At 35.8% G+C, this 72,089-nt stretch overlaps 1 protein-coding gene, 3 long non-coding RNA genes and 2 pseudogenes across 4 annotated transcripts; all 6 read left to right on the forward strand.

Annotated features, from left to right (window-relative positions):
* The first annotated feature begins 3,795 nt into the window (after window positions 1-3,795).
* On the forward strand, window positions 3,796-16,036 carry LOC120125026 (annotated as a pseudogene).
* A 12,608-nt stretch (window positions 16,037-28,644) lies between these two features.
* Window positions 28,645-31,025, forward strand: LOC120125089 (alpha/beta hydrolase domain-containing protein 17B-like). The gene is made up of 6 exons (XM_039143580.1): window positions 28,645-29,212; window positions 29,348-29,384; window positions 29,583-29,816; window positions 29,915-29,962; window positions 30,086-30,537; window positions 30,653-31,025. The coding sequence occupies exons 1-6, from the start codon at window positions 28,908-28,910 to the stop codon at window positions 30,723-30,725; spliced, it is 1,149 nt and encodes a 382-aa protein (XP_038999511.1). The 5' UTR covers window positions 28,645-28,907; the 3' UTR covers window positions 30,726-31,025.
* A 12,830-nt stretch (window positions 31,026-43,855) lies between these two features.
* LOC120124953 lies at window positions 43,856-44,261 on the forward strand. The gene is made up of 3 exons (XR_005516319.1): window positions 43,856-43,912; window positions 44,033-44,158; window positions 44,242-44,261. It is a non-coding gene; the product is annotated as an uncharacterized LOC120124953 (long non-coding RNA).
* A 154-nt stretch (window positions 44,262-44,415) lies between these two features.
* LOC120124955 lies at window positions 44,416-44,993 on the forward strand. The gene is made up of 3 exons (XR_005516320.1): window positions 44,416-44,516; window positions 44,636-44,776; window positions 44,981-44,993. It is a non-coding gene; the product is annotated as an uncharacterized LOC120124955 (long non-coding RNA).
* Window positions 44,994-61,374: 16,381 nt separating this feature from the next.
* On the forward strand, window positions 61,375-63,038 carry LOC120124952. Its single transcript, XR_005516318.1, has 6 exons — window positions 61,375-61,484; window positions 61,840-61,884; window positions 61,991-62,068; window positions 62,198-62,297; window positions 62,377-62,517; window positions 62,944-63,038. It is a non-coding gene; the product is annotated as an uncharacterized LOC120124952 (long non-coding RNA).
* A 3,884-nt stretch (window positions 63,039-66,922) lies between these two features.
* On the forward strand, window positions 66,923-69,081 carry LOC120125027 (annotated as a pseudogene).
* Window positions 69,082-72,089: the final 3,008 nt, after the last annotated feature.

Below are 72,089 nucleotides of genomic sequence, written 5' to 3' on the forward strand. Positions count from 1 at the left end.
ATCAGATGATGGGGTGTTCGGGTTATTTCCCAATAAGGTAAAGAGGTTTTCATAAAGTGTGTTTTACAAGCTATTCCCCTTTATTCTATGAATTGTTTATGATTCCCAAGAGTTTTTGCAATGAATTAGAAATTATAATAGCTCGGGGAATTCACTGGTGTTCATGGAGAATGCTTTGTCAGTCAAAAGATAAATGTGGGCCCACGATATGGCTAAATTTAATTTTACTCTCCTGGAAAACAAGGATGTAGGTTATTTTCCAATCCTACATCCCTTGTTAGCAGACTGGTTCAAGCTAAGTATTTTATATGTCCAATTTCATGTATTCTAGGCTTGGTTCAGCTCCCTCTTATATTTGGCGCAATATTTTGAGTAGTAGGGACCTTCTAGAGAAAGGGTTGCAGTGGAAAGTCGGGAATAAGACTTCCATCTCAATCTGGAATGATTTTTGGCTACCGAACAATTCTCAAAGTCTTGTTAATTCAGACCGTGTAGATGCAGTTTCATCTATTTCCGATCTCATTGATGATAGTACGTGATTGTGGAAAATTGAAGTGGTTAATAGTATTTTTTCAGAGGAGGAAACAATTCAAATTTTGTGTATTCCGTTATAAGATTTCCATAGGAAGATATATGGGTTTGGTGTTGAGAAAAGTCGGTTTTATTTAGTGTTCAGAGTGGTTATCGTTTACTAACTGTTAGAGATAATTTAACTCAGTCAGTCGAAAGAGTCTATAGAAAAGTGTGGTCTTGTGCGTGTCAAAGAAAGATTAAGTTGCAGATTTGGAGATGCATTCAAAAATTTGTTCCAACAATGCAGAATTTATTTACTCGTCGAATATCAAATAGCCCACTTTGCTGGAGGTGTGGGGATGTGGTTGAGTAGGGAGTGCATATGGCTAGGGACTGTGGCATGGCTAAAGAGGTATGGGGTGAGTTAGGTTATCAATGGCTAACTCAAGTCTCTATGTTAGATTTTTGAACCTGGTTTAGATTGGTTATCCAGTAGCAATGCAGTGAGCAAGCATTCGGAAATTCTAACTACAATTTGGATGCTATAGTTTGCACGAAATCAACAGTATCATTAAGGTATCCATATTAGGAAGGAAGAATTGATTACCTCAATATAAGCCCGTCTTTTTCACTACGCCCGAGCTAATAAGAGAAGTTTTGGGCCTTCTCTCATGGTTAAGACTCGATGGAAATCTCCTCCTAGTATTATGGTAAAAATCAATTTCGATGCTACGTATTTACAAAGTCAGGCAATCGTGTGGTCAGGGGTTATTGTGAAGAACAACTCAGGATTAATTATAAGAGCTTGTAGACGTTTGGGTGAGAACATTACCTCGGCGTTTATGGTGAAGGCAACGACAGTAGTACATGTGGTTGAACTCGCAGTGGATATGGGTTTCTCGGATGTAATTGTTGAGGGTGATTTTTAAATGGTTATCAGAAAGTTAGCTTCAACGGGGTCGGATCTCTCATAAATAAGTTATTTCAGTTGGAAAGCTCGGCAAAGATCATCGATGCTCCATGCATGTAACGCTCCGGATCTCAGGTTAAGAGTTTTAAGCTAAACCGAGTTGGGTTTGAATTAATTTCCTAGTTTATAAAAAGCTTTGACCCAAATTGAAATGGGTTTGACTTGAGTTAAGCCCACTAGTTGTCAAAAGAGACATTTTTAATCTTAGGAGGAACTTGAGGGACTAAAGAAGCAGTTATATCATTTTTCAAAGCTAAAGTTGAAAACCAATTAAGTTGGATGAGACCACGTCTGTTCATCTTCTCTTTTTCAATACCCCAAGCTTGTCTTTTTCTCCCATGCCCTTCTTATTCTTCATATTCTTCTTGAGCAAGCTAGGTTAAAGGAGGAAACTTTAGTTCGTTTTCAACATTCCACAGTAAGACAATATAAGAATCAGATTTAACTCATCCCAAGCCTCCTTCTAAACCTATATTTGCAAAGTTTGGCCATAGTTTTTAAGTCTTCTAAACGTGTTTTCATATTCTTCTAAACGTGTTTTGTGGGGGTTTAAGGGATACATATATTTCAATCCATTTTCCATAATTTCTAGGCTTCAAAAAAGTCTTCTAAAGCATTAAACTCAGCTAGTAATCCTTGCTTTGGTTTTGTTTGGTGAGAGAGGTTGGAGAAAGCTCCAAAGCTAAGGGGAAGGAAAAGCTTACTCTTGGTTGATTCCTTGAGACCTCCAGCAGCTTAGATACTCAGGTAACTCACTCTTAACTCATCTATATCACAAGTAGCTCATTTAGATGGGATTGGTAAGTTATATAAGCTTGAAGCATGTTCATGGTAGATTGCATCATTTGAGTGTTTTCAGTATGTTTAAGACCTCTTTATGACCCTTAATATCAAATAAACACTTAAATATCATTTGGGGATCTCAATGGGGCATTTAAGATAGAAAGATGGAATTTATCGTGCCAAAATAGAGCACCCAGTAGCGACAGTATCAATAATATGAGAACAATATCGATATTGTTCTTCATTCAGGCAAAAATAGGTAGTTTTATAAGAGTGTTATCAATACTCATTCAATGAGTATCGATACTCCCCATAAGGGTATCGATACTGGGGTATTTTTCAAAACATCAAACCAAAATTTGGTATCGATACTCAGTCAAATATCGATACCCCAGCACCAGAGTATCGATACTGCCTTAATCAAATTGTCCACAATAGTCAGGGGGTATCGATACCAAAGCTTTAGTATCGATACTGGAAGGTCAGTATCGGTACCCACAAACATATTTGGATAAATAATCCTAGGTTTAAGGGATCAAACCCGAGGTACCCCATACACCCATGATAACAACAAATAGGACTTCAAACGAGAACAATAATAAATACCGGAACAATAGAAATAATAACAGTTAGGATTACATGAAACTATCCTTGTTTGTTGCTCGGGAAACAGCCAGGATACACGAGTTCCTCCTTAGCATAATACGATAGTCAGTGGATATCTAAGTTAATGCTATGACACTTTAACAGCCGACTGGGCGCCAGATGCCCCAAGACTCGACGTAGTGGTTGGACGGTGTAAGTTTCCGAAGACAGAATTCTGGATTCCCACCCAGTAGGCTAGAGGGGTGTAAGCTCCGAGACGACAGAATCCCTCTGCCCTCTGCCGCACCGTGATGTCTTCCACAATTTAGCATATTAGGTTTTGATAGATTATGTCTTCGTATGTTTCAGACCTGTGCCGCTAGCCAACTCTTTTGAATGAATGCATATAGTAGAGTACAATTATTAGTGAGGCACTGAGCTCGTAAGCTCAATGTTCGGAATGTGTTTTCGTGCGCAGGTTCTTAGGGAGCAGATCATGGGGAGTTATCGTCGCCAGACATTCCAGTGCAGCAGACTATATTTTCAGAGACCTACAGAGTACGTCTTGAGTCATCTTTAGAGGACATGTACTATTATGGACCCATTTTTATGTAATCAGTCATAACTTTATTTGGTACTCAATATTTGTATTATTTTGGATGTATTTTGGGAGCTCCCCATTGTTTTGTAAACTCAGATCATTACCCGTTTTACTTTTACTAATATGGATGAATAATTTCAGTGATTTACTAAGCAGTTTTAAATAAAAATTTTGGGTCACTATTTCAGTAGTCCCGTGTAACATTATAATCCATGGATCTTTGGGTCAGACTAGATTATGGTGTTACAATGCATGTCGATTTTCGTTCACTCCCAGGTCAGGAAATGTAGTTGCTCACCTTCTTACCTCTGATTTGGATTTGGATTTCACCGATAGATAGTGTATGGAAGAAGCTCCTTTGGCAGTGGAGCTCCGGACAACTGAAGATCGGCGGTCTTCCTTAAAGCTTCAGCAATTGAGATTGTTCGAGGCTTCTCAGGTTCCATTTTTGTTTCCATAAATTCCTTGTTGGGGCTCTCATTGAAGATCTGCAAGGAACAAGGAAAGAGAATGCCATCTTAAGTCTTTTGGTTTTCTTTTGTCTTTTGTCTTTTTCCTTATTTTGCTTTTGGGGTTTTTATGTGGTGTATGATTTCCAACTGTACTCATTTTCTCTATGTGCTCGGGGGATGTGCTTTTTTTTATTGTTTTTTGAGTTTAATAAAGAGTTGGCATTCATTGATAAAAAAAAAAAGCTTGTCTAAATCCTAATTTTAGCCTTAAATAGTTTAACCTTTTTGTTTCCTTTTTTTAAATAGTCCATTGCGATTACAAGAAAAAAATGTAATTATAATTTTTATTAATCATTAATAATATATATAATTACTCGAACTTAAGACCTTTTATTAAAAAAAAAGGGTTTGATTGGGTTAGAAAAATATAATATTATACTCTTTTTTATTTTTAAAAGAAGATAAAGTTTAAACGTTGAACTAGAGATTATTGATATTATTTAATTATTAAAATAATAAAATTAGCAATAATATTACATTTTAAATTCTACTAATTAAAGTTTGGATAAATTACAAGATTGATCACTTTCGTTTAAGTTTTGCATATTTTTTCTCACTGAATTCAAAAAATATAATATTTGATCACTTTTCGTTTTTATTTAATTAAGATGTAGTCAGTGTAGGTTAACTGTCTTTAGATCTTTAATGAATTGCTGACATGACACAGTGTAAATATAAAAATTTTAAAAAGGTAAACTTCACAAATGATCATTAATATTTGAGTAAGTTTTTTGTTTTCGCCATTAAAGTTTTAAAAGTAATAAATTGGTCACTAAAACATCAAATAGGTCCTTCAACAATGATTTTATATCTAATTTATCCCTAAAACTTTCTAATTTTCAATTTTTTTTCCAAACACTCCACTACATCAGCTACGTTAACGTGGAACCACCCTTCATGCAGCACCAACCCAACCCAAGGCAGTTTGTTGGTTGCATGAAAAAATTGTTGCCTATAACCTTGGGAGGAGCAACCTGTGATCAGCTCGGCTCACAACACCTGAAATCAGGAAATGAATTGGTTCTCATCAGCAGCATTTCCGTCAAAAGGTATGCTCGCGATTATCATGTCAGATATCTGAAACATTACATGTTTGACTACGAAATGAACTTGTGCTATCATCACTATCCTACTTCTGTCACCACTATGCCTTACCAGTTACCACAATCGAAAAAGAGGTAACCATATCAAATTTACTCTCACCCTTATTCGACGACAAGCTAATATGACAGCTGATCATATGGCGAAACTTGGAACTCCCCCAGATGGTTCTCTTGCAGTATTTTTCGATCCACCTGTTACACTGCTCAATTTATTTGAAAGAGATAACCTCTCTGGTCAACCCAATGCCCGTTTAACAAGGGGTTAATGTAATGGCGTTTGCCTCACACTTATTCAAAAAAAAAAAAGAGGCAACCATACCAAAGTACTATTTTAACATAACATTGCAACTTTCACAGCATGAAAACGTAGCTGCAACTCGACTATTTGAATTCCACAAGAGTTGTTCATCCAACTAGTGAAAGATTCAAGTGGAGGTAAAATGACAATCATAATAAGTAAACATAAAGTGTTCAATCAAAAAGGTACTTCGCTTCTAGATTTAGTTTTTTTACTAAAATGAGAGCTTTTATCTGGATTAAAGCTTCTATGGAAACGTAGTTATTGGATGAGAAGAAGTGGTGGGATAATCCGAACTTATGTAATTTGTTGGCCCTCAAACTCTCTTCAAAAGGGTCTTTTCCAGTTCAAGGGATGGTGATTTTTGTGGTTGATGGTCTGACCGAGATGGAGGTGGCCGGGTTGCGGATGGTTATGTTCGAGCTTTATTTTCAGGACCAGTGAAGAATTTGGGAGTTGATTATGTTACATTGATGGCCATTAAATCTGCTTTAGCGGTGTTTATTGAATCAGAATGGAAAGAAAAGGTTGTTCTTAAAATAGTATCCGATTCTAAAGTTGTTAAAAGTTTGATGGAGGACAGGTTACTTAGACCTTGGTGTCGGTAGGGTGTTTTTGATGATATCGACAAATTATCCCAAGTTTTAGGAGGGGGTTCAAATATGTTTTGAATTTGGCTCACTTTTTGGAATGGCAAATAGTCTCACAACTGCAGGTATGAGGAGAAAGATTTGTTCAAAGCATGCTGGTGAAGTGTCTGAGTGTGATAGTCAGTTATAATTCTATGATTTTATTTTGCTGTGTTGAGTTATTTAGAAGTCTGATGTTTTGCCACTCGTTTTGTAGTGTTGAAGTTTTTAGAAATTGTTCTGTGGATTTGTTTGGTAGTTTGAGGTATTTAGAAGTCTGTTGTTTTTGCTGCTTGTTTTGTACTGCTGAGGAATTTTAGAATTTGTTTGGTGTTTTGGATGAGTAGTGTATTGTGTATCGGAAGAGTCATGTCCTTCTCTGGGTGTGGTCTAGTTTTGTGAGTATTTGTTACTCGTCTGTATCAGCTCTTCTGTTAGCTCTTTGTGTAGTTTCCAGGTTATATGTACTCTTTTCCTCTAAATAGGTTTTGATAGGTTTTCAACTAGGCATATAACGCAGGTTTGACTTATATTAATAAATCCTTTTTGCCAAGAAAAAAAGTAAACATAAGCCCATAACAGTAAGGTGCCAGGGTCGGGTTCCATACTTTATGCAAACAATGAAATGTAATTTTTTTTATCACCTAACATGAATGATAACATGAAATATCAAATGAACAAAACTCCTAAACACCAGAAATTCATATAAGAAAGCCCCTATAACTGGAGAATCGGAAACAAATTCATGCAATATATATATATATATATATATATAGTATCTTATAAGCTGAAACAACAAATAAACTGCATTATTGTCTATATTTTGTTGATTGTGTATTTGGATTGACTCCAGGAAAGGATATAATAGTCTCTAAGTTTGAGGCACAGCTGTAGGCAGTTTCCTGCAAATTAATAAGCTAACGCAAATTAAGTTAGGGTCAGTCTACTCCATATCTTCAAAACGGAGGCAAAAAGCGAAACTAGCAATTAAAATCACCTAGGGCAAACGGTTTCCTCGTGCGACCAACAAGTCGCCTTGGGTGAAGGGTTATTCACGTGAGAATAGTTGACGTGGTGGGGTGCTTGGAAAAAACTGAAAATTAGAAAGTATTTAGGATAAATTAGATTTAAAATCATTTTTTGATGACCTATTTGATGTTTTAGTAACCAATTTGTTACTTTTGAAACTTTAGTGATGAAAACAAACACTTACTCAAACATTAATGACTATTTGTGTAGTTTATCCTTTTTAATTTTATCTTATTCATACACTGATCACATTTTAATTAAATAGAGTTAAAGTGACCAAATATTTTTTTTTTAATTTCAATGAGAAAAAACTTAAATAAAATGATTTTTAATTTCAATGAGAAAAAACTTAAATAAAATGATTAATAGTGTAATTTATCCTTGAATTTCTATATAATATAATCATATTATCACGTTAATTCAAATTAAATATTTTTTTCTTGTTTTAGGCCCCGTTTAGCGTAGTTTTCTAAAAGCACTTTTAGGAAAAAAATATATTTTGACCGCAAAATCAATGTTAAACGTGTAAAAATAAAGAAGAAAAAAATTACGGTGAAAACAATGGTTTCAAACCATTCACAAAAACTAGGTTTCTAATTTTTTCATTTTCAACTTTGCATTTGGAAGCAAGTTATAATTTTATCCTTAGTAATGCATGAGCTCTGCTCAATTTTGTATTTACATTTTATTTTAATAATTAATACTAACATCCATAAAATAATTTATTATTGAATAATTTATTTTAATTATTAATTTCTTTTTAATTCTTTTTATCAAAACAAGTATTTAAATTATTGTTTCATAATAATTTTATGTCCACATGTTAAAAAATATTGATAATATATTTTTCCTAATAAAAATATTTCAGATATAAAAATATCATTAATGAATTATTTAAAATATTTTTTTATATTTTTATTATAATTTAAGTGGAATATTTTATGTATCATAGTATTAATAAGTGTAAATATAATTTAAATATTATATTTTTAAATTTATAACATAATGTCTATAATGGACATTTTATCTTTTCAAAAACACTTTTTAATAACAATTCTAAAAAGTTAAATTTTAAACTGTACTTTTGTACAATACTTTTAAAAGATTGTTTCTGCAATACTTTTAAAAGTCACTTTTCAAAAGTTGAGCCAAACAATCTCTTAATAAATTTTATATTTTTAAATTGTCTCGCTCAAATTTATTTTAAAAAATAAATAATTGAGAGAGATAAAGTTTCGTAAATCTCCTTATTTGATTAAAAAAAATTATAGTTATATATTGTCATGACCTACGACTAATTTAAGTTAGTCTTACTCATTTAATTTTATCCAAGATCAATAAGAGATAATATGGTCAAATTTGACGAACTTTTAACTTTATAGTGACCATTATAAAACAATCGGATAAATATAATATTGTTTTATAATTTTGAAAGTTTTGTGACCAAAACAAGTATTTTAATATAATTCAGTGATTTGGAATGTACTTTACCCTATTAATTTTAGGGTAAAGTATAGTAATGGCCACTGAACTTTTTTAAAACTTTCATTTAAGTCCCTAACTTTTAAAACTTGCAATACAATCCCCCAATATTTAGTCTATTTGCAATATGGTCCCCGACGTAACCGACCGTTTGCAATATGGTCCCCAACATAACTGGTCGTTTGACGCTGTTACACTGTCGTTAGTACGTTTGCAATATGGTCACTGAGCTTTTCAGGCGCTTGCATTTAGCTCCCCCAACTTTTAAAACTTACAACACAGTCCTCAATTTCATTCTAAACCCCAAATTCCTTTTTGATCTTCTCATTTCCTTTTTCACTTCTCTCTTCTCATTTTCAGCATAACTTTTCAGTTGAGGATGCATGGGAAATTCTAATCTAACTTTGAATTATGTGGAGGTGTTGAATTGAATAAGGGTCCATTGAGAGAAGACCCGACCAAGGGATTATCGGGACCATCAACGATTCAAGGTGTAATGTTAGGTACATGTCATCTCAGGTGAAGCATAGATGTTCGATGAAATGCCTGTGAGAAAAAAATGGGGTTAGAAATGCAGAGTTGAAAAATACTACTAAGATGAACTAAGTATCATTGTTGAAAGTCACCAACAAAACTGGAATTATTTTATATAAATGAAATATAATAATTTCTTCGATTAATCCTTGTGTTAAAGATTTTTCAACAAATGATCAAATATAATGAAATCCCAAATAGCGCATTCACCTCTCAGTCACTTTCACAACTGAAAAGGCATCATGACAGGGTCAAGTATCTGCTCCAAATATAATACCCTATCATGATGCCTTTTGAGTTGTGTGCATGCAGAATTGTCTTCTAAAGCTATAATTCAATACAATTCAACTGTAAAATTTTCAAAACATGTAAAAAAATCCAATTCGTTCATGATATATCAGTCCTATAATTAACATGAACTTATTAAAAAGAATACGAGCTCATAGGACGCCGAAAACCATAGGTCGGATCAATACAATTCCCAGTAAACTAGTACCAGCAGTCTCTCAGATTGAGCCTAGCGATTTCATTATGCCGATACTCACAACCAATTCCCTGATTTAAAGAAAAACCAAACAAGAAGATCAAAAAAATTTAGCTTAGGACCATATTTCACTTCTATTCTGATGGACTGAATATCTTTTATAAGGAGTATTAAAATTTTTGATTAAGAAGAAAGAAAGAAAATTAGATGGTTTTGGTTCAAAACTAACACTGAATATCCAGATCATTGACATGCAGTTCCAATAACAAAAAAATTTCAACAAAAAACACACAATGCGAGCTGAAAATGGGAAAGTACGAAAGAGGAAAAACTTACTTCCAGATAGCCTAAAAGAGAAAATAAATACATTCTTGCAAGTGAGGGGAGAGACTAAGAAATAAATGCAATCGGTGTTGTGTTCCAGCAATTCTTCCTCCATTTTTTCTTTGTAAATGTAATATCCTCTATACCGGGTCAGTGATTAAATTGTGAAATTTTAAAAGTTATTGATCAAAGTAGATAAATTGAAAGTTCAAGGAATTGATTGAAATATTTGGTGTATGATCAATTAGCAAAGCATGGGGAACTAAAGGGGCAAATGGGTCTTTTGGCAAGGAAATAAATTAAATGTTTTTTTAAGGATATTTAAATCCACGTGGTAAGCTTATGAGAGAAACAAGGTTCTGGATATTTCTTTCTTCTTCCTTCTCCTTCTCTACCGTGAAGCCAAGCTAAGGTGAGTTTTCTTGTGATCAAATTCTTGATGAATTTAAGGTTTCTTATTGATCCTTAGTTGATAACTAAGCTTAAGGAAAGCTTAGATTATCTTAAAACCATCAGATGAGGAGTGTATGAAGAATTAAAGAAAGGAAGTAGAAAAGTGAAATTTTGGAATAGGGTTCTTAATAAGAATTAGAAGTGAAATTTGTTTTGTCATTAAGCTAACTAAGAGGTATTAAGTGTTAGAATTCAAATTAGAACATGTTGGAATTTGGGTTAGATTTTTAAACTCTACATGGATAATCGGATTTCTAAGTTTTGAAAGTATAGAATGAATAATAAGTAGTTTAAGTAAGAGTATGTAAGTTAAGGATATAAAAAGAGGGGTAATATAAAGTGTTAACTAGACTAAGAAGAGATTTTCGTGCTAAAATGACAATTCTGGGCAATGTGCATCGATGCACATTCATTGTGCACCGATGCATCAATGATAAATCCCAGAAATTGTTTAAGGTGCATCGATGCATTAATTTAAAAAGAAAACATCGAATGCCATCGATGCATCGATGCATAAGGAGTGCATCGATGCACCCCATTAAATACAAACATCGAATAAGATTTATTCATCGATACATGGTGTAATGCATCGATGCATACCTCCATTAAAAGATGAAAATGACTTTTCTTTTAGCCTAAGAATGATAGCTTAGAATATACTAACTAGTATACTGATAAGTATCAATGAATTACTATGTAGATACCGAGCCTAAACGAGTTCTGGAACCATCGACCAGTAGGATCAGTCAAGGGAAAGACAAAGGAATCTAGGTGAGTGCATATGCATAGCATAAATATGTATTCTATTCAGTTCTAGACTTGTGATAAGTCTAGATTCAATATTATGATACTTGACATGAACTCATACCATATGCATTATGTGACCTGAATATACAAGAAAAGTTATATGAGTTATGTGATAAATATATGAAAATAATATGCCTATGCGATATAAATTATGTGAATGGTGAAAGCCCATGTTATGTAGATGAGAACTATAGGTATAGTTGGCATGCCAAGGGTAGAGGGTCTATGTGGTCCTTCGGGACATATATGTATTCTTTGGAACAGGTGTGAGGTCTGTTGAGACACATACTTGATCTTTGGCATATATATATGATTCTTAAGGAATGATATGTGGTCCTTCGGGACATATATGTATTATTTGGAACAGGTGTGAGGTCTGTTGAGACACATACTTGATCTTTGGCATATTTATATGATTCTTAAGGAATGATATGTGGTCCTTATGGACATTATTATATGGCACTACGGTGCAATTCTACGCGGCACTCCGGTGCAATTCTACGTGGTACTTAGGTGCAATTATATGAGCTGTGGTGACAGCATAGTGCACAACCTCACAATACTCACATACCTTAGGTTCTCTGTATGGTACCATGGGTTAATGAACTTACTAAGGAGAACTTATGAATGTGAATTTGATAAGTATATGTGTAAGAAACATGGTTTTGGTTATTGCATTGTTTACATACATCTTATTACTGCAACCCATCTCATTTTGGCAATTACTTTATATTTATTGATATTATTATTATATTATTGCCTCACTAAGTCGATGACTTAGCGTGTGAGTGTTTCACACGTAGGATCCGATAAAGTAGACGATCGAGGTTAAGCAGCTGGACAACATTACTCCTGCAACTATCAGATCAGAAGCAACTTAATCAGTAGGCCATTTTGTTATGAAAATGGATGTTGGCATGTAATTAAAGAGTTAAGTTGTGTATGCTCTGAATATTTTGGTAAACTTATATTACCATATGTATATTATTGTATTTTTCGTAATATAAGTTCAAGTATTTTACTATTATTTGTAATGAGTTGTGTTTTAAAAGTCAATGTAATATCTCTGACTCGTATCCGGGTTGGGATACGGGTTGGGGGTGTTACAGTAAATAAAAAGCTGAAAGATATAGCACTGCTTGGGTTTTCAATTTTACATGGCGGAAAATTGAAGAACAAAAACCAAACGAGAGTGCATGTGAGCTAAAAAGACTGAGAGGTGAAGGCGTTGTTTGGGATTTCATTATATTTGATCATATGTTCGAAAATCTTTAACCACAAGGATTAAACGAAGAAATTATTATATGTCATTTATACAAAATAATTCCAGCTTGTTTGTGACTTTCAACAATGATACTTAGTTCATCTCAGTAGTATTTGTCAACTCTGCATTTCTAAGCCCATTTTTTCACAAGCATTTCATCAGACAACTCTGCTTCACCTGAGATGACATGTATCTAATATTACACCTTGAATCGTTGATGATCCCGATAGTCCCTTGGTTTGGTCTTCTCTCAATGGACCATTATTCAAGTTAACACCTCCACATAATTCAAAGTTAGATTAGAATTTCCCATGCATCCCCGACTGAAAAGTTATGCTGGAAATGAGAAGAGAGAAGCGAAAATGGAAATTCGAGATCGAAAAGGAATTTGGGGTTTAGAATGAAATTAATGATTGTGTTGCAAGTTTTAAAAGTTGAGGGACCTAAATGCAAGCGCCTGAAAAGTTCAGTGACCATATTGCAAATCTACTAACGGCAGTGTAACGACGTCAAACGGCCAGTTACTCGGGGACCATATTACAAACAGACTAAATGTTTAGTGATTGTTTTATAAGTTTTAAAAGTTAAAGAACATAAATAAAAGCTTTAGAAAATTTTTAGTCGGCGATGACAATTTTTATTTATTTGCAAAAGCCCATCCCATTGAATTACCGGGAAATTAACGGCTCTCTTAAACCCTAAATCCCTAGTTCCAAACCCCCCCCCCCAAATATTTAAACCATGGAAAGCCTTCGGTTTCCTAACAAAAGCTCACATTTGCTGCCGTCTTTCTTCCCTAACCTTCTTCAAAACTTCAGTCCCCGTTGCCAGGCTCCTAGAAGAAGAACCCTCTCTTTCCCACTCTTCTAAAGACCCAGTTTTCGAGATCCTTTCCGGGTTAAAAAAACTGGGTTTTAAGAGGTTTTTTGGCCGGGGATTACTTTGGGAATGTTGTTTTCTGTTTGGATCAGTTACAGGTTGATAAAATTATAGACTTTTTGAGAGTTGAAAACCCTAATTTTACTGTGGGTTTCTTTGATTTAATGAGGAAGGAGTATAGGTTTCGGCATTCAAGGTTTTCTCGGTTCGTTGCGGCCCATGTTTTGGCGGGACAGAGGCTACTCGAGGAGTTGCGGTTTGTTCTGGAACAAATGTTAAAAGAGGAAGGTACTTTTCTGAGAGTATTTAATTGTTCGGTTCTGTTTTTCTATTTGGTGCAATTTTTTGGTTAAATTTGTTATTTTGGATTCTTTTCGTGGTAAGTTTCTTATATATATATATATATATATATATATATATATATATATAGGGGTTGCAATTGTTGGATTATGTCAAACTAAACTTGCTTTTTACCAGCAAAGTTTCTTCTTCGTTTTGTGGGGGTTGGGGTTGAAAGATTTGAAATGCTGATCATTTTTTTTATAGATTTTGTGTGATTTCTGGCAGGCTCTGGCCCTGGCTCTGCTCCATCACTTTGTGAGTACCTTCTGAATGGCTTTCAAGACTGGTACAAGAACAGTTTGGTATGGGATATGTTGGCTTTTGTTTATTCAAGATTTGAGATGGTTCATGATGCTCTCTGTGTTCTTGCAAAGATGAAGGACCTTAAACTGCATGTTTCAATACTGACCTATAATAGTCTTTTATACAATTTGAGGCACACTGGTATCATGTGGGATGTGTATAATGAAATCAAAGCTTCTGGTATTACTCCGAGCAAGCAGACTAATTCTATAGTCATAGATGGCCTTTGTAGGCAATCCAAGCTACAAGATGCAGTTTCATTCCTGCGAGAGACTGAAGCAAAGGGGCTTGGGCCTTCTATTGTTTCATTAAATACAATTATGTCAAGATATTGCAAATTAGGTTTCACTGATGTTGCAAAACCATTTTTTTGCATGATGCAAGTATGGATTACTTCCTGATGCATATAGTTATAATATTCTTATTATAGCTGGTTCCATAAAAGAAGCGTTGGAATTCACTAGTGACATGAAGAAGCATAGTGTAGAGCCTGATATAGTAACATATAACATTCTCACAAAAGGGTTCCATCTACTTGGTCAGATGGATGGGGCTTGGATACTCATTCAAAGAATGCTAGATAAAGTGTCGAATCCTGATGTTCTTACATATACGATACTCATATGTGGCCATTGTCAGAATGGGAATGTCAAGGAAGGATTAAAGTTGCAAGAAGAGATGCTTTCACGTGGTTTACGGTTGAGTGTCTTCTTATACAGTGTATTGCTCAGCAGTTTGTGTAAGATCGGACAGCTTCGTGAGGCACTGGTGTTCTATGAAATGGAAGAGCAGGACTTGGAGCCAGATCATGTAACATATTCCATCCTTATTCATGGGCTCTGCAAGCAAGGAGAGGTGTAAAGCGCTCTCCTACTATACAAAGAAATGTGCTTAAAGAGCATTCCCCCAAGTTCGCTTTCAAGCGGGGCTATTCTCTTGAGTTTATGTGAGAATGGGATGATATTGGAGGCAAGAATGTATTTTGATTCTCTGATAATGAATGACTGGGCGCATGACATTGTTCTCTACAATATTATGATTGATAGGTATGAGGCAGGGAAATCTTGAGGAGGCTCTAGAGTTATATAAGATAATAACAGAAAAAGGGATTACTCCTACGGTAACTTTTAATTCTAGAAGATTAGTGGCAAAAATGGAAACTTAGCTGAGGCTAGAAGATTAGTGGAGACTAATAGGCTGCATGGCTTGGAACCAACTGTTGTGACATACACCACACTTATGAATGCATATTGTGAAGATGGAAATATGTGTTGCGTGCTTGAGTTGCTTCGAGAGATGCACACCAAAGGTATTACGCCAACTCATGTTACTTACACTGTAATTATCAAAGGGCTTTGTAAACAGCAGAAGTTGCAAGAAGCTATCCGATTGCTTCAGGATATGTGTTATATGGGTCTCAACCCTGATCAAGTAACATAGAATACTACCATACAGTGCTTATGCAAAGCTTGAAAATTAAAACGGCTATTAGGTTACTCAATGAAATGTGGCTGAATAGTATTGAGCCCACTCCAGTCACATATAACATTCTCATAAATGGTCTCTGTGTACATGGTAATCTTAACAATGCTAAAAAGCTACTAATTTCTCTTCATGAACAAAATATCAAAATGAGCAAGGTTGCTTACACCCAAATAATCAAAGCACATTGTGTGAAGGGGGATGTGTACAATGTATTCATGTTCCTCCGCCTAATGATGGAGAAGGGCTTTGAAATTTCAATAAAAGATTATAGTGCAATTATCAATAGATTGTGCCAAAGGTGTTTGATAATCGAGGCAAGGCATTTTTTCCGTATCATGTTATCTCATGGCATTTCTCCAGATGAAGAAATTTGTGATGTTTTGCTCAATGCTTGCCGCAATGTGGTGATCTCACATCTGTTTGTGAAATGCTTGCATGGAAAATCAAATCTGGTTTACTTCCTCAGAAATAACAAAAAAAATATATATATTTTTTCATTGAGAAGGACCAGCCTAATTGGTGATGCTGAGGTTTGCTGCTTGAAGGTATATGAAATTGCATCATAAATATATGCTCCTTGTGTTTTTTCACTGCTGATTTAAGTTAACTGCTCCATATGAAACAAATAAATGCTTTTATCCGCTCTTAATGTTAATAAGGAACAGTTAGGCTGATAAAAAGGCTAGTTACATAACGCTAGAAGGCTTGTTTAAAGCATCAGAAAGCTTTTACCACTCACAATTTATTTCCTAATTATTTATGCTTTGTCATTTATCTGTAATACCCCAAGGAATCGTACTTTGAATGAAAATAAGTGCTGCCAATGCATAACGAATTTAACTATCACCGGAAGTGTAAAGCTATTCTACATCCTTCACTCATGAATGGTATGGTATATGAAAGAATAGGCTGGGGTTAATGTGGTTTGCATTCTTTATTCATGAAAGCGCCGAGTGCTTGATAGGAAGAGGTAAACCCTTTCTTGGGTTGGTAAATGTTTTTCTACTTGATATAAGATTCTTGATGTCTATGAATTCATTTGGTCATGGTTGGATGTCTCCTCTCTTTTCTGTTTCCCCAATAAAGTTCTCATTGAAGCTATTTTAACTGCATTGAACCGTTTCTTTTTTCTTTTTGTGTGTTTATCTTGCTAGATATATTTAAAGATGTCAGCTAGGTGACTTAAAGGATGAAATGAAGCATGGAAGTTAATTAGCATGATTTCAAGCTTTTACATCGGAAAAATTCAATCTCAGGTGCTCAAGAGTAATCATGTAACAACCCGGAAAAAAAGAAAAAAATAATATAATTATATTTAAGTAAATTAATGAAATTTGGGGATTAAATTAAAAGTTTCAAAAACTTGTACGTTGTTTTAGAAGTTGAAGGAAATTCAGGGACTAAGCCCTGAATATTGCCAAGGAGTGTCGGCAGCTATTATGTTATATACGCTCAATTGGTTTCTGATTTCAAAATCAGAAACCAATTGCTAAAATTTTCCTCCTCCCGATCCCGACGCCGTTCGACTACCGATCGTCGATTCGAAACCACTATCGTGTTCATCGTTGATAGGTGAACAAAACCCCCTAAATCAATCGTAGCGAAACGCTATCAAACGCCGTGAAATTCGATTTAAAGTTTTGATGTTTTTTTAACACAATCGTCGTGAAAATCGTCAATTCATCGTCGATCGTTGCTTCGTTTTCGACACCTCCTGCACCATCGTGTTCCTTATGTCGTTCCGAGTTCACCAGTGTCCGTCGCATCTTCTTCGTCGCCAGCGCGTGAGGGAGGTGAAGTAGTCAAAGTTTACGACGTGTTGAAATCGAGCTCTCCACCGTTAGAAATTTTGAACTGAGCTTGCTAAGTGTCTCAAAATCGCTTAAAATAAATTTTAGAAAATTTTCGGGAATTTTTAGGACATCAGAGGCCGCCGCACGCGCCCCACGCTCCCCCTGCGCGTGGGGGAGCTTCGAAATCAGTTAGGGGCAGTTGACCGGTCTGACCCGACCCGACCTGTTGACCGATGACCATTGACCGACTGTTGATCATTGACTTTGACCGTTGAATTTGACCAAAAAGTTAAATTTTTCGAAAAATCATATTTTATGTTTTTCGACGTCCTGAGTCTGAATCTGAAGTCCGTTTTTCCAAATTCGAACTCGAAAGCCTCGAAATCGTCAGTCAAACCCGTTTACTTTGACTTTGACAAAAAGTCAAAATTTTTGAAAAGACATTTTTATAGATTTAAAGTCCTGAGTTCGATTTCGCAGTCCGTTTTGCCAAATTCGAAGCCGAGAGCCTCCAAATTGACAGTCAAACCCGAAAAATGCATATGTACTTAAGAGTTTTAGCTTTGAATGATTAAATTAAGATTTGAGGATGATTAGTTATTGTTATTTGAAGGTACAAGAGACTCTCATGATCGCTCAACAGCTCGACCCAGCTCCTCTAAATCCGTTAGACCGCGTGTGCCAGTATTCACTCGTATGACCCGTAAATCTTACGATTTCATAAATTAATTATGTTACCCACTAATAATATAGTGTTGTTATGAATTAGGTTCGAAAACTGTAGCAGAGCGTGGCGAGGCCAGTACTCAATAAATCTATTGTTTGAACCTATTATCGAGGTGTGTTCCCTATGTACTACTTAATTGTTTTATCCGTTTTGAAATATGGTACATCAAAATCTATGGTTTACTGTTTATTGATGCACCGACTTACTGGTGATGGCTTATGTACTATGATTGATATTTGATTATTGGTTTTCACTGGTATATGATAACAATGATTACATATTTATGGAAATTATGCTTACTACATAAATTGTATTTTTGAAATACTGATTTTGGGTTGGATTGAATTACAGATGTACAGCTCTGGTTAAGCTGGTAAACCTTATGGACCTAATGTGACTCTTGGGTAGGCTCTCAGGCCCCAAGATGCTCCATTTGGTTGGCTCATTTTGTTGTGTGCTTATGGTAAGCCCTACGGACCTAAGGATACAGGCCCCAAAGCCTATCCTTAGGTTGACTTCCTTTTTGTTGTGTGCTTAAGGTAAGCCCTACGGACGCAGTTCTAGGGAACTGAAAATGGTTTAAACTACAAGTTTCAAAAGTTAAACTTCATTATGATTTTATGATGATTTACTGAACTATTACTCGTTTATTGTACCTACTATGATTTTATCGTACTGTTGGGACACACTGAGCTCTAGCACACTTTTCAAAAATGTTTTTCCCCTTTCAGATATTGTTGGTTAGACACCCCGGATCAAGCACTTAGAGGATCAACACATCTCTTGTAGTACCTCTGATCGTAATGTTTTTATCTTTCAAGTTGATTTTATTTTGGTAACATGGGCCTTTATTTCGAAGTATTTATTTCAGTGATGACTATTGCTTTTACTACTGATATTTGGTTTAAGGTGATCCAAATTTTACGTCACGTTTTAAATTAAATTTTTAACTTTTTATTTTTACATTCATGAGTTGGGTTTTTATAGTATAAATTATTATACTTTTATAAATGTCATTTGTAATATGATTTTAATTATCAAATAACGTTTTTAGAAAAATTTCTTTAAGAATCATGAATGTAATCTATTAGACTTAGTCGAAACGCATAGGCTGGGTCTAGGGGGTTATATTTTATTGGTATCAAAACTTTTGGTTTTTAAACCTCGGACTATGTATGAGTCCAAACTGAAAATACGGTATTGAAATGTTTTACAAAACAAGTTACTAAGGCCATGTTATAAAGTTTTTACAATTTTAAATTGTGTTTGAGACTCCAAGTGCCAATCTAACCATAGGTTTTATCTTATGTAGTAAACTCGAGATTCACCAAGATGAATGCTAGACGTGTTCATCGAACTAGTCGTGGGCGAGGTCGAGTGGCTAGATTTACAGACCCAATCGATAAGATACGTGTAGATCCCTCGCCTCCGATAGATAATCCTGCTCCTACTACCCTGACGAATCTGCCTCCTGCCACTGGTATTGGCATGACTACTCCGATTAGAGGAGCGACCGATATTGAGCCCTAGTCTACCAGAGTTGCATTAGATGAGAATTTTGGTAGACAGTTTCTGTAGTTAATTCAGGGAGCGGTCAGAGATGCTGGCGTTGTATCCGAGGTTTCTATTTCTTAGACTCTAATTGTCAATGGAGTCATAACTTTTGGAAGACAGATTGGTGGAGCTCCTACTGAAGCGGAAAATTGGCTCCAGGATACTGAAAGACGTATGGATCAGTTGGGTTTGGACCCAATTAAGAGATATCTGGGTGTTGTAGCGAAGTTAGATGGCAATGCCCACACCTGGTAGGAGTTTGTTGTCAGTAGTGTCCCAGTTGATCGTCTGACTTGGGAGTTCTTCAAAGAGCGCTTCAGGAATCGTTTTCTTGGAGAACATTATCTGGCTGAGAGACGATAGTAGTTCCAGGACTTAGTACATGGTGATATGTCAGTCTCAGAGTACGAGATGGAATTTTTGAAACTGTTAAAATATGGCACTAGCTTGGTTCCCACTTAGAGAGATAGATGTCGTAAGTTCGCTCTTGGACTCAAATATGAATTACGCCGGTATGTTGTGACTCACCAGGATGAGGTATTTGATGTTTTGGTAAGCAGAGCGAAGGATTCTGATGAGGTAGAGACCTTGGCTCCTGCTAGAGATCGTGTTGATCAAGAGCGACCTAGGAAATTTTCCGGCCGATTGAGTTTTCTGCATGTCCTGGAAAGAAGACTCGTACTTCGGGTCCCTTGACAAGCAATACCAGCTCTAGGCTTGTACCACTTCCACCATCAGTTGTAAGTCAAGGTGGTTCTTCGTCGTTACCTCATGGGCCCCTTTGTGAGAATTGTGGTAAGCGACACACAGTAGAGTGTCGTAAGAAAATGGGGGTATGCTACCAATGTGGATCCAGTGGTCATTTCCGGAGGGATTGTCCACAGTTAGCTTCATCTGAGAGGACAACTAACCAGACTCCTGCACGTTCTCAGGCATCAGTTCAGACTCCAACCAGAGGTCGTAGTCAGGAAAAATTTTCCGGTTCAGCATCCAGGGAAGATAGTAGAGCCCGACCCCAGCAGAGTCGAGAGCCTACAGTTTCAGAGGCCAGGCAACCAACTTTGTTTTATGCCACCAGACGTCGGGATGACAGAGATGAGCCTGAGGTTATTGCAGGTACATTTACTATTTATTCTATCACATACTTTGCATTACTGGACAATGGCTCCACCACTCCTATGTATCGAGTTCAGTATCTCGAAACTTGAAGATTCTGATTGAGGACACTGATAATACTGTTATCGTTACGAGTCCAGTAAGACAATCAGTATTAGTGAATAAGGTATTTTGGCGTGTTCCTATGGAGGTTTGGGGAGAAATTTTTCTCGCTGATCTTATGGAGCTTCTTTTAGAGGAGTTCGATCTAATTATTGGGATGGATTGGTTGAATAAACACAAAGTAAATCTTGATTGTGAATACAAGGGAGCTACACTTAAGACTTCTGATGGTCAGATTGTTGTGTTAATTGGTGAACGTCGTGGCTATCTCTCCAATATAGTTTCGGCTATAAAAATTGATTGTATGGTTCGGAAGGGATATGAGACATTCATTGCTTGTATTCTAAACACTAAAGGTTCATTGTTCACGATTGAGGATATTCGTACAGTTGGAGAGTTTCCCGATGTCTTTCCGGATGAGTTGCCAGGGTTACCTCATGATAGATAGGTAGAGTTTGAGATTGAGACTTATCCAGGATTCGCACCTGTTTTCATGGCACCCTATCGCATGGCTCCAAAAGAACTTAAGGAGTTAAAGGTCCAGTTACAAGAATTATTCTATCGAGGATTTATCAAGCATAGTACCTCACTCTGGGGAGCTCCAGTTCTGTTTGTGAAAAAGAAGGATGAGTCGTTAAGGCTATGTATTGACTATCAGAAGTTGAACAAGATGACGGTCAAGAATAAGTACCCACTACCCAAGAATGACGACTTATTTGATCAATTGCGAGGAGCTATTGTATTCTCTAAGATTGATCTTCGTTCGGGGTATTATCAATTAAAATTTAAAGGGTCTGATGTTGCAAAAACGGTCATTCGCACTAGACATGGTCATTATGAGTTCTTATTGATGCCTTTTGGTCTAACGAATGCTCCTACAGCTTTCATGGATTTGATGAATCGTGTGTTCCGGCCATATTTGGATCAGTTTGTAGTTGTCTTCATTGATGATATTATGATATATTCTCGGACTGAGGCAGAGCATGATGAGCATTTGAAGATCATTCTGCGGACCTTGAGAGTAAGTTGAGAAAGTATGAGTTTTGGCTTCAAGAAGTGTTGTTTCTGTGGCATATTATTTCTGCACGAGGTATTCAGGTCGATCCAAGCAAGACTGAGGCTATTGTGAGTTGGAAGCGACCCAAGAATTACTCTCAGATCTACAGTTTCTTGGGCTTAGCTTGATATTATCGACGTTTTGTCGAGGGCTTCTCGATCATTATTGTTCCTTTGACGAATCTGTTAAGGAAGAACGTGTCGTTTGACTAGGGCGAGGCACAACAGGAAAGCTTTGAGAAATTAAAGGCAATTTTGACTCAAGCACCAGTGTTGATCCAACCAGAGTCTGAAAAAGATTTTACAGTGTATAGTGATGCTTCACACTCAGGACTCGGCTGTGTTTTAATGCAGGAGGGTAAGGTAGTGGCTTATGCATCCCGTCAGCTGGGACCACATGAGTTTAATTATTCGACCCATGATTTATAGCTAGCAACAATGATATTTGCCTTAAAAATCTGGAGACACTATCTTTATGGAGAGAAGTGTTATATTTTTACGGATCATAAAAGCTTAAAGTATCTTCTGACCCAGAAGGAGCTTAATTTGAGACAACGTCGTTGGCTAGAGCTTCTAAAGGATTATGATTGCGTGATTGATTATCACCCTAGTAAAGCTAACATTGTAGTGGATGCTTTGAGTCTAAAGGCGATAACGGAGTTGAGGTCATTAATGGCCAGGATGAATTTATATGATGATGGCACTCTGTTAGCATAATTGCAAGTTAAACCAACTTTGGTTGATGAGATCAAAGCTAAGAAACCTCTTGATAGCTCATTGCTTTCCATTTTTGAGCAAGTAGAGCAGGGGACGAGCTCATATTACGCCCTTAATCAGGATGAAGTTTTATGCTTTAAGGGTCGGTATTGTGAGCATGATGATGCTGAGTTGAGGCAGACTATCCTTAATGAGGCTCACAGTAGTCCATATGCTATGCACCCCGGTGGAGATAAGATGTATAAGAATTTGAGAGAGAGGTATCATTGGATTGGCATGAAGAAAGACATCACGGATTTTGTGGCTAGGTGTCTGACTTGTCAGCAAGTTAAAGCATAACATCAACATCCATCAGATTTGTTGTAGTCTATCAAGATCCCTGAATGAAAATTACAGCGTATTACTATGGATTTTGTTACTGACTTACCTACGACTCATTCGAAGAAGGATTCAGTCTGGGTGATTGTTGATAGACTTACAAAGTCAGTTCACTTCATTCCTGTGCGGGTAAATTATACATTGGACAAGCTGGCGAGGTTGTATATTTCGGAGATTGTTAGATTGCATGGTGTTCCATTATCTATAATTTCTGATCGAGATCCGATATTTACTTTGAGATTTTGGAAGGTGCTATATACGTCTTTGGGAACGCGATTAGATTATAGTACATCCTTCCACCTATAAATTGATGGTTAATCTGAGAGAGTGATTCAGATACTGGAGGATATGTTGCGGGGCTGCGTAATTGATTTTTGGGGTAGCTGGGAGAACTTTTTACCTTTGGCTGAATTTGCTTACAATAACAGTTATCATGCCAGCATTCGTATGGCACCCTATTAAGCACTCTATGAGCGTAGATGTAGCACTCTGATCTGTTGGACTGAGTTGCGTGATCGGAAGACTTTGGGACTTGAGTTAGTGCGCGAGAAGGAGGACACAGTCAGATTGATCCGTGACAGTCTGAAAGAGGCATTTGATAGGCATAAGTCTTATGCGGATTAGAGGAGGAAAGATATCTAGTTTGAGATTGGAGATCAAGTCTTTTTAAAAGTATCACCTTGGAAGAAAGTATTGAGATTCGGACGTAAGGGTAAATTGAGTCCAAGATTACCATTTCGTATCTTGAAGAGAGTATGACCTGTTGCTTATTAACTTGAGTTGCCTCCCCAGCTCAATCGTATTCATATGTCTTTCATGTATCTATGTTGAGGCGATACCGTCCAGATCCAAGTCACATCATTCAGGTTGAGGATATAGAGCTGAGACCTAATTTTTCATATGAGGAGGAGCCCATTCATATCTTAGAAAGAGATGAGCGAGTTCTTTGGAATCGGTGTATCCCAATGGTAAAAGTTCAATGAAGTAACCGTGGTCCCTCAGAAGCAAATTGGGAGACATTGGAGTCAATGGAGGCTCAGTTTCCTCATTTATTTTCATAAGGTAAATTTCAAGGACAAAATTTCTTGTAAAGAGGGAGAATTGTAACAACCCGGAAAAAAATAATAATATAATTATATTTAAGTAAATTGGTGAAATTTGGGGGATTAAATTAAAAGTTTCAAAAACTTGTAGGTTATTTTAGAAGTTGAAGGAAATTCAGGGACCAAGCCCTGAATATTGCCAATGAGTGTCAGCAACTATTATGTTATATACACTCAATTGGTTTCTGATTTCAAAATCAGAAACCAATTGCTAAAATTTTCCTCTTCCCGCACCCTACTTTCAAACCTGATCTCGACGCCGTCCGACTACCAATCGTCGATTCGAAACCACCATCATGTTCTTCGTCAACAGGTGAACAAAACCCCGTAAATCAATCGTAGCGAAACGCTATCAAACATCGTGAATTTCGATTTAAAGTTTCGACTTTTTTTTAACACAATCGTTGTGAAAATCGTCAATTCATCGCCGATCGTTGCTCCGTTTTCGACACCGCCCGCACCATCGTGTTCCTTACGTCGTTCCGAGTTCACCGATGTCCGTCGCGTCTTCTTTGTCGCCGGCGCGTGAGGGAGGTGAAGCAATCAAAGTTTTCGACGTGTTGAAATCGAGCTCTCCACCGTTCAAACTTTTGAACCGAGCTTGGTAAGTGTCTCAAAATCGCTTAAAATAACTTTTAGAAAATTTTTCGGAATTTTTAGAACATCAGAGGTCGTCGCACAGGCCCCCATTCGCCACCCCTACGCATGGGGAGCTTCGAAATCAGTTTGGGGCAGTTGACCGGTCTAAACCGGTCCGACCCCACCCGACCCGTTGACCGATGATCGTTGACCGACCGTTGACTTTGACCAAAAAGTCAAAATATTTTAAAAGTAATATTTTATGTTTTTTTACGTTCTGAGTCCGAATCCGAAGTATGTTTTTCCAAATTCGAACCCGAAAGCCTCAAAATCGTCAGTTAAACCCGTTGACTTTGACCAACAAGTCAAAATTTTCGAAAAGACATATTTTATATTTTTCGACATCCTGAGTTCGATTTTGCAGTCTGTTTTGCCAAATTCGAAGCCAAAAGCCTCCAAATTGGCATTCAAACCCAAAAAATGCATATGTACTTAAGAGTTTTAACTTTGAATGATTAAATTAAGATTTGAGGCTGATTAGTTATTGTTATTTGAAGGTACAAGAGACTCTCCTGATCGCTCGACAACTCGACCTAGCTCCTCTAAATCCGTTAGACCGCGTGTGCCAGTATTCACTCGTATGACCCGTAAATCTTATGATTTCATAAATTAATTATGTTACCCACTAGTTATATAGTGTTGTTATGAATTAGGTTCGAAAACTGTAACAGAGCGTGGCGAGGCCAGTACTCAATAGATCTACTGTTTGAACCTATTATCGAGGTGTGTTCCCTTTGTACCACTTAATTGTTTTATCCGTTTTGAAATATGGTATCGAAATCTATGGTTTACTGTTTATTGATGTACCGACTTACTGGTGATGGCTTATGTACTATGATTGATATTTGATTATTGGTTTTCACTGGTATATGTTAACAATGATTACAGATTTATGGAAATTATGCTCACTGCATAAATTGTATTTTTGAAATACTGATTTTGGGTTGGATAGAATTACAGAGGTACAGCTATAATCAAGCTGGTAAACCTTATGGACCTAATGTGACTCTTGGGTAGGCTCTCGGGCCCCAAGATGCTCCATTAGGTTGGCTCCCTTTGTTGTGTGCTTAGGGTAAGCCCTACGGATCTAAGGATACAGGTCCCAAAGCCTATCCTTAGATTGGCTTCCTTTTTAATGTGTGCTAAGGTAAGCGCTACGGCCATAGTTCTGGGGAAATGCAAATGGTTTACAGGAGAAGGGTTTAAACTACGAGTTTCAAAAGTTAAACTTCATTATGATTTTATGATGATTTACTGAACTATTACTCATTTATTGTACCTACTATGATTTTATCGTACTGTTGGGACACAATGAGCTCTAACTCACTTTTCAAAATATATTTCCCCTTTCAGATATTGTTGGTTAGACACCCCGTATCAAGCACTTAGAGGATCAACACATCTCTTGTAGTACCTCTGATTGTAATGTTTTTATCTTTCAAGTTGACTTTATTTTGGTAACATGGGCCTTTATTTCGAAGTATTTGTTTTAGTGATGACTATTGTTTTCGCTACTGATATTTGGTTTAAGGTGATCTAAATTTTACGTCATGTTTTAAATTAAATTTTTAACTTTTTATTTTTACATTCATGAGTTGAGTTTTTATAGTATAAATTATTATACTTTTATAAATGTCATTTGTAACATGATTTTAATTATCGAATAACGTTTTTAGAAAAATGTCTTTAAGAATCATGAATGTAATCTGTTAGACTTAATCGAAACGCATAGGCTGAGTCTAGGGGGTTACAGATCAGCTTTTGGAGCTGCCAACTTCTTGGCAGGCTGTTCATTTTGCAAGCAATATGCCCTTCATTTTGTTGATTTTGATATGATAGTTCACTCATATGATAGTTTCAATACAAGTAAAAAACATCTGAGGAGCCAATTGAATTCCAATAAAATGAAAAAGAAAGGAGAAAAATCTAGGCCTTCTCTTTCTCAATAAACAAGTGGTCCAGAACAAAGATTGAAATTATTTTTTGGCCTAGAAGAGGTATTTATTTCTGATTTGCTACTTCGAGTTATAATTGAAAATGGAGGATATAGAATCAAGATAACAATAAGGTTACTTCTGCATGTCTGAATGCGGTTTTCCACATTAATGTGTTAGAGTTGCCCTACAATACAGGATGAGTTACTTATCTCTCACGAAAATATTACTGGTGCATTTAATGTTTGAATTGAACGTAGTGTCTATTTCGGGTTCGAAACTTGAATACCTCATTCTATGTAGTTTGAAAATAGAGTTTTGTGATTTATTGACAAGATTTTTCCAGACCAATCTAGTAAGGCTACCTCCATTCGATTCAATTTCCTTCGAGTTTCATCATAGTCTTAAAATCTATAGGGCCTCACCCTTTTCCTTTTTGCTCAGAACTATTTTTTTCTGTTTCGTGATAATCTCCACAAGTTGAGGGAAGTTTTACGTTAAAAGATGAACAAGTATTATATCATATATTTTAATCAAGGATTATGCTATCAACTAGGATTGCTACTTCTATGTTTCCATGCGCAGATATACACAGGCAAGGGCATAAGCATGCATGTAACCTCTTGGATAATACAATTGCATCAACAAACTTGAACAAAGCTCCATATTTTTCTGATTTATTGCTCCAGGAAAGATGGGTTGTTGAGATCAAGAAAAGCCGGCATGCAGCCCTAGGTATGGGAAGGCCAGGATATTTGAGGTCTGGGATGGCATCAGTGGACATGGTAATTGGTTGATATGCTCTGTGGAGAAACAGAGATGAATTGCTGAACTATCCTGCTAATTTAGTACAGAAAATAAGCAGCGGAGACTGGAGACCAAAGACCAAGAAGTAAAGACTCCACAACGGACTGTGTTTATCTTTAAGCTTCCAAGTTAGTTATCACTTGTTATCATATCCAGAGTCAAGGGAACGGCAGATACGTACAGTATTTACGGTACATGAATACTTTGGTTTCAACCAAAAACTATTTATAGATTTTTGCTGCTGGCTGTAATTGATACTTGTCTGGTGGACCTTTTGTTTCCATGCAGGAGAACATCCATCTGGAATCTTTAATTGCAATCTGTAAACAACCTGTTTGCTTTAACAAGGATGATGTGCACATTTAGACGGTAAATTAATGAAGCAATCATACAGAAACAAGCTTTCTTGTTCCAAACCAACACACTGTAATGATAGTGAGTTACTGATGTTAGTATTGAAAATCTTTCAATTGCATGCTTGCATGAAGCCATGGATCCATTGAGAAGAGATCAAAACTTGTGAGAAAATCCAATAAAGTGGATGCTTCAAATGACCTAAAATAAGCTAGTGGATGCTTCAAAGTCAAACAAAAAATCATAAAATATAGTAATATGAAATCATGAATGTTCCCTCTCATCTCTCCAAAACAAGACCCACCTCAAACACCTCATACAAATTTCTTTTAAAGTATAACTTTAGTGATTAACCCCACCCACCACTCATCATTCATCTACTTTTTCTGTAGATAAAAATTTTAAAATCACAGTCATGAAAGCAACATCCTCTGGATGGAATCTATTTAGGTTACAGAAAAGAAAATGTGTTCATCAAGAAAGGCCTAATTTGGACACTCTAGCCTTTGCATTGAAAGGCTATGTTTAGGCTTTGGTAATGAGAAATGGCAAAAGCCTAGAATCTAGTAGTTTTGTTTCTGCAATTAGAACTTGGGGTTTAACCAAATTTATCACTCCTTCAAATAGATTAAAGTGTCCAACTGATTGCAATGAAACACTAAAGAACTTGAAGTTAGTTGAGTGGATTTTATAATGGAGCCTCATTGTCAAATAAAGCCAAGAAAACAGGGAAGATGGAACATGTCACAAATGTGCCATTGAATTATCAATAAACGCCTTGGCCCACTGTATCATAGCAAGGAGCCATATAATTGCAAATTTGCAATTCAAAATTCAAATAAATAAAACCATAATCCAAAAATTAATAAAAAATATTAGAAAATAAACCTTTGTATCCATTTTGAAGCCGGAAATCACTCTTAATTAATAACAGACGAGAAATTCCTCCCTCTTACTTTCTGCTTTCCATGTTTACTTCCTCTCTCAATCTCCATTTTCATGTAAAGTTTTCTCAAGATCCAGACATAAAGTAAAAACAGAAACCAAATCCCAGAATCTTGTCATCAATTTCTTGTTTTATCTCATTCACTAATCACTATGATCTCTGTTCTCTTCCTGGTGTTTTAGACAAAAACCAGTCTCAAATTCAAAGCATAGCCCACCATGCAATTTTTCATCAACTTGTGACACCAAAAACATTTAATCACCAACAAATTGTATCCTTCTTTTATGCTTCTGGATCAAAAATGGGGAATGCAACATCATCCGTGGCAGCAAAGTTCGCATTTTTCCCGCCGAACCCGCCTTCCTACAACATAATTGTGGACGAAGCAACTGGGAAAATGAAGTTCTCAGATGTTAATTACCAGAGAGATAATGTGGACCTATTGAAGCTGAGAACCAATAAGGGGAATGAGATTGTGGCTATGTATGTGAAGAACCCATCAGCTTCGTTGACAGTGCTATATTCCCATGGAAATGCTGCTGATATTGGTCAGATGTATCATACTTTCACTGAGCTCAGTGTTCATCTGAATGTTAATCTTTTGGGGTCAGTTACAATTTTACGTCAAATGTCCACTTTTTTTCTTCCTTCAGATTAACCCTGAAAAATGAAATGAATAAAAGTTGCAAATTTAGAATCAAGGAGAGAACCATATGATTTTCTATTTTTGTATTGATGCAGATATGATTACTCAGGATATGGACAATCCACTGGAAAGGTATAATCTATTCCTCTCTTATTCATTTCAATGTATGATTTTGCTGGAAAATTAAGGATCAATCTTTCTTGGAACAAGGCAAAGATAAATGAAATATGAACAAAAACAAAATCCCATGTTAATCTTGGTGCTTTTTAACTTCTATATTGATTGAGACTAGAAGGGTCACTGTTCTGGTGATTGTGTACATATATATAGCCAAGTGAGCAGGACACGTATGCAGACATAGAGGCAGCTTACAAATGTTTGGAGATGTATGGAGTAAAACAGGAAGACACAATATTGTATGGACAATCAGTTGGGAGTGGACCTGCTTTAGAATTAGCCATCGGGTTGCCTCGCTTGAGGGGTGTAATTCTGCACAGTCCAATCTTGTCTGGTCTTCGTGTCATGTATCCGGTCAAGCGTACATTATGGTTTGACATTTACAAGGTTCGTTTGTTTTTTGCCTGCTTCAATCTCTATTCGCCAAGAACGTTTACCATTTCAACATGTCACAATAATTCTCATCTTTTCTGATTTTATTGCAGAACATTGATAAAATCCCTCTAGTTGACTGCCCTGTTCTGGTGATTCATGTGAGTCCTTTTTTTCATCCGAAAGATTCATTTTCGAAAAAGAAATGTGATGCCAAGTTTTCAATTTGATCAGTTGATGTTATAAGGATACCTGGGTTATTATTAATTAACAATGTCTTGCAGGGAACTGAAGATGAAGTGGTGAACGTTTCTCATGGGAAGCAACTCTGGGAACTATGTAAAGAGAAGTATGAGCCATTGTGGCTCAAAGGTGGGAACCATTGTAATTTGGAACTTTACCCTGAGTACCTAAGGCACCTTAAGAAGTTCATATCAGCCATCGAGAAACTTCAACATCCACGCAACGGATTGGACCTGAAACCCAATGATCAGTCCCACCAAGCTCTGAACAATGCCGACCGAAACAAGGAGAAATCCAGGCCAAGCACTGACTATAGAGACAACAGTAGGCCAAGTTTTGGGCATAGAGAAAAATCCAGGCTCAGCACAGACAGTAGAGAAAAAGCAAGAGCCAGCATTGACAAAAAAGAGAGATCGAGAAGGAGCATGGATCGCCATACGAAAGCTAGGAACATCACAGATCATCCAGAGAGAGCAAGAAATAGTTTTGACAGGTTAGAAATACTTACCTATATATATATATATATATATATATGAACTCTAAAATGCACATTTTTTCAATTACTTTGGTCTTTGCATTATCTTAACTGTTGGAACTTGTAATGGCAGACTGGGAGAAATGGTACGATCTGTCGGATTGTGCAATGTTGATTGTTTGAAGCAGACAACTGCTGAGGTTTGAGTTGTTAAAGATTCTGTTCAGTTCATCAGTTGCAGCAGTCTGGGATGTTTTCTGTAACATCCTCATCAGATGGTTTCATTTTCCTTTTTATCGTTCGGTTAGTGAATTTCTTTGTCGGATTTAATTCAAAATGAGAAGAATGTGACTGAAGATGGTAGATTTTTTATGCATTTTGGAGTTTGTAATCAGTAAATGAGCGTCAAGGCTGTTCTTGATCTGCAACTCTCTCTGTGCACAGTTGCTTCACTTGTATAGTGTTGAGTGCTGTAAATTATTCATTTTACGGATTAGGTCGGAAATGTTATCATCGGAACCTGATGACGAGAAATGCCAAGTGTTGAATATTTTCAAAAGAAAAGTTGCATATATGTTTGGTGTTGACAAAGACCTCCATTGTGGTGCATTTACTGACACTTTGTCTGTAATATTTCATTTTTAATACCCGTTGACTAATATTTCCTGAAGTAGCATCCTTTTAGCTGACGTGGCGCAAAGACGTATCTCCGGGGACACGCTTTCCCGAGATTCTGATGACTTGGATGTCACGTGTGGAAGGCGCACCTCCAGAGATGCGCCTTCCATTAAATGTCATAAATGCCCCCATCCGTTTTTCCCCAACTACCCCTCCCTATATAAACCCCCTCAACCCTCTCTCATTCTTCACAACAAAATCATCTTCTCCTCTCTTATATAACTCAAATTCTCCAACAAATTAAAAGTAAGACTAAATTGATAAAATATGTAACTATTTAAGATTAAATGTGTAATTATACTAATTTTATTAACTTTTGCATCAATATTTTCTTTAAATATTGATAACAAATGATTAAATTGATAACATTTAAATAATTAATTGATAAAATTAATAGATCAATAATAAAAAAATAATAGATATATAATAATACGTGTAATATTATAATTGCATACATTTAAAAATATATTTGATAATTCTTAAATTATAATCGAAACACTTTACATAACATATTAATTATTTATAATAATAATAAAAATAAAATCTTTATTATTAAAAGAAATACCAACGTGACATCTGACTCAGCAGAACCCATATGGAAGGCGCGTTCTCGGAGATGCGCCTTCCACATGTGACATCCGAGTCATCAGAATCATGTGAAAGCGCGTCCCCGAGGATGCGTCTTTACGCTACGTCAGTCGAAAGAGTGTTATTTCAAAAAAATATTAGTCAATGGATATTAAAAAGGAAATATTACAGATAAAAGATGTCAGTTAAGTAAAAGCGCCTTCCATTGTTGATAACAAAAAAAAACAGTATACAACTAAACCCCAAGGTAGACGACAAGCCATATCAATATATATCATCAACTAAACCTCAAGGTAGACGATAAGACATATCAATATATATCATCAACTAAACCCTGAAGACAATGCTTACTGTCAGTAGGCAATCAACCTCACAACAATATCCAAATAATAAGGTTTAGAGTATGGATTTAAATAACAACCCGTTATTAGAGTATCAACCATTATATAACGATAGTGGTGTCCTCCGAAACTGTTATTGAATAATCGCAATGATTATAATAACACTTTTTATATTCGTATTTGTAATAAACACAACTAGAAAGATAATCACAATCAAAATTTAAATTCATGATTTAGAGGTTAAATTATTGTTATTTGTTTGTTTAAAACAGTGGGTTTGCCTTTTTCCCTTTGTATAGTATTTACTTTTTATTTTGGGAAGTTAAAATTAATTTTATTTAGGTATAATGATAAGAAAATATCTTTAATTTTAATTAAATAGTGATTTTGATTTTAATTTTAAGGATTTTTAATATTTTATTTAGAACAAAAAAATTCTAAAAGTTTTTATATGGATAGAAATTATTAGTTAATAAATTATCAACATTTTTAAATAAAAATCTTTTTGCCTTAAATGAAAGGCTTAATACCCAAATAAGTGTCTAAATTATGCCTTTTGTACTAAATAAGTGCTTACGTTTTTTTTAACTCATTTAGATGTTTAACGTTACAAATGTTGCTTTTTAAATATTTGGACCGTTAATACCGGTAGTTTTAATCGTTAAATGACATGTGTCACGATAATTTTAAAAATTCTATTTTTAAAAATAATTTAATATATATAAATATATATATATATATATATATATATAACCCAAAATTTTCAAAAATCTTAAAAGCTTCCACTACTAAACTTTAAAATCTTTAAATCTAATCCCCTTCTTTTTGCCTTAAATGAAAGGCTTAATACCTAAATAAATGTCTAAATTATGCCTTTTGTGCTAAATAAGTGTTTACGTTTTTTTAACCCATCTAGATGTCTAACGTTACAAATGTTATTCTTTTAAATGCTCGGACCGTTAACACCGTTAGTTTTGACTGTTAAATGACATGTGTCACGATAATTTTAAAAATTATATTTTTAAAAATAACTCAATATATATATACATATATATATATATATATATATGAGAAAATAACCTCAGTGACCAAAAATGCCTTATAATATACGATTTTAACCAACTTTTTTTGGATTTGCCAAAATGACCAACAAAATCGCAATGCGAAATAAAAATCGCAACGCGATCTCCAGAATCGCAAATCAGTTCCCAGAATCGCAACGCGATTATGAAGAATCGCAATGCGATAGTACAAATTCTCATTGCGATTTTCCAGAATCGCAACGCGAATATGAAAATCGTAACGCGAACATATAAATGGCAACGCGATTCTGACTATCGCAATGAGTATCCGTAAAATCACAACGCGTATCCGTAAATCGCAACGACAATACGTAAAATCGCAACGACAATACGTAAATCGCAACGCGTATCTGTAAATCGCAACGAGAATACGTAAATCGCAATGCGTATCCGTAAATCGCAATGCGAATATGTAAATCGCAACGCGATTTTTAAAGCGCCATTATAATCGCTACGCGTATTTTATTTTCAAATTCCAAACACGAATATTAATTATCGGAACACTGAACCGTCCACAGTATATCCCGTAATCGTAACTCATAACCTAAAACCTAAAAAAAAATCACAACTCAGTCTCATCTCCATCTCTCACTCTCTACGGCAAAATCCGTCCCCATCTCCGAAGATTTCCGTCCCCATCTCCGGCGAAATCCCTCACAACCATTCACGGTCAGAAATCCCTCACAATCATTCAGAAATGGAAAATCAACCTCTGAAGGTTAGTTTTTTTAATTATTTTTATTTTAAAATTTTTGCATTATTTTAGGTTTTTCATATTGAAATTGATGATAAGTTTACTGGTAATTTCAATAATAGATTAACCATTTCACTTAGATTTCATATTAAATTCATTTGATTGCTGCAAATACTGCTAAACTGTTTAGTCTTTAACCCTGTGAAGTTAGTATTTGCCTTTGTTTTTGTCTTTTGTTGAAGTAATGCAATCCATTAAAGTTTCAATTTGCAGAAGAATAATAGTTTATAAACTTAAAATCGCAACATGAAAATGAAAATCACAACACAAAAATGACTATCGCAACGAGAGAAATGAAAATCGCAAAGCGAAATGAAAATCGCAACGCGAAACCAAAATCGCATTGCGATTTTAATTTCGCGTTGCGATAGTCATTTACGCGTTGCGATTTTCATTCTCTCGTTGCGATTTTTATTTCAACCAAAAGACAAAACAGTGTTGCAAATTTTAGTTTCAAGAATAAACTACTACTCTTTATGTTTATTGTTTTTGGTATATCTTCACAGTGTAGTTTTTGGTATATCTAAGTTGGTATGTTTATTGTTTTTGTAGAAATTTTTTTCGGCTTCATTGACATTAAGGAATATAGTTAGCCTAGCCACTACAATTACTTCCAAGCTTTCACCTGCACAAAGAAAATTGTTTGAGGAAACCTGCTTCGGGCCATGGCTGAGAGTACAACATTCGGGTGGAGATGCTAATTTGACCCATTTGTGGCTTCAGACCATGACTAGCGATCTACCCGACAATATACAACGTGGTGAGGAAGAGATATGGTTTCATTTTCCACCGGCGTATACTTGTTTTGGGCGGAAGGAGTTCTGCTTAATCACTGGTCTACGATTCGGACACGATGATGTAGGCCGGTACACTCGTCATATCACCCGCCCATCATGGTTATCCCGGGTTTTTCCTGATGAGTCAATAGAGAAGCCGAACTTACACGTCGAAGACCTGAAGAAATTGTTTAATAAGAAAGATGGTTTTACTCGGATGAATGACGTCGATGTTGTCCGAGTATGCCTTCTAGTACTTGTGTATGCCGGCTTTTTAGGCAGAGAGGCCAGGCAACCTATTCCTCAGGAGCTAATATTATTAGTAGAGGACCTAAATGCATGGAATCTGTTTCCGTGGGGTTCGTATATATGGAAAGCTACCTGGACTAAGTTGTCGTCTGCCTTTGATGACCGCAAAAGTTTGCGTGGCGATGGGTCGAAATATACTTTGTCAGGCTTTGTTTGGGCCTTTAAGGTAAGAATTTCTATATAATGTTTTCAAAATTATAATTAATTATTTAACAATTACTAATGTTTGTTATTATATTGTTTGTAGATTTGGATATTCGAGGCTTTCCCCAGCATGCAGACATATGCATTAAAAACTTCAAATGATATTCCTAGGGCTATTTCCTGGAAGAGGAAACGTCTATTGGATTGGGAAGACTTAATACCATATGCGACAATAAATAATGTAAGTTAACACAAATACTATCATATATAAACAAGTTATTAATAGTAGATGTTTAACTTTGTTTGAGTTTTTATATTTTTAGGAGGCCAACACTCCATTACAGAGACTGACACCCACGGATGCTGAGCTTGCCACTGATTGGTGGCAAGCTAGTCAGCGTTTTTTTGATGGCACGAATGATGAGCAGCCTCCACTTCCTCTACTTCGAGAGCCATCACCTCACCTAGAGCCATCACCCGATCGACCCGACTATACACCTCTACAACGAGAGCCATCACCTATCCCGTCACATCATCGAGCCTCTTCTCCACCATCACCTCATGATAGGCGACCGGCAAAGATGCCACGACTTCTATCTCCATGTTCTCCACCTCCACCTCCACGGGATGAGTGAAGGGAGTTACGTGATGAGGTCAATGCCTTGCGTGAGGAGATCGGTACTCTATGCGATAACGATGGTGCATGGCGTGTGGAGGTGTCTACATTACGTAGTGAGGTTGCCGCTCTACGTGAGATGGTAGTATCGTTACAGAATGAGGTTCATACTCTATGCAACGAGGTAAGTTTAAGATTTTCCATATTTAACTTGATGATAAATTTACTCGTAATTTCACTTAGATTAACCATTTCACTTAGATTGCTTAGTAAATTTATTCGGTTGCTGCCAATACTGCTAAACTGTTTATTCTTTAACACTGTGAAGTTAGTATTTGTCTTTTGTTTTGTCCTTTGGTTGAAGTAAATTTATTCGGTTGCTGCCAATTCTGCTAAACTGTGTATTCTTTAACACTGTGAAGTTAGTATTTGTCTTTGTTTTGTCTTTTGGTTGAAAGTAAATTTGTTCGGTTGCTGCCAATTCTGATAAACTGTGTATTCTTTAACACTGTGAAGTTATTATTTGTCTTTGTTTTGTCTTTTGGTTGAAAGTAAATTTGTTCGGTTACTGCCAATTCTGCTAAACTTGTATTCTTTAATACTCTGAAGTTAGTATTTGTCTTTGTTTTGTCTTTTGGTTGAAGTAATGCAATCCATTCAAGTTTCAATTTACAGAAGAAGAAATAGTTTACTTTCGCAACACGAAACTTAAAATCACAACGTGAAAAATGACTATCGCAACGCGAAATGAAATTCGCAACGAGAGAATCACAACGCGAAACCAAAATCGCAACGCAAAAATATAATCGCATTGCGATTTTCATTTCTCATTACGATTCTCTCGTTGCGATTTTCATTTCGCGTTGCGATTCTCTCGTTGCGATTTTCATTTCGCGTTGCGATAGTCATTTTTCACGTTGCGATTTTAAGTTCCAGAAACTATTCTTCTTCTGCAAATTGAAACTTGAATGAATTGCATTACTTCAACCAATAGACAAAGACAAATACTAACTTGACAATGTTGCAACTTTGAAATATATTTGTCTTTGTTATCTGATGCATTTTGTGAACTATGATAGAATAATGACTTGGGTGAATACAATGCAAGTTTGAAACATATTTGTCTTTGTTTTCACTGTTTAAATATCATGTCTGTTTATTTACTGATTTTTGTATTTAATTATTTAGCGGCCCGATAAGGTGGATGCTTTACGTCGGGTTTTTCTTCCACGACGGAGTTCACGCATCAGACGGCGTGTACGTGCTATTAAAGTATCCGTACACCCCAATAGTGCGAAGACACCGCAAGAAGAAGCCCGACTCGCCTGTCATCCCTCAAGATTCCACTCCTATCGTTGAAGAGGCCCCTATCATTCCTCGAGAGTCCCCTCCCACCGTTCAAGAGGCCACTGTCATCGTTGAAGAGGTCCCTCCCACCATTCAAGAGCCCTATTCACATGGCGTCATATGTAAGATTCTTGAGAAACCCTCTGACGTGTCAGACATGATGGATGAGAGTTGGCTCTCGTATGAGTTACCGGCCAGTACCATTCTGATATCTGAAGTGGAGAGGAGACAACTACCGGACACAATTCTGGATAACACCCTTTGGGCTAAGACTGCAGTTGATTTTTATCTACATGAGCGGAGCCAGGGGTGTTTCACTGACATATGCAAGCTCAACGATGATATCTATTTGTTGCTTGATCGGTCTTGGTGGGCCGTATTATTAGGGGTCGAAGATAATGGCTATTTCGATGGAGGGGTAAGTCTTATATTTTTCTTATATTTCAATTTGATTATTTTTTTTTGTAAAACAGCATATCGATGCGTGGGTGTCACGTCTTCTAATAAATAGGAAACTTAAGAAAAATAAAAGAAATACACGATATACAATTATGCTGACGTCTTTTAACGCCATTCACTTGAAGAATCAACGAGATGAATCATTTGCGTTGGGCAATGGACAAGCTAAACTTTATCCTGCATGGTGGGAGGTCGATAAGGTTAGTATTTATTTTAGATTGAGTTTAAAGGTATTCATAAATAAGTGCGCAAATGAATGAATTATTACTTATGATTGCAGGTGTTTATCCCTGTTTTGGAAAGTAAACATTGGCTTCTCGTCGAGCTTCAGCTCCCATCCCTTGAGGCAATAGTATATGACAGCATGATAAATTACATATCATTGGCTGATTTAAGAGATATTATTAAGGGATGGAGCTCTCATTTGGCTAAATTCTTGGATGCGATAAATTATTGGACTCGTTCTGGAAACAAGAAGCCAAAGAAGCTCAATATTACAGTTAGCAGAGACGAGACCGTACCACAATAAACGAAGGAAGCCAGAGGGGATTGTGGTCCTCTTGTATGCATGTGCTTGGAGCGTTTGACGACAGGAAGTACACATTTTCTACCTCCCACCGATAGAGATAGAGGTGCAGTAGGGTTGTGGTTTCGATATTTTATAGCTAGAGCGATATATGCGAGACGCTGCCTACCTGCATCCGCGTTATGAAAGTGTCCATAAATAATTGGTAAGTTTATAGGCTTTTGGTTTGAAAATGTTTGGTTAAGTACCTAGAATTCAATAATTTGTTGTTTGTAGGTTTTAGATGTGTAGAAAGTGTTGTTTGAGCAAATGTTTGGTTTCTACAGGTTAATCTCAGAAGTGAGCTGCGTGAAAATGATGTATGGCTGCAAAAGTTGATTCAATAGTAGATGAGGAAATAAGAATTATTGCTTATTTTTTGATTGTTTAATTGATTTGTAAAAGATGATTTGTAAATGTTGATTTGTTTAATTGATGTGAACATAATTCTTATTTGTGCTTGTTTAATTGATTGAAATGTAATGGTTGATTTTGTTGATTTCAATCTGCATTATGTTGAAGGCAAAAATGACTATCGCAATGTGAAATGAAAATCGCAACGAGAGAATCGCAATGCGAAATTAAAATCGCAACGACAAAATCGCAACGCGAAACTAAATTCACGTTGCGATTTTCATTTCGCATTGCGATTCCCTCTTTGCAATTTTCATTTCGCATTGCGATTCTCTCGTTGCGATTTTCATTTCGCATTGCGATAGTCATTTCCGCGTTGCGATTTTCACGTTGCGATTTTCATTTCGCATTGCGATTCTCTCGTTGCGATAGTAATTTCCGCATTGCGATAGACATTAAGATGATTGCGAACGTCATTTCCGTGTTGCGATAGTCAAATGAATGCCTAATAAGTGATAACAACTGAACAGATCATAGCAATTTTCAAACTCAAGTTACTAATACATGCCTAACTGAAAATGTTAAAAGTTCACATATAAAATCCACATAATACAACGTTTGCATTTAAAAATTACCTAAGTTAACAGTCCCAAAAGGTGAAGCCGGTTGTGATTGGGATTTTAAAGATGATTGCGATTTTGATTGCCTTTTGCTTGACACCATATGAGCTTTGGATTTTTATGAGGATCCATATTTTGGTAGAGGAAAAGATGATTGTGATGGCACTGGTGATCCACATGTCAACCTTGTATGACCACTTTCCTTGCACCGACTACATGTCGATCTCTTCTTCTCTTCACCCTTAGACGGTATAAGATCGTGACATTTTGGTCGGTCAGGTAGCCTTCTGTCCATGGCTGGTAGCAATCCATAGCGTATGCGCTTGAATCATCTTGGTTTAGATGAAGAGAAACTTTTATAACATGGCCACATGGATAACCAGATGTTTTCCATTTCATACAACTACACGTCTTTGCATTTAGATCGACAAGCCCATTTAAGTTATTATACAGTACTTCAAACAAAGTGTTTGAACATGGTTCAACTCTCCATGACATTGACTTCACAACACGTTTCGTTATCTTTTTTTCTGTCCATGGTGTAACACGATGTTCCAAAGTTCCTGTAAATTTAAATTAAAAATACTTAGTAAAATATATGATAACTTACGAATTTAAAGAAATAATACTTGCATGGTTTCTTTTCTTGTAGTACCATTGTTGAATAGAGGCTCGAAAAAACTCCATTAACATAATAATGGGTAATTTTCGGGAATGACGACTTAGAGCGTTGATTGATTCTGCACTATTAGACGTCATGAAACCATATCTTGCTCCAAGTTGATGTACTCTTGACCATCTTTCAAACCCGACATCTTCTAGTGTTTGAGCACACTGAGGCAAAACACGTCTTAAACAGTTTATATGCTTATTAAAATCCACTTCCCGATAAGCTTTTACAGCCTTCCAGTATGTCCATTTGTATTTTTTATACCAACAGACCTTGATTTTAGATTTCTATACAAATGAACACCACAAAGTCCATGAAAAACATCTGAGAAACACCTTCTAACAGCGTTGTCAATTGAGTTTGCCCTATCGGATATGATTATCAGATTGCTAATAGGACCTATGCAATCCCTAAGATGCCCCATAAACCATGTCCATGAATAAGAGGTTTCAGATTTGCCAACCCCGTAAGCTATTGGCAGTATCCCATTGTTAGCATCTATGGCTACTGCTAATAAGTTTACTCCAAGGTATCGACCTTTTAAATGTGCTTCGTCAACTATAATAACTGGGCGCATGCAATTAATAAACGAACGAATCTACAAAATCATATACACAAGAAATATAATCATTTAAATGTGAAATGCATGTAACTAACAAAAATGAGTCAACAAAATTATATTGATTTACTAACCGCAACACCAATGGCGATAAACAGCAACTCAAAGCGTCCATCTCTATCTGTTTTGATATGAGTTACCGACCCAGGATTTATCAGCTTTAAATTGTGACAATAAGCCGGCAGTTGGGCAAACGATGCTTCTGGCGACCCCCTCAACAATTCCAAGGCATAACATTTGGCTCTCCAAGCTTGAGAATATGAGATACTAATCTTGAACCGAGCATTCATGTCAGTCATAATTTCATGTCCCCGATATACCCTACCATTCAAAAACATTAACTCAGCCAGAAAACCACCCAACACCTTTTTGTTTGCCTGCTATGGTGAGGAAAAACTTGGGTTCTTGAACATGTATGTTTATCAATAAAAGTCCTAACTTGAAACATTTCGCAATCTTTTATCCTCTTTGCAATCATACGCCACATACAGTTTTTGTCAATCATACACCTTGTTTCGAAACGATCTTTGCTTGATTTGTTAACTTTTAGTTGATAGCCATCTTCCACACATTTCGTATACAAAGCTATCTTCAAGTCTTCTTTTATATCAAAACAATCATCTTTCTTGATACGAATAATTTTTGTGTAACAATCAACTGCTATCTTTACCAACTCTTCTTCCGGTATCTGAAGTAATTCTGGTATATTCCAGTTATACTCCCATGGCATTTTCTTCGGGGACTTTTCTTTGGGGATTTCTTCTTCAGTGTTATATGAATTACAGAATGGATGTTCAACATGTTCATTTACAGTTGTAACTTCCTCCTCATTATCATCAACAACATCTTCCTCGGCAACGGCTGTTTCATCATCAAAATTCGGGTATTGACCAATATCAAAATCATTACACGCAGAGTCTGTTTCTTCTTCTGAAAAATCATCAAAATCTGAGTATTGACCAAGATCAAAGTCCGGGTATTGACCAAGATCAAATTTTGAATACTGACTAGTACTCACAATTTTTTCTGTTGGCACATCATTGTCTAACTGGTCAATACGAAAACCAAAATTTGGTGCTGAAAGTTGATTGGGATTTAGATTAGGGAAAGGTTGTGGGTTTTGAGATTGTGTTTGGTATTGGAAATGTGGTGAAACAATATTTGCTTGGTGATGAAATTGTGGTGGAACCATTAAATTTTGAGCACCATAAACTGGGGTTGAAAAACTTAGTTGATTACTACCCGCTACTGACCCAACTTCACTACTTCTAGGTTCAACAACATACAATGTAACATCATCACTTGAAACACTAATGTAAGCAATGAATCGTTCAACATCTTCATTGTCGGTTAACAAATAAACTTTACCATTTCTCTGATAAGATAGCCTAAATCCACTTAGGGCTCTAAATTCAATTTATTTGCAACACGTAACATTAGAGTTTCATAAGTTAACTTTTTTAATGACAGTTTTAGTTGAAGATTCATGGGTAAAGGCATATATTGTAAAACACCATGAACATTCTCCCATGACCCTTCAAAACACAAATCTATCCAAACATGATCAACATTAGATGATTTCATTATTGTAAATTAATTTACTAAACAAACGAGCTGCGAAACTAAAACCTGTTGCCGGATGGGGAAGGATGTCGTTGGATATAGGAACGGATGTCGTCGGAGAGAGTGATAGATGGAGATGGAATGAGTTGCGATTTAGGGATTTAGGTTATGAGTTGCTGCTGCTGCGTAGTTATATACCCAAAACATTTGTGTTGCGAAATTAAAACCTGTTGCGAATTCAGAAATCGAGTTGCGAATTTGAAATTCAGTATTGCGATAGTCAGAATCTCGTTGCGATTTACAGATTCGCATTGCGATTTACGTATTCGCATTGCGATTTACGTATTCGCATTGCGATTTACGGATACGCATTGCGATTTACGTATTCTCGTTGCGATTTACAGATACGCGTTGCGATTTACAGATACGCGTTGCGATTTACGTATTCTCATTGCGATTTACGGATACGCGTTGTGATTTTACGTATTGTCTTTGCGATTTACGGATACGCGTTGCGATTTTACGGATACTCGTTGCGATAGTCAGAATCGCGTTGTGATTTATATGTTCACGTTGCAATTTTCATATTCGCGTTGCGATTCTGGAAAATCGCAATGCGAATTTGTACTATCGCATTGCGATTCTTCATAATCGCGTTGCGATTTTGGGAACTGATTTGCGATTCTGGAGATCGCGTTGCGATTTTTATTTCACATTGCGATTTTGTTGGTCATTTTGGCAAATCCAAAAAAAAGTTGGTTAAAATCGTATATTATAAGGCATTTTTGGTCACTGAGGTTATTTTCTCTCTCTCTATATATATATATATATATAAAGCCCAAAATTTTCAAAAATCATAAAAGCTTCCACTAAACTTTAAAAACTCTAAATCTAATCCCCCTTCATCTCCTACCTCCAGTCCCCTTCGCTCTGCAATTCCCCACCCCACACCCACCCACCTAATGGTCACCATCAGACACCCGTGGTTCTTCTTTTCTCCGTTTTCGATGTTCACGGCCACCGTCGACCACCGCAAACCACCTCCACCTCGAAACCATCCCCATCGTAGACTTGAATTTACCCAGAAATGGTGTCGAACCATTTCCTTTTTCACCATCTTCATTGAAAAAAGAAAGAAAGAGAAAACTCTCAAAATACCATAACTAAAAGTTAAAATAGATGTAGGTTTTGGCTGAAATGAAGATCACCTGAGTATTTTCTCAAATTCTTCATGTAAAAACCCCATAAACAAAACAAGGGAGAGAATATTGCACCCAAGGAAGAACAAGCAATAATGAGAGCTATTAACAGTGTCTTAGACGAATCCATTTTCCTTTTCTCTTCACTTCCAAGTTGAATCCCTCTGTTTTTTTTCAGCAGAACAAACAAGAAATCTCAAGAGATAGAACAGGAAAGCAAAGGGTTGACGCTCGTTTTTTGAAATTTGAAAATTTTCCAAAAAAAAGAAACACACAAATATATGATGAACTGAACCAGAAACAAACAAACAAACAGTTATCTCCATCAAGAAGAAAAGGCAATGGGCAGCTTCACGAGTGCAAAGAACAAGTACCAGAAACAAGCAAAAGAAACATAATAGTAGCAGTTCCAACGGAGTGAAGAGGGGGAGAGGCAGGCCAAGAAAGGATGAGGGTGGGTGGATGATGGTGGTTAGCAGCTTGTCGATTCAATGGAGACGTGAGGGAGGGAGGCTGGGTGTTGGGTGGGGAATTGCAGAGGGAAGGGAACTGGAGGAGGGGATGAAGGGGTGTGGTGGGGGATTAGATTTAGAGTTTTTAAAGTTTTTGGGAGGTTTTTAATATTTTTTTTAAATATATATATTTTTAATATTTTGATTGTTCACAGTCTATACAGCCATAAAGAAGTGCTCTTGACAGAGCTTGTAAGGTTAGCATATTTTCTTAAATGAAGACTTGGTTTTTGATTGAAATGTTGGTTTCATAGACTTTGACTCATGGCTTTAGCCTAGAGAATAGGCAATTGACAAAGTTATATTTTGTGCTCCAGTAATGCGAGTGATGATTTAGATAAGCTTAGATTCTTGGGTGTGACTGAGCCCTCTCTGCTCGTAGATTCTGGAGAACTAGAGATTCGCATCAAACCTGATCCAGATAATGGGACTGTCACTATAACGTATGTTTTTCTATGTCCTCTCTTCCTGGAAAAATTGATATGTAGTGGACTTTATTGGAAAAACGAAATTAATTGTTTTTCAGAGATACGGGTATTGGAATGACAAAAGAATAACTCATTGACTGTCTTGGAACAATTGCTCAAAGTGGTACTTCTAAATTTCTTAAGGTAATATCCTTTGAAATTTGTAAATAACTCTCTTTTTTTGTAAAATAAAGGAAAATTAGTATTTTGGTTGCTTACTTAGAAACATATTATTTGTAGGAAAATAAGGATCTAGGGGCAGACAATGGTTTGATTGGTCAATTTGGTGTTGGATTCTATTCTGCTTTTCTTGTTGCGGAGAAGGTATCGGGCTGTCTGCTTAATTGATAATTTGCATTGTCATCTTCAGCTCCCCAAGGGAAACCTTTTCAGTCGATATTTTTTCTTACGAGGTTTCTAACTGGGTTGCTTGTTTATATTTTCCTTGAGCAGGTTGTGTCCACAAAGAGCCCAAAGTCAGAGGAGCAATATGTTTGGGGAGCTGTTGCTGACAGTAGCTCCTATGTGATCAGGGAGGAAACGGATCAGAAAAGCTTCTACCCCGTGGTACACAGATTACACTAATATTTAAAGGTACTCTATCTGTTCATTATTTTTCCTCCTTTACGTCCTATTTGAATTTATTTGCATTTTTATGTTTAGATATTAAGTGAATATATTAAATAGAATTCTGATTTTAATGTAATGGTTACTTTTACAATTTCCTTAGAATTTCCTGGTTCTTGAAATGTACAATTCTTACAAGTGCCGAATGTCTACAATATTGTTCTCTTGCAGTCAGATGACAAGTGAAGACACTAGTTTTTTCATTTGATTCATTTGATTATTATTATTATTATTATTATTATTATTATTTATTATTAATATTAATATTATATATTATTATTATTTAATAAATAATTACAAAACCCAGAGCCCAATAATCAGGCCCATTTTACAAGCCCAAACCAGATAGAAACCCTAAAACATTTAGGGTTTTAGTTAGGGTTTTCTAACCCTAGCCCCGTGCGACGCCGCCTCAAGGGTTTCCAGCCGCCTCTGAAGCCATTCCAGCTGCCACGCGGCGCCGACACTCCAATACCACGTCACCTTGCCGCTGAAGCCTCCAGAAGCTCCACTTCCAGAACGCCAGCCGCACACGTCTTCACTCTAGGATGAGTCACCACCATAGTTTGGTGACTCATCGAGGTTCGCCCCTTTGTGACCGGTCTGAAGCGAACGTCGTGGTGGCCTATAAAGCCACCATCGAATCTGCAAAAGAAACAGGAGGAGAGCCAGGAGGAGGCAACCAACAACCAGCAAAGAAAGAAGAAAAAAAAATCGTGAACAAACGGACAACAAAAAATAGAAAAAAAAAAGAGATACAGAGAAAGAGCTACACCAACGATCCCAGAAAATACAAACCGAAAGAAGAGAAAAAGAGACTTACCGAGGAAATCGCCGCCGTGAGAGCCTCCACGAGTCATCAGAGAACCGAAACGCCAAAGGTGAAAATCGTAGATCTACGATATATTATGGGATTTTAGGTTAAAATAACCTTATATCGGGCATTAGGACGGTTAGATCTACGCTTTGGGGGGTATTTTGTAAATTCTGGCCACCGTTCACGGTGGCCGGCGGCGGTGGCCGGCGGCGGAGTACGGTGGCTTATGGCTGCCGGTTTCCCTCCGGCGAGGGAAACTAGAGAGAAACTAGAGAGAACTCTGGTTCTCTCATTTTTGAGAGAGAAAGGAAAGATGCAAATGGGGAAGCTTGGCCCTTCGGGCCAGGCGTTTAGGGTATTTAAAACCCTCCCCAAACGACGTCGTTTTGGAGAGGGTATCTGTGTAATTTAGGAAAGGGTAAACCCTTTCCGCAACCCTTATAGGTCTGTAACTTTGCAATTTAGTCACTAAAATTAACTTTTAATCATTTTAATTTAATGTTTAAATTTTATTTTATTATATTTTAGCCATTTACCGTATTAATAATATATTTAGGATAAATATCATATTTAGTCCTTTAATTTTAATAATTATTTTTTTAATCCCGAGTATATATTTTTAATTTATTTTAATTTGATATATGAATTTTATATAATTTTATTTTAGTCACCAAATTAATAAATAAGGAAAATAACATGTTTAATCCCTGAAATTTTAATTAATTATGAATTAGGTATTTAATTCTATTAGGTTATAATTTAGTCTCTAATTTCAATTTTTATATTTATTTTTTACAAGTTTATTTATATAGTTTTAATTTTATTCATTGTTTAGTTATATGTTAATTTTATATGTTTATTTTTAATTATTATTACTATTATTAATAATTAGCCATAAATATATATATTTATACAATAAATAATATTTATTTTATTTATTATTTAATTACTTTTAACTTATTTTAATCTTGTTTTAATATTTATTTATTTTTCAATATTAAGAAAGGTCAGCCTTAAAACAACTGGATGTCCATTTTCTGATATTTTTAAATAAATAAATATCATACTTTATAAATTATATATTAATTGTTTTAATTATTTATTTATTTTTTAATATCGAAGAAAAGAGCTGTCTTAAGACACCTAGAAGCCCTTTTCTGATATTTCTAAATAAGTAAATATCTTATTTATATATATTAATATATTTTTTTTAAATTATTTGAAATAACAGAATTATGAATTAAATATATTTTTGAATTTTTAAATTTCTAATAATAGAGACAATTTATAATTAATAAAGTACCAATTTTGGGTGTTGCAGGGGTGCTAATCCTTCCCTAAACCTAACCGACCACGAATCCCTTTTTATTATTAAAAAGAACGAATTTTTGGTTAAAACGCATATCAGTTTATCTTTTAATTGATGTTTTCTTAAAAACTCTTTTAAAAGATATTTTTTTAGGTATTCGACCTACCTGACCCAAAAGGCCGATGGCGACTCCCAAATTATTTTCAAAACCATTTATTCACATCACTTTTCCCGTCAAGTAAATATTTCGTGCCCAGACGAAAACCGATTACGACAGCTTGGCGACTCCGCTGGGGACTGGTCAAACTTTAAAACCAATTATTAATTGCCTCTATCAATTAGAAAATTAAAAATTCATATATTTAATTTTTAATTCTTTTTTTTCAAAATTTTTATATATATACTTATTATTTTCATAATATTTATATGTTATTTAATGCTTTATTTTCAAATATTAAATATTATTATTTATTTGTTAGAGGTTTGAACATTTCTCCTCACACACAACACTTGCATTGCATAACATAAAGCTCTATAATTGAGTTTGTCCCTTTTAAGTGGGAGTGAAAGCGACGTCTTCGTGAGAATTTATTCTCCGTGTCAGACCTAGCAAGTAACTTTCGGGGTTCATATGCTCTATGTCTTCATGAGAATTTATTCTCCGTGTCAGTCATAGAGAAATGTGTCCCCTCGAATTGAACTCGATCCGCTTAAGTCTGTAATGGACTAGGATTGAGGGTTTGACAGCCCAAGGGGGCATCAACAAGGACAGTTCGAGTACCTTTACTCCTAGAACTGAAAACCTGCATATAATAAACCCTAGAAACTCTCTCGATCTGAAACCATGCCGAAATTTTGTCAGTAGGTATACACAAAGGAGAAATAAACTATAGCTTTTAATTTATTTCTTTTTCCTGAATAAATGCATGCGAACTAGAAATCATGCGGTTAGGTTAAATTTTCCAAACAAAGCATGGAACTAGAAAGCATGAGGTTAAGATTTATACCTTGATAGATATATTTTTTTCCATTAGTTGGTACTAATTATTCTATTTTTGTTTTTTTATTTTTCCATGCATGTTACATTGCTCTAATTTGTTTATTTTCTTTTGTTTACATTGCATGGTCATGGCATAATCAAAAGGTGTTTACTGGAAAGACTGTTCATCATATTGGAAAGAAATCGTAAATGGACAAAAAGTTTTATGATCAAACAAAATATGATGCGACCAAGGAAAGACATCCTGAAGAAACTACGAGGATCGAGGGAAGTTCTGCACACAGAGAACCGGTTATATTAATACCAAAAGTACTCCACAAAGATTCTGCCAGATTGATACCAAAAGCAGTCTATGGTAAGAGCACCAGTCAGGGCATTCAGAGTGGAGGAGGTTTTTATGAAGCTCAAACATGTTATTTGAAGGACTTGAACGACCAAAACAAGAAATTGAGCACAGAAATGAAAACCATGCATGAAGATTTTCAGAAGATCAGTCAAGCCTTTCAAAATGCTGGCCTAGGAAGTACCCCAGAAGAGTGGATAACAGGGGTCACCAAGCTGAAAAAGAACTGCAACTTATATGAAAATCTTGTTCAAGAACTTCTTGGACAAAAATGTTCTCTTACAAGGGAAAATGAGCAACTCCGAGAAGTGACACAGAAGATGAAGAAAAAAAATGTCACAGAAGAAGCTACAATCCAGACAAACAATATGACCCATAAGCGGATAAACCAACCTAACTTTACAAAGAATTGAAACAGACTGATAATTCAACTGTTGAGCATGAATGGAAACTAACTTGGCTTTAGAGAAGTTAGGAGGGAAAGTTATCCCCTATATGTAAAGTTTTGTTGAAGTTAGGACTGAAAGATGTCCCCTATATGTAAAGTTTTGTTTGATGCACGGAAACTTTTATGTTCAATGAAATCTGTTCTAAGATGATCACTCTTGAGTAACACCTTTTCATACTTGCATTTGTATTTTGCATTTGTACATTTTTACATTTGTATTTACATTTACATTTTTAAACTTACATCATGCATTAAAACATATTTAATTAAATAATAATGTTTATTTATTTTCAATATCAAAGAAAAGGGCAGTCTTAATATAATTGGATGTCCTATTCTGATATTTTAAATAATTTACATGTTTACATTTGCATATTTACATTTGGCATCTTTGCATTTGTATTTTTATGTTTGCTTTTGTATTGCACAATTTGTATTCTTATTATTACATTCACATATTTACATTTGCATTTGGCATCTTTGCATTTTTTATGTCATAATACATTAAAACATTTATTCATTAAAATAAGGATTTCAAACGAAGTGATCTTGGTTTTTCCTTGAAGCAAGAACGCTCAGCACGACACAAGAAAAATGTCTAAAGAAACTGAAGATAGGCTATCCAAATTAGAGATAGAGCAAAAAGAGACACATGAAGAATTGAGGAGCAAGTTGGCACAAATTGAAGCTAATATCACAAATTCTCATATCGATCTACTAAACAATATGAAAGAAATGATTGAGAAGTATCAGACCGCTGGAAAGAGTCTTGTTGAAAACCACATAAATTCTTTGGATGTTACACCTGTTCATATTCCTGAGTTCACCTCTATACCACAAGAAATTCAATCACCGATTTACTTCGCTGTTAAGAACTCACCATATCAAGCTGGAGCATCGTTCCCCACTGATTGTCCTACTACTTCTGAGTTGAAGCCTGATGAATTTTGTATTAGTAATGAGGTCCTTGACCAAAACAAATCAGTTGAGAATGAAAAATTCACTCAACTACTGGAAAATATAGAAGAGGTGATAAAATCTATAGAGACAGTTGAGTCATTTTATGGGTTTGATGCCAAAGAACTAAGTTTGGTCCCTGGCCTGGTTATTCCACCAAAGTTCAAGGTTCCAGATTTTGAGAAGTATAATGGGACCACATGCCCTTCATATCATATCACTATGTATTGTCGCCGTATGACTGGCTATGTAGAGAATGAAAAATTGTTGATCCACTGTTTCCAAGACAGTTTATCTGGGTCTGCATCCAGATGGTATAATAAGCTAAAACGTACTCAAATACGTTCTTGGAGGGATTTAGCTCAAGCTTTTTTGGGTCAATACAAGCACATGACTGATAAGGCCCCTAATCGAACAATGTTGCAAAGCATGAATATGAAGTGCAATGAAAGCTTTCGACAATATTCACAACGATGGAAAGACGTTGCTTCTCAAGTACATCCACCATTGACTGAAAAAGAGTTCACTACTTTGTTCATCAGTACATTAAAATTTCCTTATGTTAATCACATGATAGGGGTTGTCCCTAATAATTTCTCTGACATCATCATAAGTGGAGAAATCATCGAAATGGCTATCAAGAATGGCAAGATAAGAGGTTCTGACAATACTAAAGTCAAGAAAGAAGCTGGGGTTAATACAATGAGTTCATATTCAGTTAAACATGGTGCCAAACCTTATAGAGTGATCAAGAAGAAAAAGAATGTGCAGGGATTTCAATTTCCTCCCTTCCACTGTTCGAGTGAAAAATTGCATCCAAAAATGCTCTCAGCCAGATCAATTACTCCACAACTTGATCAATCACAATGGCCTCCAAATGAGAATTGGACCTATAAGGAAGTTCCTTGGATAAATCAGACTAGAATTCCAAATTGTTCAGCTAAGGTTCCTGGTAACCTTAAGGGAAATTTCCAAGACCCTTTAGAGCAAGCAATTCAAAAATGCAAGATAAAAGAAGGGGTTAAGGTTCAATGTTCAGAAACCATTATTGCAACAGAAACTAATATAACCAAATCCTACGACGAATATCAGGCACAAGAAAATGGGAAAAGAAATCAAAAGGCTCCCATGGATGTAATTCGAGATTGGCCTATAGGTCTAAGAAAGAATGAGGCAGATATAACCCAGAAGACACCTCAGATACCTATATCAGATTTTCCGAAAACCAGTAAGGCAAGGGGAAACTTAAGGAGTCTGGTTAATACTACCCCAATTATAGCTGAAATGAGCATTCAGAACCCCCTCAATAACGTGAGAGCATTCATTTGTTCAGAACGATCAAAGAAAGTGATAGCCTCGCGAGCGAGAAAAACTCTAAAGGTGTTTCAAGAATCTATCTCAGACCTGTACCCTCATTTTGTTAAAGGTCAATACATTACACCAAGATTGGTGAAGGTGTCACCAAGGCCTTATGCTCATTGCTATGATCAAAATAGCTTCTGTAATTTTTACTTGGGAGTATCTGGACATTCAACAGGGAATTATTGGTCACTGTTAAAGGAAATAGAGACGCTCGTCGATAAGGGAGTCTTGACACAAGAAATGATCAAGAAATGGGGAGCAAATAAGGATAAAAATCCTGGGCCAATTACACACCCAACAATAGAGGAGTAATGATGCATAAACAAGTGGAAGTATTATTTACCACTGTAGTACCTTTCTACTTTCAGCATCTTGTTTGAATATGTTTTCTGTTCCTTTCTCTGCCTTTTGTGCAAAAAAATAAATTGTGTTGCTTTTATGGTTATGAGCAAAGAATCAAGTTTTAATCTTGAGATTATTGAATATCAAGTAGATTAAATATTCTTTTAAATTTGCAAGAGTTATAGATCTATTGGCAAGTGGTAAAATTATATCTTCAATATCCCATCCAATGTCAATTACTCGACCCTTACCAAAACCAAATCTTGACACTACATTTATCTAAGATTCTGAAGAAATGTCTCTACATGTTTTTGAGACATCAACTCTAGATGTTTACCTTCTCGGATAGAGTTGGTTGGTTTATGATATTACCCCTTCCACCATATACATGACTTTAAGAGTCACACATTTATCCTTCCAAACACAAAACCATCATAAACTAAAAGACCTCAAAAGAACCAAACTTTCAATTATCCGTGAATTTTACTGCAAGAAGAGACGAGATGAGGCATCATGGACCAACTCATTGATGATAATTTCGAGTGATTAGGGCATACTCAAAGAAGAAGGGGAAAGTGATTGATTGAAATAAATATATCATGCATTAATTACATTTTTCATGTAAGTAAAATTAATCTTGAATATTCATCCACCTGGAGATACCTCTTTTTACAAAGGTTTCTGTGTATGAGATGACGAACGGCATTGTTTCATTTATCCTTTAATATATATATATATATATCCTTTGTTGTCCCCACTTGAGCCTGAATGATTTTTCTTCTGATTCAACCCTAACCAAGGATCACCCTCCACATTAGGGGGCAAGGTGAAGGATATTTGCTCACAAGAATAAAGATTGTTAATACATTTTTATTACGAAGACAAGTTTCCATGAAGTCATGAAAGTTTTGAACTATAAAGTATGTCAAATACAGAGTGCTTGAAGATCAATCCAATCAAGAATAATGGAAAACCTCCAAAATGCAAAAGGAAAAGGAGATGCTCAAAGCAATTGAAGTATTATACTCATCCAGCAAAGAAAGAAAAAAAAAATCCAGCAAATAAAGGAAAAAAGAAAAAAGAGGAAAAAAGGAAAAAAAAGGAAAGAAATAGAAAAAAAACAAAAAAGAAAAAGAAAAAAATTAAATCAAGATGGGTGAATTATTGAGCCTCAAGTTACAAGGTTGATCAAGTACAAACAAGAAGAGCAAGAAATGCTGAAGATATTAGAAAATGGAAATGAATCCAAAATTTGGCAGTCTAGAGGGATCTAGATGATGGAAAAATCTCCAACAAAGCAGATCCAAGTTAAGCAAGGCAAGATTGATGGCATCAGAATGAATTGATCCTTGGTTTGATTACCCTTAAACACTTATTTGGGCCTTTTTATCCCTTTCTTTCGTAACCATAAGCCATGACCTACATTACGTACCTGAAAAGTCCATTTTAATCATACATGGATTTCTAAGTAAAAGAGAATATCTTTAGAATTCATTCCGCCTCTCAAGATTGATTTTTATTTGCAAAAATTGGTTTTTAAAATCTTTAATACATGATATGAAAAATGATAAAAGGGGGGTTCAAGATGTAAATTTTTAAATAACATCTTAGAACCAAAGGAGGATTTGAGTTGAAAACCTGAAAAGGCGGCTCGAATATTGAATGGTGCAACAACGACATAAGAGACAATTTTAAGCTCTTAAAAGAAGCACCGCACATCCCCAAAGACGTTCCTGAGATTTTGGAAATGAGAAGCATCTTTACAAGATGAGCATAATAACATTTTCTTAAAGATAGTGGAAGCCGAAACGACATACTGAACCAACTTAAAAGAACCTACTTTACCAAAATCAACCTACACCTCAAATCAGTCAATAATTTTGACACTTGCCATAGAACTATGATTTTTGAATGATTTAAAAGTGTAGTTGATTTATTTGATATTCATTAAACTCATTGTTTATGATTCGATTATATTGTGAACCTGAAAGGGGTAATACTTTGCAAAATTCTTTCATTCTTCAATAAAGAAAGGAGAAAAAACATTTTCAAACAATACAGTCTCAAATGAGGAAGGTCCTTAAAGCAATTGTTGCTTATTCTACCTCTGTTGTAGAAAAAGAATGAACGAAGCCAGAAGAATGAAGCGCTTCACATTTTTGAAGGCAAGTGGTCCAAGAAGCCAGAAAGTCTGGAGAATTGAACTTGTGACACTCTCCTATGACATTAGCAATTCATCAAGAAAGATTATCGTTTATCTCATACTGAGGGCGATAAGCATCACCAGACAGATTATTTTCCCCAACCATCAATTCATGTTCTCTAGAAGATTACATCATAAAGCCATGAACAAGTTACTACCTGCACTCTGGTGTTAGCTCAAGTCTTGATACATCATTGCTACTTCTTCTACACCGATCACTTTCTTTGTCAAAATGATATCCATTATGTCCTTCAGAAGATTGTTGAATTTGAATTTGAGGACTTATGGCGCAGAATAAGACGTTGGAACAAATTCTACATTTGTATGCCGTACAGGATTCTAAAAGTTGAGATAACCAGTTTTACCATCAACTAAACCTTTCCATGGTTAGGGAAGAGTGGGATATGGCAGTGTGTATTTTGGAGCAGCAGAATAGACAGTCACTGTGGCAGTCATTGCAAGAAAATGCACTAACAAAAATCTTCTAGTTCATCATGATGATGTTTATTTCTTCCAGTAAGGTTGTTACGCTGGATGACACTGACAACAAGGTCGAATTCGCCAAAACTACTCATCAATTGCTCCAACCGATCATCATTCAGTTCTTACACATCTGTTTTCAAAGATATGCCAAGACAATAGAAGGCAATCTTTGCATCACTGATTCCAGAGAAAAGAGACAGGACATTGATAACCTAGAGGAACATGTTTCTAATGATCCTCCTCCTCGTGTATGGTTTTTAGGGAAACCTAGAAGCATTTCCACCTCATCAGATTCAAGTGGAACAATTTTATTCTTTTTAACCCATACCAGATTCCATTTTCAGCACTCATCAAGAACATACTTCTGGATATTCGAAGGTGGCTCATTGTCATAAGCTTCAAGAGCCTTACAGGTCCTTTCTGTCAATTTGGAACTTCCTGTACATGTTTATAAATAGTTCAACTTTGTTCTTGGATCCCAGGAAGGCCATCATTTCTTTGTCAATGGAAAAACATCAGCACATGGAGGAAGCATAATAAGAGAAAATCTGTTCTCAATTGGCAGAATTATGAATATAGCCCTTTTCAGTGTAGTAGCATGAAAATGCTTCGAATCTACAAATTCTAGCTCTACATCGAATAAGTATTATGATATTCCAGTCCAAACATTAACTGGAGCAAGTGCCAGGTGATCATAGTAGAAATAAGAAGACTCAATAGCATCTTCTGGAAATGTTCTTTGAGTTATCTGATCTGATTTGGTATGAACCCCAAAACCAATCATTGGATTTAAAAGATGAATTTGCTCATAGTAGAAATAAGGAGACTCAATAGCATCTTCTGGAAGTGTTCTTTGAGTTATCTGATCTGATTCGGTAGGAACCCCAGAACCGATCATTGGAATTGAAAGATGAACTGCATGATCGTCTTTATTGAGAAGCTTCTTTTCAAGCTTCCTATGCTTATTCCTTTTCCACAAATCATAGCCCAAGTTTCGCATTTGCTTGTAATTAGGATCATTGCATAATGGCTTCCTATCTTCTACCATAAGAAGTGCGTCAGTAATCTTAGCCATTTGATCAGCACATATAAAATCTGTCAATTCTGCAATTGATGAATCTGAACCACATCTCTCCATGGCTATTGAAGCCTCAGCCTCTTAGAATCCCATTTTTGTCAAGTATAACAGTTTATTCTCCTCATCAGAATCAGAATTCAGGATTTCCTCGATATCAGAAGAACTATTAATATCTGTGAAATCATCCTGAAAGATCACTTCATAATCAGATGAATTATTATCAGAATCAACATGTTGCATGAGTGTGGATTTTTCAAGAGCCTGTACCACTGTATATGTAGTCTTGCTATTGCATCATATTACTGTTTGCATAAATTGGTTTCTCTCCCACATAAAAGTATATTTCAGAGATGGCCTTCACTGAAAGATGATAAGCCACTGTGTCAGCTTGGAACGGATTACCAAGCTATTTTTACTGCTCTGTCCGACTAAATCCCTCCAGATACAGAAAATGGTCACATCATTCAGAAGACACATATCTCAGACGTTTCTGTCAGAATGATTGAGTACTTCTTAAGTTTGTGACAACATGAAGAGAATTCCAGTTACTTGACAATACTACTGTTTAGTGACACCATAATGAGAGCATTCAAGATAAACAGATTTGGGGCACGAATAAATCCACATGTACCCATAACAATGCATTGTCAAAATTGGACCTCGTGGGGATCATGACATTTCAGTCAAACTTATATTGAGAGTGAATCAGACAAATCTAGAGGGACATCTTGAGGGCCCATTTTCAACCAAAAATAGAATATTGGGACATTTTAAAGGCTCACAACAATATGAATATTTGGGCATTCTTGGAGGCTCATCTCAACAAGAAGTAATGTTGAGCACACTTTTAACATCTGTATCAGCAAATGTTGGGGCATTTTAAAGGTTCTTTCAGACAGATCCATGTGGGGCATTTTGAAGGCTCAGATTAATAAGAAGCAAATATCGGGGCATGCTGAAAGCCCATTTCAATCAGAATTAGGACTGTTAATGCATTTTTGAACGATCATATCAGCAAATACTGGGGCATACTGAAGGCCCACATCATCATTGACTTGAGCAGATATTTCCAATGAAACAGAAAAATATGAAGAATGAAAATGGTGAAACAATAACAGTCAATCTGACTACACATAATTGCTTCGTTCATCAGGCAGTTGCATTAGGGTCCTGTTGTTGAACAAATATTTATTCAGCAAGTATGGTTTCAAATACCCAATCTTCTTAAACCATGTGTCACATGACAGTGTGTTCTTTGTTAAGCTACATCATGATTGCATGAATAGAGATGGTCCCTTTGTAGACCATTCGATCCAAGGATCAGTTCCTCGAGATCTCAGCTTTGAATTTTGTATTCTCTGTGTCGGTGACAATTGAAAATATTTCGCTTAATCGATGACATTGGAAAGGGAGACTCGACTCACTTATTACTGTTATTCCCATTGTTACTGGGGTTATCATTGCCAGCCAGGCTGAACTGAATTTTTATCTATTTTGGGTTTTATCATGTGCGTTTCATCCCCAGCAGCAAGAATTCCACAAATATCTTTCTGTACTTGGATCCTATAGCTGAAGTATTTCTACTTTCTACAATGCTCATTACAGAAGAAAACGTGATCAGTATTACACTTGCCCTTGCCCAGGATGATATCGAGATCAATTAATGTCTCCTATTCAATTCAACACCAGCACATTTTGTGAATTTGACCAACTTTTTGGTCATACTAACATCACACTTGAATCCCCACTGAGTTTTGTTCTCAAATGGTCTTGTGACATCATACAAAAATTTTGAACACCATGCAAAGAGCTTCAATGATTGAGAAATCTTGGCAGAAGCCACAAGAAATGAAGAATGTTTGTCAAATACTTTACAAACATCTGAGCAGAAACCACATGAGATGATGAATGTGTTGTCAAATGTTTTACGAACCAGTTATTCTGGTACTGAACCAATGTTGCAATCATATGGTATTTCCATTTATGGATCCAAGATAAAGTTTGTCTTCTTCAACCTCAAGGTCAGAAGTGAGATATGATGAAGATTTCTTTCCATAGAAGGGAAGCAGAAATTTTAACAACAAGAAACTAGTGGAGCCAACTAATGTTGAACGACAGGTTGTTGTTAAACATGTCGACATGATATGGTCCAAGTTGCATTATTCGAGATCTGATTAGATGTGAAGACGTGAAAAGAATTAGGATAAATTCTCCTTGTGATGTGTTTCAAGAGTTAAATTAGAACATACTCTACTCTCCTAATTAATCCCTGCTGAGTCAGACATATCTACATCTACACTCTTCAAAGATGATAGATTCTCTTTTCAAAGATGATAGATTCCCTTTTTAAAGATGACAGTTTCTCTTTTCAAAGATGAAAGCTTTATCGGATTTCTGCACAACTCCAAGCAAAGAAAGTTGGTTTTATCCAAGACAAAATGGGGCATCAATGTCATAATTCTGACTACGACAAGAGTTCCACAAATGAAACAATTCTTCTGAGACTTTCATGAAGCAAAGAATACATAAAGATACAAGTTGATCAGATGGTTCTTCAGAAATGCAAGCTTGATAGCATAAGTTGCTACACTGATATCCAGAGGTGACCCTGGCAATAAATGATGAAGTGGAGGAAAACCGAGTTCACCATTTTGAATTCAAATGAAGATTGCATCAATATTCATGCATCATATTTAGACATTTGCAAAATAGGAGCATTTTCATTCATTTTATCCATGTTGAATATTTGACAGGAATTTCAAAGATTTTAGCAAAGATTCAAATCCATCATCTGATGGATCAACTTTTCCAGAGAGAGTTCATAATGAGAAGAACTCATCTGAAGAAGGAAGAAGAAGTTCATAATAAGAAGAACTTGTTCAACTTTTCGCTTGAATTCATCATTCGATGGATCAACATTACCAGTTCGAGTTCATAATGAGAAGAACTCATCTGAAGAAGGAAGAAGAAGTTCATAATAAGAAGAACTTGTTCAACTTTTCGCTTGAATTCATCATTCGATGGATCATCATTACCAGGTCGAGTTCATAATGAGAAGAACTCATCTGAAGAAGGAAGAAGAAGTTCATAATGAGAAGAACTTGTTCAATTTTTCGTTTGAATTCATCATTAGATGGATCAACTTTTCCATAGAAAGTTCATAATGAGAAGAATTTATCTGAAGAAGTTCATAATAAGAAGAATTTGTTCAACCTTTTGCTCAAATCCATCACTTGATGGATCAGCTTTTCCAGAAAAAGTTCATAATGAGAAGAACTCATTTGAAGAAGGAAGAAGAAGTTCATAATGAGAAGAACTTGTTCAACTTTTCGCTTGAATTCATCATTCGATGATTCAGTATTACCAGGTAGAGTTCATAATGAGAAGAACTCATCTGAAGAAGGAAGGAGAAATTCATAATGAGAAGAATTTATTCAACCTTTTGCAAATCCATCACTTGATGGATCAGCTTTTCCAGAAAAAGTTCATAATGAGAAGAACTCATCTGAAGAAAGAAGAAGAAGTTCATAATGAGAAGAATTTGTTCGACTTTAGTTTAATCAACATCAACTTTTCCAGAGAAAGTTCATAATGAGAAGAATTTATCTGAAGAAGGAAGAAGAAGTTCATAATGAGAAGAGTTTGTTCAACCTTTTGCATGACTCTATCACAGAATTAGATAGATCAACATCAACTTTTCCAGAGAAAGTTCATAATGAGAAGAACTTGTTTAACCTTTTGTTTAACTCTATCACAGAAGTAGATGGATCAACATCAACATTTCCAGAAATGTTCATAATGAGAAGAACTCATCTGAAAGAGAAGAATTTGTTCAACTTTTTTCTAGATTACATCATAGAAGAAGATAAATTGTCATCCCCAGTGGAAAAGTTCATAATGAGAAGAACTAATCCCAAAGAAGAACTTGTTCAATATTTTAGAGTGAAGATTAAATGAAAAAAACTTATTGTCTTTTCGTCTTTGCTCTATTCTCGTTAACACAATAATGAGCAAAGAGGGGCAGCTGAAGACACTAGTTTTTTCATTTGATTCATTTGATTATTATTATTATTATTATTATTATTATTATTATTTATTAATATTAATATTATTATTATTTAATAAATAATTACAAAACCCAGAGCCTAATAATCAGGCCCATTTTACAAGCCCAAACCAGATAGAAACCCTAAAACATTTAGGGTTTCAGTTAGGGTTTTCTAACCCTAGCCCCGTGCGACGCCGCCTCAAGGGTTTCCAGCCGCCTCTGAAGCCATTCCAGCTGCCACGCGGCGCCGACACTCCAGTACCACGTCACCTTGCCGCTGAAGCCTCCAGAAGCTCCACTTCCAGAACGCCAGCCGCACACGTCTTCACTCTAGGATGAGTCACCACCATAGTTTGGTGACTCATCGAGGTTCGCCCCTTTGTGACCGGTCTGAAGCGAACGTCGTGGTGGCCTATAAAGCCACCACCGAATCTGCAAAAGAAATAGGAGGAGAGCCAGAAGGAGGCAACCAACAACCAGCAAAGAAAGAAGAAAAAAAAACCGAGAACAAACGGACAACAACAAACAGAAAAAAAAAGATACAGAGAAAGAGCTACACCAACGATCCCAGAAAATACAAACCGAAAGAAGAGAAAAAGAGACTTACCGAGGAAATCGCCGCCGTGAGAGCCTCCACGAGTCATCGGAGAACCGAAACGCCAAAGGTGAAAATCGTAGATCTACGATATATTATGGGATTTTAGGTTAAAATAACCTTATATCGGGCATTAGGACGGTTAGATCTACGCTTTGGGGGGTATTTTGTAAATTCCGGCCACCGTTCACGGTGGCCGGCGGCGGTGGCCGGCGGCGGAGTACGGTGGCTTATGGCTGCCGGTTTCCCTCCGGCGAGGGAAACTAGAGAGAAACCAGAGAGAACTCTGGTTCTCTCATTTTTGAGAGAGAAAGGAAAGATGCAAATGGGGAAGCTTGGCCCTTCAGGCCAGGCGTTTAGGGTATTTAAAACCCTCCCCAAACGACGTCGTTTTGGAGAGGGTATCTGTGTAATTTAGGAAAGGGTAAACCCTTTCCGCAACCCTTATAGGTCTGTAACTTTGCAATTTAGTCACTAAAATTAACTTTTAATCATTTTAATTTAATGTTTAAATTTTATTTTATTATATTTTAGCCATTTACCGTATTAATAATATATTTAGGATAAATATCATATTTAGTCCTTTAATTTTAATAATTATTTTTTAATCCCGAGTATATATTTTTAATTTATTTTAATTTGATATATGAATTTTATATAATTTTATTTTAGTCACCAAATTAATAAATAAGGAAAATAACATGTTTAATCCCTGAAATTTTAATTAATTATGAATTAGGTATTTAATTCTATTAGGTTATAATTTAGTCTCTAATTTCAATTTTTATTTATTTTTTACAAGTTTATTTATATAGTTTTAATTTTATTCATTGTTTAGTTATATGTTAATTTTATATGTTTACTTTTAATTATTATTACTATATTAATTAGCCATAAATATATATTTATACAATAAATAATATTTATTTTATTATTATTTAATTACTTTTAACTTATTTTAATCTTGTTTTAATATTTATTTATTTTTCAATATTAAGAAAGGCCAGTCTTAAAACAACTGGATGTCCATTTTCTGATATTTTTAAATAAATAAATATCATACTTTATAAATTATATATTAATTGTTTTAATTATTTATTTATTTTTTAATATCGAAGAAAAGAGCTGTCTTAAGACACCTAGAAGCCCTTTTCTGATATTTCTAAATAAGTAAATATCTTATTTATATATATTAATATATTTTTTTAAATTATTTGAAATAACAGAATTATGAATTAAATATATTTTTGAATTTTTAAATTTCTAATAATAGAGACAATTTATAATTAATAAAGTACCAATTTTGGGTGTTGTAGGGGTGCTAATCCTTCCCTAAACGTAACCGACCACGAATCCCTTTTTATTATTAAAAAGAACGAATTTTTGGTTAAAACGCAGATCAGTTTATCTTTTAATTGATGTTTTCTTAAAAACTCTTTTAAAAGATATTTTTTTAGGTATTCGACCTACCTGACCCAAAAGGCCGATGGCGACTCCCAAATTATTTTCAAAACCATTTATTCACATCACTTTTCCCGTCAAGTAAATATTTCGTGCCCAGACGAAAACCGGTTACGACAACAAGTATGAATTCTCGGATCCTATCAGAATTCAGAATTTGGTGAAGAATTACTCCCAGTTTGTTTCTTTCCCAATCTACACTTGGCAAGAAAAATCAAGGACAGTTGAGGTTAGTGTGCAGGCCTATGTGTTAATTTGGATATAGTTACTTCCTTCTCAACTGGTTCTTTAGGCACGTGGAATCAATTTGTGAAATCAAATGAATAGTTGTTCTTCCTGCTCCACTCCCTTGTGATGGTTTAAACATTTTCGTCTTGCTTGATTTTTGTAGTTATAGATAAACACAGTTTGCATTAATTGTCTATTTTAAAGGTGTTACTAACAGGTTTATTCTCTTTAAAAAAATCTTTTTCTGATCTCATATCCGATGAAAGAGTTGCTCTATTTTGTTATAAGCACATCAATTCTGAGCTCATTGAAAAATATCTCTTAACCATTCTTTACTATGTTTTATCTTTAAGCAGGTAGAGGAGGAAGAACCGCGAGAAGGAGAAGAAGTAAAGCCAAAGGTAACTGTGCCATTGCTTTCTGATATAATTGTTGCTAGCAATTAGTTAACAAAACTATCTTCTCAGCAAACATGGTTTTATTGTTGGCTTATGAGATTGTTGACAGGATGTGAAGAAAAAGAAGACAACTAAAACTGAGAAGTATTGGGACTGGGAATTAGCAAACGAAACAAAACGGATATGGGTGAGTTTTTCTTCTGTCTGCTTACTATATACAGTTTAAGATGCTCTTTTTCTTAAGAATATTACTTTATTTTACATATAATTTATTGTTATATACCATTATTTATGTTTTCTGTGGGGTCTGTTGTAGATGCGAAATCCTAGTTGAAAAAGATGAGTACAATGAATTCTACAAGAAGACTTTCAACAAATTCTTGGATCCCCTTGGATACACTCACTTCACTACTGAGGTATGCATGCAATTGTAGTTTATGCATTGTCTTCCTATGCGTAACTAGAGTCATTAAAGTTCCTTTAAAAATCATGCAGGGTGAGGTGGAGTTTAGGAGTGTTCTGTACATTCCTGGCATGGGTCCTCTTAACAATGTGGACGTAGTAAACCCAAAAACAAAGAACATACGCTTGTATGTGAAACGCGTATTTATATCAGCTGATTTTGATGGAGAGCTGGTAAGTTTTGACCTGGTCACGTGATATCTGTTTTTGCAATATTGGCGTTTGTAGGAATGACTTGTGGGAGTATATCATGGTTCTTTATTGGATAAAATTCGGAAAATTAAGAAATTTTATAACTATTTTTTTGGCATGGTTTGATATTTTGTTCTCCATCCATTTCTTGCATGTTTATGATAAATTTATTAGAAGGTTCTTTGATATTTTGACTGGAAAAGTATTTTCACATTCCACTTGCATAAGACAATCATAGATAAATTCTGTGTATTCACCAAAATGTAGGGAAAAAGATTGTTTAATTTCTTTTACTGTGTTTGTTCAAGGTGACTGAATTATGTAATTTGCATAACTGTGATCATACTTGTAGCCTTTCCTTGTGTTATCAAGCTTTAACTTGTATTTTAACTTGATGTTATGTTGCAGTTTCCACGATACTTGAGCTTTGTGAAGGGTGTTGTGGACTCTGATGATCTTCCACTTAATGTTTCTCGCGAGATCCTGCTAGAAAGCCGTATTGTAAGATTAATTTTGTATACTTTTTTAGTCATTTTTACTTCCTCATGTCTGTACGTTCATTTTCAAGTGAATTTGTATTCTCAGTTTAGGGTCTATGACCAACTCTGCTAACTATTCAGCAATTAATATTATGTTGCCATATTGAATATAGGTGAGAATTATGTTGGAAAAATTAATAAATAATTGAATAAAATTGATGTATTTTAATAATAAGTTATGTCACTTGGTGAACAGACTTATTATTTGGTATAAAATTGCATCAATTCAATTATAACTATTAGCTTTTCAACAAATCTCTTCATCAAAATGTCATAACCTTTTGATTAGTTTCATCTGCTCTATAAATAGGTTAGTTAAGGCTGTCTTAGAAATAATTCCCGAAAACATTGGAATAGGAAAACTCTTAGAAATTCCTTCCAAATTCATTCTTTCTGGTGATAGAGAAAGGCAATATTGTGTTCGACTGATCACTACGGTTGTGCTTACTGTGTTGATCATTTGTTGTTGTATCCTGGGAGACCGACGTCCAACGTTACTCAAAGCACCGAGGAGAGGACGAATCTGTCTTAAGGAAACTATCCATACATGTCTCAACAAAAATCATTCTTCGGTTTATCTTACTCTACTCATCTGATTTTGTGTCTTCATACGAGTAAACAAATCATGTTCCTCTATTTTAATTATTTATTTATTTTGCTTCGTTCGATTATATAATAATATTTATTATTATTATTATTTTATCTCGGATTAAGTATTTTTTCTAACAATCTTAAAACATATTATATATTTAATTTTACAATTCTAATCCGAGACGTCAGTAACTTTTATGACAATTTGCGTCATTCAAATTTTAAAGTGAAGCAAAAGAAAGGCGTGATGGATAGGAAAAGATTTCGATGCCAAGGAAAAGGTTCCATCGATTCAAAATCTATTTGGAAGCAACCTTTATTTTCTCGTTGAAGTCAAAGCTTCTGCTGATTCTAGAAGACTTAGGCATATTGGAAATTGTTTTATGTGATTTAAGCATCCACAACATTACGAGGGATCCACCCGAAAGTGAGGAATCCACGTCAATTGTAATCTCAGGTTTGCTTATCACTTGTTCATATAAGAACCTTTTGCATGTTAACATAACCCTTTTCAAGTTCCAAAATCAAGGGCAAACCTCAGTGATTTTCATCACATGAGATTTTTTTTAATGGAGATTTGGTGAATTTTGATAAAAATTCGAAAAGTAAAAGAAATTAGTGTCATACGCAAAGTCTGCAAACTAGATTTGGTGCACGCAATTCAACGACACTATTACAATGATGAAAATAAGTCTTGGCCATCATACTCTAAACGAAAGGGTCTTGGGAAAATTCCAATTGATATGGATTGAATCGTAACGATGTCCTTCCATATGACATGTTGGACAAAGGATATCTATCTTTGCAGGTTCAAGACATGTCGTTGCATGACAGAGGATGAGATAGACATTGTTGTCATTAAAGTTTGAAAGCATTCTAAGTTTCTATGTCGAAATTGCATCTTGAATGGATTGTCAGATACACCATATGAAGTGTATAATATCCATTAGATTACTAAAGAATTATGAATGACATTTGGTCATGTTCTGAGTTGTCATAGAACATGTGGATGAAGCTATTTTATTAGCAAATTACCTTTAAATAAGGTAACTTACAAGAAAATATGTGAGACACCATATGAGTTATGGAAATGTAGAAAATTTTCCTACAACTACATCAAAGTGTGGGGGTGCCTTGTATAAGTATAATGGTAAGTCAATACACATACGTCGCCGAGATAATATCATTAAACAATTGATCTCAACTAGAGTTATCTATATGTTGTAAAATCAGAAGATAACATTGTGGAACCGCTAAACAATGAGTTGAATTGAGATCAACTTGACAAACATCGAAAGGAATGTGACTAAAGCCCATTAATATTTAAGGCGCTATGTGAAGGAAAACCCAACTTAGTTGACTGGAGATCCCAAGATCTAAGTTCAAGGGGAGACCTACTTGCATAGACCTTGTGAGGTCACTGTGGGGGTTATTATCCCCATGTTCATTCCTATGATGAAAATAGTGACTAAAATGTGGAAAAAGGTTAAGCAATGCTTTTAATGACCACTATGTGTTTCGGTGAGCCGAACAACATAAGTCACCTATGTGAGAGTGAAGTGGAGCCGCTTTAAAGAGACTACTGGGGCATAGTTCTCTAAACTCTTGTAGAACCAGGAGATGTCTACGGCTATATGGACATAACCATGAGAACCAAATTCTTTTCAGTGAGATATTTGTGTGAGATATGTCATCGCTTACACCAATGACAAGACAGTTCAAGGACATCACGTCTACTGGACAGCCAGTAAGGTAAACATATTTTCACAAGGGAATGTTCAAAGGGGGACGCCTACCTATCCTATGCAAATATCGAACGTAGAATCTATCACCATATCGAGTCAGTGTTTGAAATCATCAATTTCATTCATGTGGGGATTGTTGGAAAATTAATAAATAATTGAATAAAAATGATGTCTTTTAATAATAAGTTATGTCACTTGGTGAACAGACTTATTATTTGGTATAAAATTGCATCAATTCAATTATACCTATTAGCTTTTCAACAAATCTCTTCATCAAAAGGTCATAACCTTTTCATTAGTTTCCTCTCCTCTATAAATAGGTTAGTTAAGGCTCAATCTTAGAAATAATTCCCAAAAACATTGGAATAGGAAAACTCTTAGAAATTCCTTCCATATTCATTCTTTCTGGTGATTAGGGCTGGCAATGGATCGGAGATGGGTCGGGTGGAGCTTCATCTGCCCCATCACCCGCGGTCCAAATCTCCATCCACACCATCCATTACCCACCAAAAATTTCATCCATATCCGCTCCATCCATCATCCGCGGGTGGAGTGGGTGGAGCGGATGAGAAATGGATGATACTATGAACAAAACCTATTTTTACATCCTAAGCTCAAATTCTTCTAACATTCATAGAAACCAAACATTGATACTCAAACATTCATAGAAACCAAAACATGAACAATAAATTTTCATCAAATTCAAACAAAAACAAAATGGAACACAATTTATATAGTCTTGTGCACTATGTTTGTGATACATTTTTCAAGTGAATAGATGCATCATGTATGGTCTTGTACACCAAATATAATCTTCAAATCTTCATCAACAAACTATCACTTCTCAAAAGTCCTCTCCATCCTAGTATCAATAGGGATAAACCAATATTAAAAAATTAGACATATTTTCAATGGGATAAAAGTCAGAATTAAGAGAATAAGAATATTTACAATCATTCGTTTATTTTTTTATTATATATATATAATATAATATATATGGATGGATGGATATATTAATGGGTGGATGGATGCTACGGGTGATGGGTTAAAAAATTTGTATCCATATCCGACCCGACCCATCACCCGCCAATCATCCGTTTCACAGCGGGTTTTCATCCATTTATTCGGGGAGGGTGGGTGGATAATCCACTCACCCATAGATAATTGCCAGCCCTACTGGTGATAGAAAAGGCAAGATTGTGTTCAACTGATCACTATAGTTGTGCTTACTGTTGTGATCGTTTGTTGTTGTATCCTGGGAGACCGACGTCCAACGTTACTCAAAGCACCGAGGAGAGGATGAATCTGTCTTAAGAAACTGTTCATACAGGCCTCAACAAAAATCCTTCTTTGGTTTATCTTACTCTACTCATCTGATTCTGTGTCTTCATACGAGTAAACAAATCATGTTCCTCTATTTTAATTATTTATTTATTTTGCTTCGTTCGATTATATAATAATATTTATTATTATTATTATTTTATCTCGGATTAATCATTTTTTCTAACAAATTATGAGAAAGAGACTTGTCAGGAAAACATTTGACATGATTCAAGAGATTTCTGAAAGTGAAAATAAAGAGGTACTTGTTTGATGGAAGCCATATATTTTTCACCATTGCTGACCTGAACTTTGTCTACTAACTTGGACTATGGAAAACTTGAATACAGGATTACAAAAAGTTCTGGGAGAACTTTGGCAGGTTCCTAAAGTTGGGATGCATTGAAGACACCGGTAATCACAAGAGGATAACACCATTACTTCGATTTTACACATCAAAAAATGAAGAGGAATTGACTAGTTTGGATGAGTATGTCCAAAATATGGGAGAGAATCAAAAGGCTATTTATTACTTGGCAACTGACAGCTTGAAAAGTGCCATGACTGCTCCATTCTTGGAGAAACTTGTTCAAAAGGACATTGAGGTATGCATGGCGATTCGGCATTGGATTTGTAAGGGTAAAAATAATCTGAGACTTCAGGTCTTTAGTTTGCTACAGCCCACATGTGACATGACATATAGAGTAGTTCCAATTTTGGGGGTAAAATTGATCGATATTGTCTAGTGAATTACCTGAAACATCTGCTGGCAGTCTTATATTTGGAAATACTAATGAAAAATCTTAGCTCAAGGATAGAAACTAGTTAAACGTTGGTTCTTTGATTTAGTACATAGGATGGGAGAGATTTTTTATTCCTTCCATTTATTTTGGAGGAATTAATTTATTTACCCAGCCGAATTAGGCAAGTCTATGTACAGTAAACTTCTTAGCAATAAACAAATAGGAACAACAGAAGACTGTAACAAAGGTACACCTGTTAAATCAAATTATTTATTATTGTTATTACTAGCTCATATTTTTTTCTTTACCCCCCTGGAAGCTTATATGGTTTCTTTGCTGCTTATTTTGATGTTCCATTATAACTGATATAGCTTCGTCTTTTTAGGTTCTCTATTTAATTGAGCCTATCGATGAGGTTGCCATCCAAAACCTGCAGACCTACAAAGAAAAGAAATTCGTTGATATTAGCAAGGAACACTTAGAACTTGGTTAGTATTTATGGTTTCTTCTATAGTTATTTAATTATTTACTTTCGGTTTGGAGGGGGAGAGGCATCTTTCTTTGGCAGCCATGCTCTTCATTTCCTATGGCTTTGGCTTGCATCTAATGGAATTTGTTGTTATACCAGGTGATGAACATGTGGTAAACGAGAGGGAAACCAACAAGAATTTAATCTTCTCTGTGATTGGATAAAGCAACAACTGAGAGACAAGGTGGCCAAAGTCCAAATTTCGAAGCGACTAAGTTCATCACCTTGTGTCCTTGTTTCTGGCAAGTTCGGATCGTCGGCTAACATGGAAAGGTGAGAGGTTTTATTTTATTTATATAAGTCATAAACATACATTAAATCATTCCTCGACTCATATTGTTAATCATTGTGTAGGTTGATGAAAGCACACGCGCTTGGAGATATAGCAAGTTTGGAGTTCATGAGGGGAAGGAGGACCTGGAGATTAATCCAGATCATCCAATCATTAAAGACTTGAATGTAAGAGCATTTTAGTTAAACTAGTCTAGTGTAGCATTCTTTCAACAATATTTATCTTTTAATGTTGTGATGAAACCGTTGAAACATATCTTGGGACCATAGCAACCCAAGAAAGTACAAAGAATGGAAGCATTACACTTAACTATATTAGTCCTGATTACTACTATGTATATAATGAATATGAGATGTAGTAGTAGCACTATTGAGATATGTGCTCCTTGATTAGACAGAGCAGTCGTTGTACTTTGTTTAAGCCGTAGTGGTGGTCAAAATGTTGATTGTAAGAAATCTAATATTACAGAGATGTTGATATACTTGCTGTCCTTGTCTTTTGTTTCTTCTATGACGGCTATAAGGTTTATTCACCTTGCAGGCTGCATGCAAGAATGCACCCGAAAGCAGTGATGCCAAGAGAGCTGTTGACTTGTTATATGATACAGCATTGATCTCCGGTGGCTTTACTGTAAGTGGACAGGATCATTTGTTTTGAAAAAACTTTGCGGACGTTTAATTAACATATTATTCTTACTGTCCTCTTCATCATGCAGCCTGACAGCCCTACTGAGTTGGGTAGCAAGATATACGAGATGATGGCAATGGCACTCGGAGGAAGATGTTGAAGCTCTGATACCAACTGACGCCAGACAGAATAGTGATTATCCTGCAAGCGCTACAACAGATGATTCACAAGAGAAAATTCGCCCAAAAAAATCCAGAGAAAAAGTCTCTAGGGTTTAATAAAATATTATCAAATCAAACAATGACAAAATCAGTCCACAAGCCGGACTGTTATAGCCAAAAATCGTCTTTATTCGAATTTTGCCAAAAATAGCAAAATCCCGAAAATCACTCTAAATTGAAATTCGAAATAAAATAAGCAATCTCCAAAAAATCCGGCCTAAATCGGATTTAAATTGACTTCCTAATTGACAATCAAAATATTACCAAAAATAGTAAAAAATATCTAATTCTAATTCAGTGGTGATTTTGGGAAGGTTCATCTAGCTGATGATGAAACCTTGAAGATCGTTGGAAGAGGAGACATCCGACTAAAGTTGCCAAACCAGACCACCTGGAAGCTGAAAGGTGTGAGACATATTCCTGGTCTTATAAGAAATTTGATTTATGTTGGACAACTTGATGGAGAAGGATATATCACAACCTTTTCAGGCTGTTAATGGAAGATTACCAAAGGAGCACTCGTCATTTCTCGTGGTAAGAAGACTAGTACTCTCTATGTAATCTCAAATTTAGAGAATATCATTGCAGCCACAGATCCTGATGGAAAATCAAACCTATGGCACCAAAGGCTTTGCCATATGAGCGAGAAAGGGATGAAGACGCTTTTGACAAAAGGGAAGCTGCCGGATCTAAAGAATGTAGATGTCGGACTATGTGAAGATTGCATCTTTGGCAAACAAAAGAAAGTCAGTTTTGCATAGATTGGCAAGACACCCAAGGCAGAAAAGTTAGAGTTAGTTCATACTGATGTATGGGGACCATCTCCAGTTCCATCTCTTGCAGGCTCACTATATTATGTCACCTTCATCGATGATTCTACAAGGAATGTGTGGGATTATTTTCTGAAGAAGAAATCAAAAGTCTTTGATACATTCAGAAAATGGAATGCCATGGTGGAAAATGAGACTGGTTTGAAAGTTAAGCGATTGAGGTTTGACAATAGAGGAGAGTACAGAAACAATAGATTCAGAGATTTCTGCGCAAACAATGGGATCAAGATAGAGACAACAGTTCCCATGACACCACAACAGAATGGCGTAACAAAGCGCATGAACAGAACTCTGAATGAACGTGCCAGAAGCATAAGGATACATGTCGGATTGCCCAAATTTCTATAGGCTGAAGCTATCAACACTGCAACTTACCTGATCAACCATGGGCCCTCAGTTTACTTGGATGGTGGAATACCAGAGGAAGCTTGGAGCAAGAAAGAAATAAACCTTTCACACTTAAGAGTGTTTGGCTGTATTTCTTATGTACACATAAATTCTGCTGAAAGAAGTAACTTAACGCCAAGTCCAACAAATGTGTCTTTGTTGGTTATGGTGGTGATGAGTTCGGTTACCGATTTTGGGACTACGAAAATCGAAAGATTATCAGAAGCAAAAATGTCATTTTCAATGAGAATGTGATGTACAAAGACAGGTCAACCATAGAATCAAGTAGCTCCAATATCGAAGCTGAAACAAAGGAATTTGCTGAGTTCAAGAAGATTTCTGGAAATGATGTTAAAATCAGTCCTGAAGCAGTTCAAGAAGAACCAGGCACACCGGAACTAAGACGCTCCTCCAGAATTCCTAAACCAACCCAGCATTATTCACCTTCTTTGCATTACTTGTTGCTGACTGACAATAGTGAACCAGAGTGCTATGATGAAGCAATGCAGGTAGAGGATTCAGTCAAGTGAGAGTCTTTCATGAAAGATGAGATGAACTTGCTTATGTCAAATCAGAGTGGGAATTAGCTGAATTACCACCAGGCAAGAAAGCACTTCATAACAAGTGGATTTACAGGATCAAATAAGAGCACGATGGGAGCAAACGCTACAAAGCAAGATTGGTTGTCAAAGGTTTTCAGCAAAAAGAATGAATTGACTACAATGAAATTTTCTCTCCAGTCGTGAAACCGTCTACAATCAGACTGGTATTGAAAATTCTAGCTGCAGAAAATCTACATCTTGAGCAGTTAGATGTAAAGACAACTTTCCTTCATGGTGATTTGGAGGAAGAAATCTATATGAGGCAATCATAAGGCTTCATAGAGGCAATCAAGAAAAACCTGGTATGCAGGTTGAAGAAGAGCTTGTATGGTTTAAAACAAGCTCCTAGACAGTGGTACAAGAAGTTCGATAGCTTTATGAGTAGCAGTGGTTTTACCAGATGCCAAGCAGATCATTATTGCTACATCAAGAGGTTCGACATCAGCTTCATTATTTTATTGTTGTACGTTGATGACATGCTCGTTGCAGGATCATACATGCAAGAGATTATAAACTTGAAGCAAAAATTGTCAAAGCAGTTTGCAATGAAAGATCTGGGCGCTGCAAAGCAGATTCTTGGGATGAGGATCAAGAGAGACACAAATTCGGGGACTTTGATGTTATCACAGGCTGAGTACATCAACAAAGTACTCTCCAGGTTAAACATACAAGATGCTAAACCAGTAAGTACACATTTAGGTGTTCATTTTAGACTCTCTAAAGAACAATCACCAAAGACGGAGGAAGAACGTGCACACATGGTGAAGGTGCCTTATGCCTCAACAATTAGAAGTTTGATGTATGCCATGGTCTGTACCAGACTAGATATTTCTCATGCAGTGGGAGCTGTCAGCAGGTACATGAATAATCCGGGCAAGGTACGCTGGGAAGCAGTCAAATGGATCCTCAGATATATGCGGGGTACTACAAACAAAACACTTTATTTCAAAGCTAAAGATACAATACTGACAGGCTATGTAGATACTGACTTAGCCAAAAATGTTGACATCAGAAGGAGCACTACAGGGTATGTCTATACTCTGGGAGGTACTGCAGTGAGTTGGGTTTCTCAACTACAGAAGATAGTTGCTCTCTCCACAACTGAAGCAAAATATGTCGCTGTTACGG

This window comes from Hibiscus syriacus, unplaced genomic scaffold (genome assembly GCF_006381635.1).
Source record: "Hibiscus syriacus cultivar Baekdansim isolate YM2019G1 unplaced genomic scaffold, ASM638163v2 tig00110429_pilon, whole genome shotgun sequence".
NCBI lineage: Eukaryota > Viridiplantae > Streptophyta > Magnoliopsida > Malvales > Malvaceae > Hibiscus > Hibiscus syriacus.

Excerpts from the sequence above, each read along its gene's own strand:
- LOC120125089 (XM_039143580.1), top strand. The coding sequence starts at position 28,908 with ATGGGGAATGCAACATCATCCGTGGCAGCAAAGTTCGCATTTTTCCCG. Across the intron at positions 29,385-29,582 it reads ATGGACAATCCACTGGAAAG|CCAAGTGAGCAGGACACGTA; the intron begins GTATAATCTATT and ends ACATATATATAG. Across the intron at positions 30,538-30,652 it reads GCAAGAAATAGTTTTGACAG|ACTGGGAGAAATGGTACGAT; the intron begins GTTAGAAATACT and ends TTGTAATGGCAG.